Source organism: Sphaeramia orbicularis, chromosome 20 (assembly GCF_902148855.1).
Source record: "Sphaeramia orbicularis chromosome 20, fSphaOr1.1, whole genome shotgun sequence".
NCBI lineage: Eukaryota > Metazoa > Chordata > Actinopteri > Kurtiformes > Apogonidae > Sphaeramia > Sphaeramia orbicularis.
Genome location: NC_043976.1, coordinates 43647085 through 43719173, shown reverse-complemented (window position 1 = coordinate 43719173; position 72089 = coordinate 43647085). Strand labels below are relative to the sequence as shown.

General features: G+C 39.2%; 2 protein-coding genes across 5 annotated transcripts in view; one reads left to right on the top strand and one right to left on the bottom strand.

The window, feature by feature from the left end:
- Nucleotides 1-18909: 18909 nt before the first annotated feature.
- Nucleotides 18910-45873, bottom strand: LOC115411098 (band 4.1-like protein 3). The gene is given in 25 exon segments (XM_030123038.1): nt 18910-18954; nt 20256-20335; nt 20338-20353; nt 21207-21251; nt 22922-23479; nt 24778-24873; nt 25575-25886; nt 25996-26022; nt 26201-26380; nt 27194-27223; nt 28193-28240; nt 28322-28470; nt 29131-29235; nt 29755-29838; nt 29924-30099; nt 31193-31290; nt 31456-31608; nt 38057-38144; nt 38235-38331; nt 40810-40931; nt 41980-42055; nt 43058-43100; nt 43751-43855; nt 44598-44868; nt 45828-45873. Coding segments are annotated over 24 exon segments (2973 nt in total). The 5' UTR covers nt 44859-44868; nt 45828-45873; the 3' UTR covers nt 18910-18930.
- A 10071-nt stretch (nt 45874-55944) lies between these two features.
- LOC115411376 (tubulin beta-5 chain) overlaps nt 55945-72089 on the top strand; it is a 287981-nt gene continuing 271836 nt past the window's right edge. The window contains exons 1-6 of one of the 4 annotated variants that reach the window (XM_030123484.1): nt 55945-56059; nt 57876-57984; nt 59787-59897; nt 61588-61703; nt 62736-62864; nt 64165-64979. In XM_030123484.1, the coding sequence (XP_029979344.1) occupies nt 56003-56059; nt 57876-57984; nt 59787-59897; nt 61588-61703; nt 62736-62864; nt 64165-64979 (1337 nt within the window). In that variant the 5' untranslated portion in view covers nt 55945-56002. Of the gene's footprint in view, nt 56060-57875; nt 57985-59786; nt 59898-61587; nt 61704-62735; nt 62865-64164; nt 65002-72089 lie in introns of all 4 variants that reach the window. The other 3 variants (XM_030123486.1, XM_030123485.1, XM_030123487.1) reach the window with 3 other exon arrangements.

Genomic DNA, 72089 nt, shown 5'->3' with positions numbered 1-72089 from the left:
GGTTTTTCAAGGCTTTCGTGCCATTATTCAAACATTCATTAGCGCCCCCTGGTGTTCAAATGGTATGTGCTCCAACAAGGGTCATTTTTTGACCATCTTAAAATCTAAATAATAACTACTCTAGAGCATTGTACATGCCCACCTGAGGTTTCTGGAGGAATTTCAAGATGTTTCAGGCCTTTATTCAAACTTTCATCTGCCCCCTGGTGTTCAAATGGTAAGGCTATAGTATGTGCTCCAAAAAGGGTCATTTTTGACCATCTTCGAATCTTGTTAACAACTGCTCTAGACCAATTTACATTACCATTTAAGTGTTCTGGGGTATTTCAAGAAGTTTCAAGCCTCTTCTAAAACATTCATCAGCGCCCCCTGGTGTTCAAATGGTAAGTATGTGCTCCAAAAGGGTCCTTTTTTGACCATCTTCGAATCTTGTTAAAAACTGCTCTAGACCATTATGCATTCCCATCTACATGTTTCCAGAAGTATTTCAAGATGTTTCAAGCCTCTATTCAAACATTCATCAGAGACCCCTGGTGTTCAGATGGTACGGGTATAGTATGTGCTCCAAAAAGGGTCATTTTTCACTATCTTCAAATATAATTAAAAACTGCTCTAGATCATTTACAATCCACCTGAGTATTTCTGGAGGAATTTCAAGATGTTTCAAACCTTTATTGAAACATTCATTGGCGCCCCCTAGTGTTCAACTGGTAAGGCTATAGTAAGTGCTCCAAAAAGGGTCATTTTGGACCATGTTCAAATCATGTTAGAAAGCTCTCTAGATCATTATACATACCATTATACATTTTTCCAGAAGTATTTCAAGATGTTTCAAACTTTTATTCAAACATTCATCGGCGCCCCTGGTGTTCAAATGGTAAGGCTATAGTATGTTCTCCAAAGAGGGTCATTTTTGACCATCTTCGAATATTGTTAAAAACTGCTCGAGACCATTTTACATTACCATTTAAGTGTTTCTGGAGGTATTTCAAGATGTTTCAAGCCTTTTTTCAAACATTCATTGCGCCCCTGGTTTTCAAATGGTAAGGCTATAGTATGTGCTCCAAAAAGGGTAATTTTGTGACCATCTTCAAATCTAAATAAAAACTGCTCTAGATAATTTTACATGTCCACCTGAGTGTTTCTGGAGGTATTTCAAGGCTTTTCGTGCCTTTATTCAAACATTTCTCAGCGCCCCCTGGTGTTCAATGGATGTGCTCCATAAAGGGTCATTTTTTGACCGTCTTAAAATCTAAATAAAAACTGCTCTAGATCATTGTACATGCCCAACTGAGTGTTTCTGGAGGAATTTCAAGATGTTTCGGGCCTTTATTCAAATTTCATCTGCGCCCCTGGTGTTCAAATGGTAACGCTATAGTATGTGCTCCAAAAAGGGTCATTTTTGACCATCTTCGAATCTTGTTAAAAACTGCTCTAGACCATTTTACATTACCATTTAAGTGTTTCGGTGGTATTTCAAGATGTTTCAAGCCTCTTCTCAAACATTCATCAGCACCCCCTGGTGTTCAAATGTCAAGTATGTGCTCCAAAAAGGGTCATTTTTTGACCATCTTCGAATCTTGTTAAAAACTGCTCTAGACCATTATGCATGCCCATCTACATGTTTCCAGAAGGATTTTAAGATGTTTCAAGCCTCTATTCAAACATTCATCAGAGACCCCTGGATTTCAAATGGTACGGCTATAGTATGTGTCCAAAAAGGGTCATTTTTTCACTATCTTCAAATAATTAAAAACTGCTCTAGATCGTTTTACATGCCTGCCTGAGTATTCTGGAGGAATTTCAAGATGTTTCAAACCTTTATTGAAACATTCATTGGCGCCCCTGGTGTTCAAATGATAAGGCTATAGTAAGTGCTCCAAAAAGGGTCATTTTGGACCATGTTCAAATCATGTTAGAAAGTGCTCTAGATCATTATACATAACATTCTACATTTTTCCAGAAGTATTTCAAGATGTTTCAAGCTTTTATTCAAACATTCATCGGCGCCCCCTGGTGTTCAAATGGTAAGGCTATAGTATGCTCCAAAAAGGGTCATTTTTTGACCATCTTAACATCTAAATAAAAACTGCTCTAGATCATTGTACATGCCCCCTGAGTGTTTCGAGGAATTTCACGATGTTTTAGGCCTTTCTTCAAACTTTCATCTGCGCCCCCTGGTATTCAAATGGTAAGGCTATAGTATGTGCTCCAAAAAGGGTAATTTGTGACCATCTTCAAATCTAAATAAAAACTGCTCTAGATAATTTTACATGTCCACCTGAGTGTTTCTGGAGGTATTTCAAGGGTTTCGTGCCTTTATTCAAACATTTCTCAGCGCCCCCTTGTGTTCAAATGGTATGTGCTCCAAAAAGGGTCATTTTTTGACCATCTTAAAATCTAAATAAAAACTGCTCTAGATCATTGTACATGCCCACGTTAGTGTTTCTGGAGGTATTTAAAGGCTTTTCGTGCCTTTATTCAAACATTCATCAGTGCCCCTGGTGTTCAAATGGTAAGGCTATAGTATGTGCTCCCAATAGGGTCATTTTTGACCATCTTCGAATCTTGTTAAAAACTGCTCTAGATCATTTTACATTACCATTTAAGTGTTTCTGGTGGTATTTCAAGATGTTTCAAGCCTCTTCTCAAACATCATCTGTTCCCCTGGTGTTCAAATGGTACGGCTATAGTATGTGCTCCAAAAAGGGTCATTTTTCACTATCTTCAAATATAATTAAAAACTGCTCTAGATCATTTTACAATCCCACCTGAGTATTTCTGGAGGAATTTCAAGATGTTTCAAACCGTTGTTGAAACATTCATTGGCGCCCCCTAGTGTTCAACTGGTAAGGCTATAGGAAGTGCTCAAAAAAGGGTCTTTTGGACCATGTTCAAATCATGTTAGAAAGCTCTCTAGATCATTATACATACCATTATACATTTTTCCAGAAGTATTTCAAGATGTTCAAGCTTTATTCAAACATTCATCGGCGCCCCCTGGTGTTCAAATGGTAAGGCTATAGTATATGCTCCAAAAGGGTCATTTTTTGACCATCTTAAAATCTAAATAAAAACTACTCTAGATCATTGTACATGCCCACCTGAGTGTTTCTGGAGGAATTTCAAGAGGTTTCAGGCCTTTCTTCAAACTTTCATCTGCGCCCCTTGTGTTCAAATGGTAAGGCTATAGTATGTGCTCCAAAAAGGGTCATTTTTTGACCGTCTTCGAATCTGTTAAAAACTGCTCTAGACCATTTTACATTACCATTTAAGTGTTTCTGGAGGTATTTCAAGATGTTTCAAGCCTTTTTTTCAAACATTCATCAGCGCCACCTGGTTTTCAAATGGTAAGGCTATAGTATGTGCTCCAAAAAGGGTATTTTTGTGACCATCTTCAAATCTAAAAAAAAACTGCTCTAGATAATTTTACATGCCCACCTGAGTGTTTCATGAGGTTTCAAGGCTTTTCGTGCCATTATTCAAACATTCATTAGCGCCCCCTGGTGTTCAAATGGTATGTGCTCCAACAAGGGTCATTTTTTGACCATCTTAAAATCTAAATAATAACTACTCTAGAGCATTGTACATGCCACCTGAGTGTTTCTGGAGGTATTTCAAGATGTTTCAAGCCTTTTTTCAAACATTCATTTGCGCCCCCTGGTTTTCAAATGGTAAGGCTATAGTATGTGCTCCAAAAAGGGTAATTTTGTGACCATCTTCAAATCTAAATAAAAACTGCTCTAGATAATTTTACATGTCCACCTGAGTGTTTCTGGAGGTATTTCAAGGCTTTTCGTGCCTTTATTCAAACATTCATTAGCGCCCCCTGGTGTTCAAATGGTATGTGCTCCATAAAGGGTCATTTTTTGACCGTCTTAAAATCTAAAAAAACTGCTCTAGATCATTGTATATGCCCAACTGAGTGTTTCTGGAGGAATTTCAAGATGTTTCGGGCCTTTATTCAAACTTTCATCTGCGCCCCTGGTGTTCAAATGGTAACGCTATAGTATGTGCTCCAAAAAGGGTCATTTTTTGACCATCTTCGAATCTTGTTAAAAACTGCTCTAGACCATTTTACATTACATTTAAGTGTTTCTGGTGGTATTTCAAGATGTTTCAAGCCTCTTCTCAAACATTCATCAGCACCCCCTGGTGTTCAAATGTCAAGTATGTGCTCCAAAAAGGGTCATTTTTGACCATCTTCGAATCTTGTTAAAAACTGCTCTAGACCATTATATATGCCCATCTACATGTTTCCAGAAGTATTTCAAGATGTTTCAAGCCTCTATTCAAACATTCATCAGAGACCCCTGGTGTTCAAATGGTACGGGTATAGTATGTGCTCCAAAAGGGTCATTTTTCACTATCTTCAAATATAATTAAAAACTGCTCTACATCATTTTACATGCCTGCCTGAGTATTTCTGGAGGAATTTCAAGATGTTTCAAACCTTTATTGAAACATTCATTGGCACCCCTGGTGTTCAAATGATAAGGCTATAGTAAGTGCTCCAAAAAGGGTCATTTTGGACCATGTTCAAATCATGTTAGAAAGTGCTCTAGATCATTATACATAACATTCTACATTTTTCCAGAAGTATTTCAAGATGTTTCAAGCTTTTATTCAAACATTAATCGGCGCCCCCTGGTGTTCAAATGGTAAGGCTATAGTATGTGCTCCAAAAAGGGTCATTTTTGACCATCTTAACATCTAAAAAAAACTGCTCTAGATCATTGTACATGCCCTGAGTGTTTCTGGAGGAATTTCACGATGTTTCAGGCCTTTCTTCAAACTTTCATCTGCGCCCCTTGTGTTCAAATGGTAAGGCTATGTATGTGCTCCAAAAAGGGTCATTTTTTCACCATCTTCAAATCTTTTGAAAAACTGCTCTAGACCATTTTACATTACCATTTAAGTGTTTCTGGAGGTATTTCAAGATGTTTCAAGCCTTTTTTCAAACATTCATCAGCATCCCCTGGTTTTCAAATGCTAAGGCTATAGTATGTGCTCCAAAAAGGGTCATTTTTTGACCATCTTCAAATCTAAATAAAAACTGCTCTAGATCATTTTACATGCCCACCTGAGTGTTTCTGGAGGTATTTCAAGGCTTTTCGTGCCTTTATTCAAACATTCATCAGCGCCCCCTGGTGTTCAAAAGGTATGTGCTCCAAAAAGGGTCATTTTTTGACCATCTTAAAATTTAAATAAAAACTACTCTAGATCATTGTACATGCCCACTGAGTGTTTCTGGAAGAATTTCAAGATGTTTCAGGCCTTTATTCAAACTTTCATCTGCGCCCCTGGTGTTCAAATGGTAAGGCTCTAGTATGTGCTCCAAAGAGGGTCATTTTCTGACCATCTTTGAATATCGTTAAAAACTGCTCTAGACCATTTTACATTACCATTTAAGTGTTTTGGAGGTATTTCAAGATGTTTCAAGCCTCATCTCAAACATTCATCTGCGCCCCCTGGTGTTCAAATGGTAAGGCTATAGTATGTTCTCCAAAACGGGTCATTTTTGACCATCATCGAATTGTTAAAAACTGCTCTAGACCATTTTACATGCCCATCTACATGTTTCCAGAAGTATTCAAGATGTTTCAAGCCTTTATTCAAACATTAATCGGCGCCCCCTGGTGTTCAAATGGTAAGGCTTTAGTATGTGCTCCAAAAAGGGTCATTTTTGACCATCTTAAAATTTAAATAAAAACTACTCTAGATCATTGTACATGCCCACCTGGGTGTTTCTGAGGAATTTCATTGCTTTCCGTGCCTATTTTCAAACATTCATCAGCGCCCCTGGTGTTCAAAAGGAATGTGCTCCAAAGAGGGTCATTTTTTGACCACCTTAACATCTAAATAAAAACTACTGTAGATCATTGTACATGCCCACCTGAGTGTTTCTGGAGGAATTTCAAGATTTTTCAGGCGTTTATTCAAACTTTCATCCGTGCCCCCTGGTGTTCAAATTGTAAGGCTATAGTATGTGCTCCAAAAAGGGTCATTTTTTCACTATCTTCAAATCTAATTAAAAACTGCTCTAGATCAATTTACATGCCCACCTGAGTATTTCTGGAGGAATTTCAAGATGTTTCAAACCTTTATTGAAACATTCATTGGCGCCCCCTGGTGTTCAAATGGTAAGGCTATAGTAGTTCTCCAAAAAGGGTCATTTTTGACCATCTTCGAATCTTGTTAAAAACTGCTCTAGACCATTATACATGCCCATCTACATGTTTCCAGAAGTATTTCAAGATGTTTCAAGCCTTTATTCAAACATTCATCGGTGCCCCCTTGTGTTCAAATGGTAAGGCTCTAGTATGTGCTCCAAAAAGGGTCATTTTGTGACCATCTTAAAATCTAAATAAAAACTGCTCTAGATCATTTTACGTTCCCACCTTAGAATTTCTTGAGGTATTTCAAGGCTTTTCGTACCTTTATTCAAACATTCATCAGCGCCCCCTTGTGTTCAAATGGCATGTGCTTCAAAAAGGGTCATTTTTTGACCATCTTAAAATCTAAATAAAAACTGCTCTAGATCATTGTACATGTCCACCTGAGTGTTTTTGGAGGAATTTCAAGATGTTTCAGGCCTTTATTCAACCTTTCATCTCCGCCCCCTGATGTTCAAATGGTAAGGCTATAGTATGTGCTCCCAATAGGGTCATTTTTTGACCATCTTCGAACCTCCTTAATAAGTACTCTAGACCATTTTACATTACCATTTAAGTGTTTCTGGAAGAATTTCAAGATTTTTCAGGCGTTTAATCAAACTTTCATCTGCGCCCCCTGGTGTTCAAATGGTAAGGCTATAGTATGTGCTCCAAAAAGGGTTATTTTTTGACCATCTTAAAATTTAAATAAAAACTACTCTACATCATTGTACATGCCCACCTGGGTGTTTCTGGAGGAATTTCAAGATTTTCAGGCGTTTATTCAAACTTTCATCTGCGCCTCTGGTGTTCAAATGGTAAGGCTATAGTATGTGCTCCAAAAAGGGTCATTTTTTGACCACCTTAAAATCTAAATAAAAACTACTGTAGATCATTGTCCATGCCCACCTGAGTTTTTCTGGAGGGATTTCAAGATTTTTCAGGAGTTTATTCAAACTATCATCTGCGCCCCTGGTGTTCAAATCCTAAGGCTATAGTATGTGCTCCAAAGAGGGTCATTTTTTCACTATCTTCAAATCTAAATAAAAACTGCTCTAGATCATTTTACATGCCCACCTGAGTACTTCTGGAGGAATTTCAAGATGTTTCAAACCTTTATTTAAACATTCATTGGCGCCCCCTGGTGTTCAAATGGTAAGGCTATAGTATGTGCTCCAAAAAGGGTCATTTTCTGACCATCTTTGAATCTTGTTAAAAACTGCTCTAGACCATTATACATTCCCATCTACATGTTTCCAGAAGTATTTCAAGATGTTTCAAGACTTTATTCAAACATTCATCGGCGCCCCTGGTGTTCAAATGGTAGGGCTATAGTATGTGCTCCAAAAAGGGTCTTTTGTGACCATCTTCAAATCTAAATAAAAAACTGCTCTAGATCATTTTACGTGCCCACCTTAGTGTTTCTGGAGGTATTTCAAGGCTTTTCGTACCTTTATTCAAACATTCATCAGTGCCCCCTGGTGTTCAAATGGTACGTGCTTCAAAAAGGGTCATTTTTTGACCATCTTAAAATCTAAATAAGAACTGCTCCAGATCATTGTACATGCACACCATAGTGTTTTTGGAGGAATTTCAAGATGTTTCAGGCCTTTATTCAAACTTTCATCTGCGCCCCCTGGTGTTCAAATGGTAAGGCTATAGAATGTGCTCCAAAAGGGTCATTTTTTGACCATCTTCGAACCTCCTTAAAAACTACTCTAGACCTTTTACATTTCCATTTAAGTGTTTCTGGAGGTATTTCAAGATGTTTCAAGCCTTTTTTCAAACATTCATCTGCACCCCTGGTGTTCAAATGGTAGGGCTATAGTATGTGCCAAAAGGGGTAATTTTGTGACCATCTTCAAATCTAAATAAAAACTGCTCTAGATAATTTTACATGTCCACCTGAGTGTTTCTGGAGGTATTTCAAGGCTTTTCGTGCCTTTATTCAAACATTTCTCAGCACCCCCTGGTGTTCAAATGGTAGGGCTATAGTATGTGCTCCAAAAAGGGTAATTTTGTGACCATCTTAAAATCTAATAAAAACTACTCTAGATCATTGTACTACCCACCTGAGTGTTTCTGGAGGAATTTCAAGATTTTTCAGGCGTTTATTCAAACTTTCATTTGCGCCCCCTGGTGTTCAAATCCTAAGGCTATAGTATGTGCTCCAAAAAGGGTCATTTTTTGACCATGTTCAAATCATGTTAGAAAGCTCTCTAGATCATTATACATACCATTATACATTTTTCCAGAAGTATTTTAAGATGTTTCCAGCTTTTATTCAAACATTCATCGGCCCCCTGGTGTTCAAATGGTAAGGCTATAGTATGTGCTCCAGGAAGGGTAATTTTTTGACCATCTTAAAATCTAAATAAAAAAACTACTCTAGATCATTGTACATGCCCACCATAGTGTTTCTGGAGGAATTTCAAGATGTTTCAGGCCTGTATTCAAATCATCTGCGCCCCTTGTTTTCAAATGGTAAGGCTATAGTTTGTGCTCCAAAAAGGGTATTTTGTGACCATCTTCAAATCTAAAAAAAAAACTGCTCTAGATAATTTTACATGCCCACCTGAGTGTTTCATGAGGTATTTCAAGGCTTTTTGTGCCATTATTCAAACATTCATTAGCGCCCCCTGGTGTTCAAATGGTGTGCTCCAACAAGGGTCATTTTTTGACCATCTTAAAATCTAAATAATAACTACTCTAGAGCATTGTACATGCCCACCTGAGTGTTTCTGGAGGAATTTCAAGATGTTTCAGGCCTTTATTCAAACTTTCATCTGCGCCCCTGGTGTTCAAATGGTAAGGCTATAGTATGTGCTCCAAAAAGGGTCATTTTGTGACCATCTTCAAATCTAAATAAAAACTGCTCTAGATCATTTACGTGCCCACCTTAGAATTTCTGGAGGTATTTCAAGGCTTTTCGTACCTTTATTTTAACATTCATCAGCGCCCCTGTTGTTCAAATGGTATATGCTTCAAAAAGGGTCATTTTTTGACCATCTTAAAATCTAAATAAGAACTGCTCTTGATCATTGTACATGTCCACTCAGTGTTTTTGGAGGAATTTCAAGATGTTTCAGACTTTTATTCAAACTTTCATCTGCGCCCCTGGTGTTCAAATGGTAAGGCTATAGTATGTTCTCCAAAAAGGGTCATTTTATGACCATCTTTAAATCTAAATAAAAACTGCTCTAGATCATATTACATGCCCACCTTAGTGTTTCTGGAGGTATTTCAAGGCTTTCCGTGCCTTTATTCAAACATTCATCAGCGCCCCCTGGTGTTCAAAAGGTATGTGCTCCAAAGGGGTCATTTTTTGACCACCTTAAAATCTAAAAAAAACTACTGTAGATCATTGTACATGCCCACCTGAGTGTTTCTGGAGGAATTTCAAGATTTTTCAGGCGTTTATTCAAACTTTCATCTGCGCCCCCTGGTGTTCAAATGGTAAGGCTATAGTATGTGCTCCAAAAAGGGTCATTTTTTCACTATCTTCAAATCTAATTAAAAACTGCTCTAGATCATTTTACATGCCCACCTGAGAATTTCTGGAGGAATTTCAAGATGTTTCAAACCTTTATTGAAACATTCCTTGGCGCCCCCTGGTGTTCAAATGGTAAGGCTATAGTATGTGCTCCAAAAAGGGTCATTTTTGACCATCTTAAAATCTAAATAAAAACTACTGTAGATCATTGTACATACCCACCTGAGTGTTTCTGGAGGAATTTCAAGATGTTTCAGGCCTTTATTCAAACTTTCATCTGCGCCCCCTGGTGTTCAAATGGTACAGCTATAGTATGTGTTCCAAAAAGGGTCATTTTTTGACCATCTTCGAATCTTGTTAAAAACTTCTCTAGACCATTTTACATTACCATTTAAGTGTTTCTGGAGGTATTTCAAGATGTTTCAAGCCTTTTTTCAAACCTTCATCTGCACCCCCTGGTTTTCAAATTGTACGGCTATAGTATGTGCTCCAAAGAGGGTCATTTTTTGACCATCTTCAAATCTAATTAAAAAGTGCTCTAGATCATTTTACATTCCCATTTAAGTGTTTCTGGAGGTATTTCAAGATGTTTCAAGCCTGTATTGAAAAATTCATCTTTTCCCCTGGTGTTCAAATGGTACGGCTATAGTATGTGCTCCAAAGAGGGTCATTTTTTGACCATCTTCGAATCTTGTTAAAAACTGCTCTAGACCATTATACATGCCCATCTACATTTTTCCAGAAGTATTTCAAAATGTTTCAAGCCTCTATTCAAACATTCAGTGGCGCCCCCTGGTGTTCAAATCCTAAGGCTATAGTAAGTGCCCCAAAAAGGGTCATTTTCTGACCATCTTCGAATCTTATTAAAAACTGTTCTAGATCATTATACATGTCCACCAAAGTGTTTCTGGAGGTATTTCAAGGCTTTTCATGCCTTTATTCAAACATTCATCGGCGCCCCTGGTGTTCAACTGGTAAGGCTATAGTATGTGCTCCAAAAAGGGTCATTTTTGACCATCTTCGAATTTTGTTAAAAACTGCTCTAGATCATTATACATTTCCACTTACGTGTTTCTAGAGGTATTTAAAGGATTTTCGTACCTTTATTTTAACCGTCGTCAGCGCCCCCTGGTGTTCAAATGGTAGGGCTATAGATGGGGGTTTCATCACACCTGACAGACCAGTTTGGTAAAAATAATCAGTTTGATTGTAAACCCTTCACAGATCTAAAACCCTCAACTGTCCTTGTTTTGCATTATTATTATTTTTAATCAAAGGAAACTATTTGACAGCTGTGGATTTACTATAGGACATGTTTCTGTCGACAGGATTAACTTGATTTGATGATACATTGTCCTGGATTTAAGGTCATATACTCTGGCCCAGAAAATACAACACAAACAAACACAGAGTGACAGGTTTGGGAATTATTTTATTTGCATTTATTGAGTAAAGACATTCAGCGTGAAACAAAGAAAAAGGCAAAAGGGAGGAGTGGTCATTAATTAATACGACACTGGGGGGGGGGGGGGGGTCGTTTTGTAATACGACACTGGGGGGGAGTGGTCATTCTGTAATACAACACTGGGGGGAGTGGTCATTCTGTAATACAACACTGCGACACTGGGGGGCAGTGGTCGTTGTGTAATGGAACATGGGGGGAGGGGGGTATCGCTCTGTAATACGACACTGAGGGGGAGTGGTCTTCTGTAATATGATACCGGGGGAGTGGTCGTTCTGTAATACGACACTGGGGGGAGTGGTCGTTCTGTAATATGATATTGGGGGAGTGGTTGTTCTGTAATACGACACTGGGGGGAGTGGTCTTTCTGTAATACGACACTGAGGGGGAGTGGTCGTTCTGTAATACGACACTGAGGGGGAGTGGTCGTTCTGTAATACGACACTGGGGGGGGGGTGGTCGTTCTGTAATATGATATCGGGGGAGTGGCCGTTCTGTAATACGACACTGAGGGGGAGTGGTCTTTCTGTAATACGACACTGGGGAACAGGGTCTTATAAATGTACGAATAAAAAATAATTAAATAGACATATAATTAAATGCATGAAGTGATGAGAAAAGCGTGACTGGGTTTCCATGGTGACATGAAAGAATGGCACATTACTATTGCATCATGGGTAAATACAAAGCTGTAGTTGCTACACAGTGATGCATTAAAGTTATAGCAAACATGCTGTTTACATCTGAAACAGGAAGCAGTTTGTGTCGGACTGTGTTTGTACCTGATCCAAACCAGGAACATGTGGTGAAAATACTACGTCCTGTCACTGGGAGTCGTTTAATAACATCAGTGCATATGAAGTAGGAGAATGTGGTCCTAATTCTGTTTTATTCCATCAGCTGCAGACGAAACTGCAGAACTGTTTGGACTGAAAGCTGTCGTCAGCGGAGGAGATTCATCCTTTTGTCTAGTCTTTGTCTGTGCTCTTTGTAACTGTTTAACAACATCTAACAGTGAAAACCAGTTCGACATGTTTCTACGGAGCAGCGACACTTCAGCCATGTTGGACTGAAAACTGATGTCAAAAACACGACTTTCACCTCTTCAGTTCAATCATCTACAGCAAGGCAGCGCCAAACTGAAGTTAGCTTTTTTCAAAACCGCTCGGTCTGGGACTGTGTGTAGTTTACAATAATTATACTGGTTTATTTCATATTCAAATTAAGACATGATTGAAAAGAATGTTAGTTAGTGAGGTAACAGCAGCTAATATTAGCTAACAGAGCTGCAACCGATTAATCGACTCAAAGTGATCCAAAAAAAAATCATTCAACCACAATTCAATCAAAGCTTTGTTTCCTTCATTTCTCTGCTGTTAAACATTGGTTCCACTGTTGTGTTTCACACGGACGCTTATCGTGACGTACAAAGCTTCAATTCACGGAAACTGCAATAGAATATTTCCCTTCATTCAATTCGAGTCGATTAATCAAATCGTGAATTTTTGCGTTTGCTTCAAGCACCTAATCGCTTAATCGGTTGCAGCTCTATTAGCTAAAAAGCCAAATTTAACAGGAATGTTAATGTTATGCTGCGTTCCAGGCCGTTTTTTGAGCCCGTAAGTCACGACTTCAAACCACGACTCAAGACTTTGTAGTGTTCCAGGCAAGTCACACCAAACTGCGTGAGCGCAAGGAATCATGGGAGTTAGATGTAAACAAACCAACATGGAGGACCGTACGTTATGTTCATTTACAATCATTTCTGTCGCCAAAGGTGTTTGTTCTTTGCTTATTTGAGGGAAACAGAGGAGGAAAAACAGCGCATAAGGCAAGAGAAGCTGTTCTACCTTTGATGTTATTTGTTTATTTCGATTCGTATTCGGTATTAATTTATTCTTGGAATTTATTCTTAATTTATTATTGGATTGAAAACTAGCTAACACTAGAGCAGCTGCTGATTATGCAGAACATTTGCAGATAAATAATATCAGATCAATACCTTGTTTTAATAAACAATCTGCATAAACACCACATCCATGGGGGGGCGCCATTGCTACGTGACGTTAGAACTCGGAACTGGGAGAACATGAATCTAGGACGAGTTCACGGGTGGAGGTCACAGGTTTGACTGACATTCCAGTGCATTTTCACCAGTAGAAGGATGGAAAAACAGGAGTTACAGCACAGGTGTCAAACATGCGGCCCTGGTCCAATCCGGCCCGCTGGATGAATTTGTGAAAAATTGCAAAAATTACACTGAAGATATTAACAATCAATGGTGTCAAAATCATTTTAATTCAGGTTCCACATACAGACACATACAGTCCAATTAGATTTCAAGTTGGTCAGAATCAGTAAAATATTATCATAATAACCTATAAATAAGGACAACCCCACATTTTCTTTGTTTTTTGGTGTAAAAAAAGTAAAATTCCATGAAAATGTTTACATTACCAAACTGTACGTTGACAAAAAATGTGAATAACCTGAATAAATATGAACAAACGGAAATGTCTTGAGAAAAGTAAATGCAGTTTTACCAATATTCTGCCTGTTACTAAATGTTTTGTGTGATTGTAACGCACATGTAAATGATAAACTGAGGTTAAAATTGCACTTGTTTTTCTTAAGACAATTCAAGTTGTTCATGTTATTCAGATTTTCAAGGGAACTTTTTAGATGTAAATCTGATCATGATAGAATTTTACTTTATTCACTGTTATTATTTTACTGGTCCGGCCCGCTGGAGATCCAATTGGGCTGAATGTGGAACTGAACTAACATGAGTTTGACAGCCGTGAGTTACGGGTTGCCTGGAACGCAGCGTTAGTACCAATAAACAAGCAACAAACCACTGTCAAACAAAGAGTTAAGACACTGAGATTAGAGGAAAAACACTGAGATGATTTTTGAGATGCACTTTTAAAATGAAAGAAAAGTAACTGTTAGAAAAGAATGAAATGAAATGACAGGTTTCCCACCTCATCAGTATCGGAGCTTTAGTGACAGCAGCTGATCAACGAGCAGGTTAACAGTAATCTTATATTTCACTAGTAATCATGTATTAGACACTTTACTAAAAATACAGTCAAACCTCTGTTTCACAGGTGTCAAACATGTGTCCCGGTGGCCAAATCCGGCCCGCCAAAGGGTCCAGTCCGGTCCGTAGGATGACTTTGTGAAATGCAAAAAATTACACTGAAGAAATTCTCAATCAATGGTGTCAAAACCATTTTAATTCAGGTTCCACACACAGACCATTTAAATCTCAATCGGGTCAGACCAGTAAAATATTATAATAACCTACAAATAATGACGACCGCAGATTTGATCTTTGATTTAGTGTAAAAAAGTAAAATTACATGAAAATGTTTATATTAATAAAAAATGTGAATAACCTGAACAAATATGAACAACTTGAAATGTCTTAAAAGAAGTAAATGCAATTTTACCCATATTCTGCCTGTTACTAAATGTTTTATGTATTTGTAATTATAATGAAAGTTGTAATACACATGTGTAAATGACAAATGATAAATAAAATTGCCCTTGTTTTTCCTAAGATATTTCAAGTTGTTAATGTTTTTCAGATTTTTAAGGAAACATTGTGAATTTAAACATTATCCTAATGTAATTTTACTTTTTTCTCTGTTATTATTTTACTGCTCTGGCCCTATGGAGATCATATTGGGGTGAATGTGGAACTGAACTAAAATGAGTTGGACACCCCTGTTCTATTTTGTCTGTTAAAACCAAAAATAATTTTAAATTAAGTTAAATCTAAGCACATTTTATTCAGAAACACTGGTGACAGGAAGTAGTATTTTGACACGTGTACAACAGATGGGATTTCAGGTAGCGTCAGGTACGGATCAGGATTCTGGTCCAGATTTAAGACACAGGTGTGTTCAATCATCTGTTCGCTGAGCAGGTAAGAGCTGAACTAACCCTCTGTCAGGTCTGTCAGAACGTACAGTCTGCTCACTGGAGGTTTTTCTAAAGCTGTGTCACCCCTCACACACCTGGGGTAGACGCTCGGATACCTACAGCCAATCAGAAGTCTGCTTTACCTGCAGGCATGTCAGGTGGTGAGAGGGCGGAGCTTATTCAGGAAGAAATGACATCGTATCCAGTTGAGGTGTTGATGCGTCATGAGTTTTGTCTTCAGGTGTGTGGCTGGTTTTGCTGGTCAGGTTTCCATGGAAACACGGTGATGGGTTCAGAGCGATGTCACCTGTGCACAGGTAGGTTATAAGTGTACATGCATGTGCGATTGTGCGTCCACTAAGAGTCACTTCATGTTGTCTTAGTCATTAAGACTGCAACTCCAGAATGCAGCAGGGCATCCCGATTCAGTCCTAAGAAACACAAAGAAGAAATCAGTCGGGATTAGAAGAAAAGACGCAAAGGTCGTGTCAAACCAAGTGTACTTTATTTTCCCATTGGAAAACCATAAGGGGAAAAATCATCATTTTCTTTTTGTTTCTCATGAGAACTCAAGGAAATATTCAGAAAATGAGAATTTAAATGATGTGTATGGAGGTAAATCTGTCTCATCAGATGCTGAATTATAAAAGCCACTGAATTTCTAATTGTTTTGCACTGAAATTTAGTATCTGAATTTTTTTTTTGCACTAAAATTAAGTATCAGAATTTTTTTTGCACTGAAATTTAGTATCTGAATTGTTCTTTCTGCACTGAAATTAAGTATCAGAATTTTTTTTTTTTGCACTGAAATTAAGTATCTGAATTTTTTGTCTCTCAATTTGACTGTGTTCATAAATTTAGAATAAAAAAAAAAATTCAGATACAAAACATTCAGATGCAAAAAATTCAAAAGCAAAAAATTCAGATGCAAAAAAATCAGATGCAAAAAATTCAGGGTGCAAAACTTCAGATCACACATCCACCCTGACCGTCTTCCTGCATCGGCGTCACATGACCAACCTAACAACTTGATTGACTGGCTATCGGTTCGACTTGAGATAGAATCAATTGCTTATCCTTGGTGTCCCAGATGTGTGATCGGAATTTTTTTGTGTCTGATTTTTTGTATCTGAATTTTTTTTATTCTAAATTTAGGAACATAGTTAAATTGAGAGACAAAAAATTCAGATACTTAATTTCAGTGCAAAAAAAAAAAAGAAAAAATCAGATACTTAATTTCAGTGCAAAAAAATTCAGTGGCTTTTATAATTCAAAATCTGATGAGACAGATTACTTCCATAGATGTGTAGACACATGATTTAATGTTTACAGCTTGTCTGAAATCAGTTTTTGTCAGATAAGATACAAAGGTAATCCTTATTCGGACAGACCCACTGTCTGATCCATCAAACAACAGAGGACATGAGGATTTTCCTCAGATTTGGTTTTAAAACTAGAAAATCAAACAATGAACAGCGCAGAGTCTTGTCCACACTAATATGAATATATCTTTACCAAATTCCACCTCTGAAACCTTTGTTCCAAACAGACACAGGAACAGCTACTGCTCAGCTGGTGGGTGTGATGACTCCCCTTCCCAAACTGCACTTTTCCATGTGGACTCTTAAATCTGATTTAATAAATATCATATTCATCTACATTCAATCAATGTAAAAAACATTAGTGTGAAGAAGAGGCCCAGACATGGAGGGAAGGGTTAAAACAGTCAGATTCATGCAGGGGGCGCTGTTAGCCATGACAGCTGCATGCTCATGCTGTGTTAGCTTGTTAGCATAGCGTTAGCAGGTCCATGTCTGACTGTCTCCAGTGAAGACCAACTCTGGCTCCAGATTCACTTTGTTCTTCAACAGAGGTCAGAGGTCAGGTTAGCACGCTAACACTGGTGAGACCCGGACAATGACTGGTGGTAAACATGCTTCAACATGGCTGCCTTAGGTTCGTCTGCTTTAATCAAAGGCAGTCGGACTCAACAGTGATTCCTATAGTCACTCCAGTCTCTGCTTTAATTAGAGATGGTCCTTACACCAAAGATGCAGTGGTCTGTCGAAAAAATAATTAACTCTGTGGACATGACCATTTGACATTAGAATCAGTCTCTGTTTCAGTATGTTCACAGACTGGGGTCATTTTTCACAGGTTCTAGTATCTGTCTGTTTCCACAATCATTTCAATAATTTCTAAGTCATTAAGAAGTACACTATATACCAAAAAGTAATGGGACACCTCTGATCTGTTCACTTCCATGTCCATAATCACTTTCACCTAGAGCAGGGGTGGCCAAACCCTGGTCCTGGAGGGCCTCAATCCTGCATGTTTTAGATGTATCCTTCTTCCAACACACCTGACAGTCGTTATTCTTCTGCGAGCTTGATGATAGACTTATCATTTGAATCAGGTGTGGTGGAAGAGGGAAACATCTAAAATATGCAGGATTCAGGCTCTCCAGGACCAGGGTTGGCCACCCCCATTTATATATATATATATATATATATATATATATAATATATATATATAATATATATATTTATATATATATATACACACACACTAGCGAGAATAGCTCTGAACGTGTCACCATCAGCTGGCGCCATCTTGATGATCACTTAGTTTGCTCTTTCTCAGTCTGTTTACTCTGTGTAGGTTTTAAGAACATGGCCAAAGTACAAACAGCCATTTTAATCAGTGTATTAAAGTGTTTTTCATAGTTTCATACGTGTTTGTTGAGGCATTTCAGGTTGTTTATAAGGATTTTTCATATTGTTGAATATTAGTCCCTTCATGTCAATTCTAGTTTCTGTTTCTGAAGGGTCTTAAATATTGCAGAGGCTTTAGCAGTGGTTGTCGTGGTGTTTTGGGTGGTTTGAGATGTTTTTTCAATGGTCACTGACCTCCTCTATACAGTGGGGACTGTGCCAACTGCACATTTTGGACCAATCTCTTGTTTCTTAAGTGTTATTCATGATGAATAAGGCATTGATTTATGATCCCTGTGTTTAGGTGACATTTTATCCGGTTAGGATGTTCGTCACAATTATTCATACAAACTTGTAAATGTCATGAATATTGCCATGCACTGGTGAACATCAGCCAATTAGCATCACCCTAAGGCGCCACCTGTTTACCTGTGATGACACTAATCAGTCACATGATCAGGAGACACTTCAGTTTCCTTATGGACGACAACTCGCGCACAGACAGTTCAGGATGCTGCCGACGCGCCTCACTGAGCGCCGCCGCCAACGCCTTCAAGAGATGAGAAGATCAGGTCCTGGTCTGTACCGGTCTGTACTGGACTGTAGTCTATATACCAGTCTGCACTAGTCTGTGGTCTGTACCTGTTTCGTGGTCTGTCGTGGTGTGTACCTGATTGTGATCTGTACTGGTCTGGTCTGTACCTGGTCTGTGGTCTGTACCTGGTCATGGTCTCTAGTGCTCTGTACTGGTCTGTGGTCTGTACCTGGTCTGTGGATTGTACTGATCAATGGTCTGTACTGGTCTGTAGTGATCTGTACCTGGTCTGGTCTGTACTGGTCTGTACCTGGTTTTGGTCTGTAGTGGTCTGTACTGGTAGTGGTCTATGCTCGTCTGTAACCTGGTCGTGGTCTGTACTGGTTTAAGTGGTCTGTACTGGTCTGTACCTGGTTTTGGTCTGTAGTGGTCTGTACCTGGTCGTGGTCTATGCTCGTCTGTACCTGGTCGTGGTCTGTACTGGTTTAAGTGGTCTGTACTGGTCTGTACCGGGTCGTGGTCTATGCTGGTCTGTAACCTGGTCGATGGTCTGTACTGTTTAAGTGGTCTGTACTGTCTGTACCTGGTCGTGGTCTATCTCCGTGTCTCCAGAGATCACAATCCTCTTCTCGATCCTGGTCTCAGAGATCCCCTCCTTTAACCGTCTGAAAACACACATTCAGTGAAGTCACACAGCAGAATCTACGGACATGTTTTCTGTTTCCTCTGATTTACTTCAATGTCATCGTCAGGTTTTTTTTCTCCATTTCTGTCTATACCTGTATCGTTTCATTTGTTTTCATGAAATATGTTCACATTCATGAAACCAGCACAGAAAAACTACATGAAGGCAGAACATGGAGGTTATTGTAAACTATTCTAAACTGAATTTACGGAACATGAAATATACTGTTTATGATATAAAGGATAGAAAAGTCCAAAGGCTGTGGCAGAAGACTTGGCTTCATGTCCCATCCTCATTTTCAGTTTGACCTTTTACATTTCCAGAGTACATAGCTTTCACTAAAAACATACATGACATTTCCTGATCGGTCAGGTCAGATCTCTGAATACATCTTTACTGAGACGTAAACCCTCGTTTTCAATAATAAAGTTTGCTGCCCCCTGGTGGACACAGATATTCAGTTTGGGTTTGTGCATTTTAGCTGTTCAGAGCTACTGTAGGTTTTTGGTTTTTTTTTTTAATTTTTATTTATTTATTTTAGAATGTATTTTTTTATTTTTTTTATTTATTTTTATTTATTTGTTTGTTTGGTTTGTTTTTTTTGTCTTTTTTTGCTACTGTAGTTGCTATACTGCTAGAGAAGTCTTGTCAGTTTGGTTACAGTTAAAGACCAGTTACCTGTTTTTGGCTCCACAACACATCTGTCTGTAAGTATTGTTATATTTTAAGATGTTAAAACACTGTACTTAGTCAGTTTAGACTCCTTGTGTTGCTTAATACTTTTATTTTTGTGCATTAACAGAAGACACTAATAGCGTTAGCATACATATGGGATTTTCCATGTATTTTAGCATCATGCTAATCGCTATCATTAACTGCCATTTTTTTTGTATTTTGGAACTGTAGCTCACTATAAGTGAATGTGTGTATGAATTACATATACAAAGCACTGATAGATTGTGTTTTAATGTTCTACACATGTTTTTTTGCTCATAAAAATTCAAATACATGATCGTAACATACATTTGTTTTTGTATGTACAGTTTGACCGTCATCAAGTAAATATCCAAAACAGCAAGAAGCTTCCCGGGTGTTTTTCTTTGAAGAACTGTTAGTTATCTGTACAGCTAGTTCACAAACACTAGTGAAGACAGAATAAAAGTTACTGCATTTGAGTGCTGATGCGTAGAACATTAGAACATATGTTTACATGTGCTTCATGTTCATGATTCAGTTGTAATCTAGAGTTTAGCCATATGTTGCTAACGGTTACTGGCTGACCTTGGTGATGTGTGTGGTGGTGGTGGTGTTGGAGGTCTCTGCAGTAAAGGTCTGGGAGCTCAGCAGCAGCCCTGAAGGGCATCAGGATCCACCCGGCTCTGAACACATCACATCACTAATATGTTGAACATGTTCAAGCATCAGGATCAGCATCTAAACCCCTACTCAAAGAGGACTAGCGTAACCTGTGGACCTCCAGGGAGATGAGACAGTCCTTTTTTAATCACTGACATTATTCTGATGTCAAAGCTCATCACCAAAATGTTTACACTTACAGACTGGCTTTTCACAAAAAATATGAACAACCTGAAATGTCTTAAGAGAAGTATGTAGTATTTTAACAGTATCTGCCTCTTACTAAATGTTTTGTGTATTTGTAGATCCACTGTGATCTGTAAGTTGTGATGCACATGTATAAATGATAAACTAAGGTGTAATATTGTTAAAATTACACTTATTTTTCTAAGAATTTTCAGGTTGTTCGTATTTGTTCATGTTATGTTCAAGTACGATTTGTAGATGTTAACATTTTCATTATGTGATTTTACTTTTTTCACTCAAAAACAGAGAAAACTTTGGAGTTGATATTATTTCTAAGTTTCTTATCCTGTTATTTATATTATTTTACTGGTCCGGCCCACTTTATTTCATATTAGGCTGAATGTGGACTGAACTAACATGACTTTGACAACCCTGGTCTATCAGCTTTCAGCTCGGATCGTACAAATAAACATCAGGCTTCAACTGGAATGACAGACCTTCCAGTTCAAATGGCATGGGATTTTTCATGGTTACTTTTATGTTCATCTCCAGTTATCACATGGATTAATTGATCTATTAATTCAGGCATTAATTACATTGACTTTGAAGTTCAGTTCAACACTTTTTAAGTTTCTATAAATTATTTTCAATAGAAACACAATAGAAAAACAGTAAAATGACTGAACTCACCCCTGGAGCTTCATATGTCAGAGTCTTCCTCATCACTGGAACCTCCTGATGGAGACACACAAACCTTTTATTCATATCACTAATATCATTTTAACACTTAGTTTACTTGGTTTGAACTACAGCTGCAAATTTTATCATAGGCTTTTTGCCGCTATTTAATCGCAAAGGTTCTGGTGTGTTTGGGAAACAGGAAAAATTAAAATAAACAATTGCTCAATTTTTTTTGACACTAGTACAAATTTGAGTTGAAAAATTACAGTAATCTGTGAATTTTGGACTCAAACCACAACCAAGTCCACAATTACTGCAATATGACTTGAATTATGCAGCTTTCACTTTCAAAGTTACACTGAAGTCATTTCACCAGCAGATGGAGACAACACACTGATATTGACCCTTTGCACATATGTCACACTCTGTTCGCGCTGCGAACGACCACCATAACGGACAGCGGAAGTGCTGGACTGCACACTGGACGGCAAACCGGCTAATATCGAATTTGATCTGAACATTCTCGTTTTTGTTCGATTTTAACCCTGCTTTACATGTCCAGTGATCACACACAACAGTTCCATCCATGGTTTCAGCTGGTTCCAGACAGAGTCTGGATCTGATGGACCTGATATTACAGATAGAACAGGCTCTGTTTGTGTCCAGAGCACATTAGCTCCACCAAATGCTAGCTAGGTGGTAGACCGGGTTAACTACTATGAGCCACTCTGTTCCAGTGGCTGTCATCAGTACCTTCAGTATTAGCTCTGTTGTTGTAGTGTCTGCCTTTGGACCAGCTCCACTGTGTTCTATGTCTTACTGTTATTGTCCTGATGCTGTTCCATATGTTCTAGTGGTGGAACTGTACATACTACTGTGTGTAGATAGTAGAAAGGCAGACACTTCAACAACAGAGCTAATACTGTAGGATACTGATGACACACACTAACATTATTACACAATGTTAGTTCATTAGAGCTGCTTTTGGTTCCAGTCTATTTGAGTTTGGATGGCATGATGGAGGAAACATGTTAAAAACATACATAGCTAGCTAGCTAACGTTAGCTGTATCTGTCCTTTACCATTATGAGATCCATTCCTCTGCCGTGAGCGCAGTACAGCGACTGGGTAATCTAACCTGAGACTAAAAACTGGGATCATCTAGACTTTAGTCTGCTTTTAGATCTGCACCTGTGTATGGGGACACTGCATTTAGAACAGAATGGGACAGATCGTGTGCTTTAAACTCCGGTAGACTGGAGGATTTTGATAGATCTGTAAACACATCAGGAAGGAGAAGGTATGGGTCGGCAGCTAGCCCTGCTATCACTAGCTTCTCCAAATAGCGTTCTTTGTGCCATCCAGTAAGGTGAGTCACTTCACAGGACAATTCCAAAACTTTATTTTCAGTGCTGTAGACAGAATCTGTCAGTCATTTGTTTGTTTGTTGTGTTGCTTTTGCCGTCCAACATGGCGCTGAACCCCTAGTCACATGATAACTGTGACGTCGGTGCAAAGGGTCAATATGAGGAACGGACGGACAGGTTACGGGTCAGTACTCACTGGACAAGGTGGACTGGGACAGGGTTTAACTGGGACAGGGTTTATCTGGGACAGGTTTTAACTGGGACAGGGTTTCACTGGGAGAGGTCCTCACTGGTTCTACTGGGCCAAGTTTTTGCTGGGAGAGGATGTAACTGGTTCTTACTGGATCAGGTTTTTACCTCATCCATATTTTCGGATTCACTGTCGTCGTCACTGTGGTCGGCTGGTTTGTTCTGACTGGCTGAGCAGTTTAGCGCGTCTTCATCTCCATCTTCATCGTCATCTTGGTAATACTTTGGGTTTTTAGCTGTCATGTTAGTTACCTCTGTGTCACTGACAGAGCAGTTAGTATTCATGCTAGCCCTGTTAGCGTTGTTAGCTTGTCTGACTGCAGCATCCACAGCCTCCTCCACTGCTACCTGAGCCAACACGCTGATAGCATCTTCACTAGTTTGACTGTCATCATCATCATCATCATCTTCCTCCTCCTCCTCCTCTTCCCCCTCCTCCTCATCATCCACCTCATTACCCATATTAGCATCATTAGCTCTGATATTGGCCCATTCTTCTGTGATGTCATCAGCATGTGTCATGCAGACCCCTGGAGGGGGGGGTGGGGGGCTGCTGGGGGGCAGCCCAAATACACTTCCTGTAGCTACCTGAGGCTGATGCTCCATTGGCTGGTCCTGGTCATGTGACTCTGTCATCAGGAACACCTTCTCCACCTTCTCTGATGTCTGAAACAGGAAGTGAAGAAAAACAAAAAATAAATAAGATATAAACAATAAAGAAAAACAAAAAAACAAAAATTAACCTCCGCCATATCTGCATTTGAATAAATACCTAAAATATTGACACACTACTGTTCAATATCGATACAGTATTGTGAAATGAAATATCGCGATATAGTGCAGAAATGATATTTTCGAACACCCCTACCCCTGACCCCTGAACATAAAGCCCTGCTGAACAGGAAGAAGAGGGCTTTCATTTCAGGGACAGAGAGGAGCAGAAGAGGGTTCAACACGAATTTAGATATAAGATCAGGAAGAACAAGGACAGATACAGGAGGAAGATGGAGGAGCAGCTGGTGCAGAACAACATCAGGGACATGTGGAGAGGGTTATGGTTAAGGTTAGGGTTAACCCTGAAGAACCTCTGCAGACATCTGCAGCGCAGCAGCCACTACCACCATCCCCCAACCATTGTCACCTTCACCCCCCCCCCCCCTTCCCCATTCTTCACACCACCGACCCTCATCTCCAGCCCCCCACAGCTGAACGTCTGGTATGGACAGACAACTAGCTGCATGGACCCCAGACTACCTGACCAACAGGCCACAGTAAGAGTCGCTGTGTAACTGTGTGTCTGAGGTCGTGGTCTGCAGGAGTCCCTCAGGGAACGATGCTCTCTCCATTCCTTTTCACTCTCTACACTTCACACACAACACCAACAGCTGTCATCTCCAGAAGTTCTCAGACAACTCAGCCGTTGTTGGCTGTGCGTCTGAGGGGAACAAGCTGGAGTACAAGTGGGTTTTTCAGGGACTTTATGGACTGGTGTGAGCACAACCACTTGTGATTAAACACCAGCAAAGCGAAGGAAATGGTGATCGACTCCTGGAGGGACCACTACCCCCCCACACCAGTGAACATCCAGGGCTGGGACATTGAGCTGGTGGACAGTTGTGCATAAGGTAAAGGTAGGGTAGGAGATGTTTTCCTGGAGCATTTTTTACTATATTGCTTAAAATCCCCTTCATACCCGGATTACAACCAATTAATTAAATGCGTTTCATGGGGATGCAGATATTTCCTGAAACAACTCAGTGTTACAGAGTACTTTTTTTTTGAAAGCGACAAAGTAAGAGATCAGATCCTAATCTAATCTAATCTAATCTAATCTAATTATACATAGATTAATTTGTCCCAACAGGGTTTTGTAATGAGCTCAGAAGTGAGAGAAGAAGTTCTTCAGATCTATTTTCTAAAACATCATCACAGATGTGGACAGACTGACAGATGGACAGACAGACCTTCAGAAGGTTGTGTTCTCTGAAGGTTTTTTGTTCTCTGGCCGACTTCAGCAGAGCTGTCAGCTCAGGAGACATTTCCTCTAAAGTGGGTTTAGGCTAAACACAAAAACAGACAGACAGAGGTAGGTTACAATTCAACAGGGAGCATTAGGTCAGATTAATAAACTGACAGCCAGGCTGCAGCCATGCAGGGGTGTGGCCAGAGTGGGTGGGCGTGTCATTAGTGTGCTATAGGTCATATAAGAACGGTAGTAAAAGCCAACATTAATCCAAAACCAATGGACTGGTCCCATTGGTTTGATGCAGAGGGGACGGAGGTGATGCAAACATCAGGGTTAAACCATGAAAACATCACATCACTGATTAAAATCAACCAAAATAAAATGTGTCTACTGACAGGAAGTGAACACAAAGAAGTTCGCCCCCCAACCCCCCCCAGAAAATCAAACTGATGAGATAAATCAAACAGAACACATTGGCTCTCACTGTTTACATCCCAGGGGGGAAGCTGGCATCTTAGAGGAGGTGAGGAAGAAGCTGAGGGGGTTCAAACTGAACACTGAAGCTCCACACTGCCTCCTGCTGGACACCTGTACTCACTGCACCCACTCAGGTGTACATTCCCTGAGTTCAGCTAACTGAACTACAGCCCTGTGGTTGCTAGGTAACAGCTCAGTGTTCAGTTTTAAAGGTCCAACTGAAATAGTGCTGCAGGGTAATGTTTCTGTTGTCATGGAGATCCTCATGCTGTTCCCATGCTGACCACAAACCAGCTGAAGGTCTGATGGTCATCGTACCACTCGGCCTGTGGAGGGAGACGTCCACCCAGTTAGGTAACCCTGCGGGGGGGCAGGGCTCAAAGTTGTGGCTCCGCCTCCTAGTAGTGGAGACAGTGGTGTCTTCAGCTCTTGAACGGTGGCCAATGGTCCACCTGTGATGACATCATCAGCAGTGGACAAGGGGATGATTTTGACCGCTGACATCCCCTTCTGAATGTGTGTCGTCGTCATGACAACATCTGAGCTGTCGTCCTTCGCTGTCACCGTGATGACCCTGCCAGAGGCAGTGTCGTAACTTTGCCCCAGGGTGTAGCTCTTCTCTCTGATTGGCTGAGAGGGAGCACCGTTTGTCATAACCCCACGCAACTGGAGTGCATGAGTCATATCAACCACACACTCACTGATTTTAAGTAGTCACATGACCACTCAGCTGACCTACCGTGGGTGAACCGCTGTCTGGGAGGTCCTGAGAGACAGTAAGACAGACGGATAGACAGACAGAAATACTTTAATTTATGGAACACTTCTCTAAACCCGTATGACCAAAAAAAAAAGAAAACCTAACACCAGGAAAATATCAATTCACACACAAGAGCAGAAACACACAAACTGTACAGCAGGTTGACCAGCAGAGGGGGACTCACCTCGTCCAGCTCCAGCGGTTCAATCATCGGGGAGTCATCGAGGCGTCGTAACGGGGACGAGGCGAGACGTTTGTCCCACTCTGTCAGCCCTCCAGGTACGTCTCCACCCTCTAAGAAGGACCGTCTGAGAGCACTGATGGTGCTCTGAGGTTTGTCCTCCTCAGGACTCCCCAATGTCTCCTGAAGAGGACAGACAGGTTAATGGACAGACAGGTGAGTGGACAGATAGGTGAGTAAACAGACGGGTGAGTGGACAGATAGGTGAGTAAACAGACGGGTGAGTGGATAAGCAGGTGAGTGGACAGATGGTGAGTGGACATATAGGTGAGTGGACAGACGGGTGAGTGGACAGATGGGTGAGTGGACATATAGGTGAGTGGACAGACGGGTGAGTGGACAGATGGGTGAGCGGACAGGCAGGTGAGTGGACAGATGGGTGACTGGACAGAGGGGTGAGTGGACAGGGGGGTAAGGGGATAGACAGGTGAGTGGACAGATGGGTGACTGGACAGAGAGGTGAGTGGACAGGGGGGTAAGTGGATAGACAGGTGAGTGGACAGACAGGTGAGTGGACAGTTTGTGCTGAATATTTAGGTTAAACTGAATATTTGAAGGAGTCTTCAGCTTCATGACAGACCAATGTTTGTATATTTATGCTGATATTTAAAAGAAGACAAATATAAAGGAATAATAACAGAATAATATATGGATTTGTATTGAAATGTGAATACTAATTTACTGTTACTGTCCATGTGAATAGGCCAGTGAACCCACTTATGAACCAGTTTTCAGTGGAACCCATTTGATGTAATTGGTTTTGTTTGTCCATAAACTTTGGAGACAGATGGGTTCAGTTCTGTCTGTGCTGTATTCTGTACTTTAGACTGAGGACAAACATTGGGATTAATATCATCAGAACTGTGACCAAAAACACAGATTCTCATCCAGACGTAACAACAAGAAAATACACAGGATTAAGAAGAACAGATTTACCTGAGTTTTTAAATCTTCATCCTGATCAGACTGAAACACACACATGAAGACATGAAAATTAATTTTATATATATGTGTGTGTGTGTGTGTGTGTGTGTGTGTGTATAATTAAACTGTAAGAGTAAGAAACTGATTGAAAACAAAAATTACACTGAAATAGTCTGTTCATCAGTTGATTCAAAGTTTTAAGACCACAGCCTTTAAAAGTGCCGTACATAATTGTGGATTCAGTGTCATTTAGTTTCAGGTATTCCCACTGTCATGACCTCCTGATGGAAAAGGATCAAAAACTTTCTCTCTTTGAACGTGGTCGGATCGTGGAGCTGTAGAAACAAGGCCTCTGGGAACGCACCATCACTGCACTGTGCTGTACGGGATTTATATGAATACGACGGCGAAGATAAAAGATATGAAAACACTAAAACTAATACTAAAACTAAGCATTTAGAAAAAAAAAAAGAAAACTAATAAAAACTCGCAAACCTGCTCTAAAAACGAATTAAAGCTCACTGAATTAGAGAAAAAAAACAGTCAAAACTAAATAAAACTAAACTATAACGAAAATCCAAAACTATTAGAACCTTGTTGCGTAGATAAACTCCAGAGGAGAATCACTGAGGCTCTGGAGAATGTTCCACACCACCTCCTGCAGCGAGTGTGGCAGGAACTCCACTACCGACTGGATGTGTGCCACATCACAAGCAGCGCACACATTGAAAATTTGTAATAACTTTGGAACATTATAAAAGTACCATTCCTCAGAATTTTTCGTTTGAAATTTGTAGAATAAAACATTTTATACCCAAATCAATCCTATTAAGTATCACTTCTCCTGACCATGTTGTCACTCCGATATGGACATCTCAAATGATGTCAGTTTAGACGAGGCCTGGGAGAATGAGGATTCTGTGTCATTAACTCCTTTATGTGTTATAATATACTCTATGACTTAGAATGGAGTGTTTGTATTCTAATGTACCGTGTATGTATCATTCGTACCTCGGTGGCCGTCAGCTCTCCGTCCACCGCTGTATCTGTGATCTCCGTCTGGATACACAACACAAACAACACACCAGAGTCACACCTGAACTCCGCCCTATCAGGTGATCATGTGATCTGCTGTCTCACCTTGGTGTCCTGTCTCGGAGGAGTCGAAGGGCTCTGCTGAGAAACCTCCATCACTCTGGTCTCCTCCTCCTCCTCCGCCTCCTGCAGAAAATCCTCCTTGTGTTCATCAGGCTTTTCCTGGACCTCCTCCACCAGCAGCACCTCCTCCACTGAGACAAGAGGGTGGATGTTTTCAGCATCACATGTACACACACAGTTTAGTTTTATTTTGTTTTGACTTTTTTTCTCTAGTTCGGTTAGTTTTAATTCATTTTTAGAGCAGGTTTGCTAGTTTTTATTAGTTTTCATTTTTTTCTAAATGCTTAGTTTGTTTAGTTTTAGTATTAATTTTAGTTTTGTCGCATCTTTACTCTTCTTCTCCATCGTGTTCAAATAAATCCCAGACAGGACTCTGCTGCTTTCTCCCAACTTTAGCCTCCATGTTTCCAGGTAGAGTGGGGACCAGAAGACGACTGGAAACCACAAGTGAACACAAGTGACGGACCGTCAAAATTAAATTGCTAGAGTGAAATAAATCGCTTTCGTATCGATCCGACATTGACAACGAGGAAAATGAAGGGAATTTTATCCATAATTTTTATACAACTTAGTTAGTTTTGTAAGAACACAATACAGTTTCAATTAGTTATCGTTTTTTTCTTGTAATTATAGTTTTTATTTATTTCAGTTAACGAAAATGTTTTTTCAATTCTAGTTTTCGTCATTTCGTTAGTTTTTGTTAACGATAATAACCTTGGACGTCACAACTAGCTGTCGCTAAATCAGATCATATATGGATTGTACAAGTGTCTGCACTTTGGTTCGTTTACCTTCCAAAGGCCTCCTCTCCTCCCCCATCTTCTCAGGTGTTACTGAGGAGATCAGGTCGCTGACTGCAATACCTTTGGACGCTCCGTACAGACCCGTGCCCATATCTACATGCAAAAACACCAGCTGTCAGGTAACTATGGCAACCAGTGGTGTGTCACATGATCATCAGCAGCAACAGCACACTCAGCTGGCAGCTCAGCAGCCATGCACTGCAGGCTGGTCAAGTATGTTTATGCAGCAGCCAATCAGCAGTCAGTGCACTGCTAACCGTTAGCATCAAGCTAACAGGTAAGAAAAGTAAAGGAGTAAATGAAGCTAAAAGAGCTGACAAAGAACTGTAAAAGCTAATATATCTGAAAGAGTTAAGACTGAAAAAGTAATAAAACAAAAAGAGATAATAAAACTGAAAGAACTAAAAACAGACTTAAGGCTAAAATGATGCTGAAATGAAGGTTAAATAGCTCATAAAGTAAAAGAGCTACAATCTGACAGCTGATTGGCCATAAACAAAACACATGTTCTGGGGTATTTAAAGAAAATCAGCCCCTCAGAGCGTCAGCATTCCCTGTAAGCTAAATGGGGTGAAGCATTGAGAGCGGTGGCCAATCACAGAGCAGGACTACCTGAATGTGTGACCCCGTTGGCTCTGAGTGACACTGTATTGGCTGGAGAGCCAATCAGAGAGGAGCTTGGCATGGACCTCGAAGCTGAGGACCAATCAGAACTCTGATCACCAACAACTTCCACAAACAACTGTCCGACACAGAGTTGCTATGGTTACCGGACCAGTACCTCCATCCAGGCTGCGGCTCAGAATGTTCCTCTTGCTGACGCATCGTGGGAAATGTGGTGCAGGTCTAGAGATCTGAGCGCTGGCTCTGCGGGTCTGGATCTGGGTCCGCCCACTGTACCGGAACTTGGAGCCCAGAGAAAGGAACCGTTTTGGGGGTTCCTCCGGTGACACCAACCTGAAAGCAGACCAGGAGAGGGATGTGGAACACACCAAGGTTATTATCATTAATGAAAACTAACGAAATGACGAAAACTAGAATTGAAAAAACATTTTCATTAACTGAAATAAATAAAAAAAACTATAATTACAGGAAAAAAACGATAACTAACTGAAACTGTATTGTGTGCGTACAAAACTAACTAAAATGTATAAAAATTATGGATAAAATTCCCTTCGTTTTTGTCATTGTCAATGTCGGATCGATACGAAAGCGATTATTAGGTTATGTCACTCTAGCAGTTTTAGCTAGCTGCACCATACGGTCTGTCACTTCTTGTCACTTATCGTTTCCAGTCGTCTTCTGGTCCCCACTCTACCTGGAAACATGGAGACTAAAATTGGGAGAGAGCAGCAGAGTCCTGTCTGGGATTTATTTGAATATGACGACAGAGAAGAAGAGAAAAGAGACGACTGAACTAAAATTAATACTAACTAAACTAAAACTAAGCATTTAGAAAAAAATGAAAACTAATAAAAACTAGCAAACCCGCTCTAAAAACAAAAAAAGTCAAAACTAAATAAACTAAACTACAATGAAAACCCAAAACTATTAGAACCTTGGAACACACAAAGATCAGAGACACCCAGACCTAAAAGAACTGAAAAGGTCCAATGAAAAGAGCTTTGTTTCCTTTATTGACATGTCTAGGCTGAAGCTGGGGTTCAAATCATATTTTATTTATGTAGCACCAAATCATAAATGTTTTCTCATGACACTTGACATTTAGAGCTGGTCTAAACCAGACTCTTAATAAGGGACTGGGACTTCATCTGTTTATCAGACAGAGGTCGACTGTAACCCATGTCTGCACCTCCATGTTTGACCACAGCATGGATTTGTATCGCACTTTATGAAATGAATCTAACAGTTCCATAGAATACAGGCTGCAGTGACAACAGCAGGATTCCCTTTTTATTAAACCATCCACTTGTTTGGTGGTTTAGGGTTAATCCTGCCTTGAACTGTTTTGGTGAAAAAGGTGGATTTACACCATTCCAGCTGAGTGTAGTGCCCCCTGCTGGACACACACACACACACTAACACTGACCTGAAGAAGGAGTGATGCTCCACACACACCTTCCATAACCTCTTGGCCGCTCTGTGGTTCAGCAGCTTAAAACCAATGGTAGACTCGAACTGGTCAAACTGCAGACAGACAGACAGACAGACAGGCAGGCAGACACAGACAGACAAACAGACAGACACACAGACAGAGAGAGAGAGATCAGTCACCTGCGTAGCCACATCTTTTACTTCTTCTGTGGTTAAGGTCAGGGTCAGGGTTAGGGTTAGGGTTAGATGCACTCTCACCTCTCCAGGTCGTATCTTGATGTAGAAGTTGTTTCTTTTATATGAAATCTTGAGGATCTTGGGCCATGAGAATCGGTTGATCCTCAGTCTGTCTCTGTAGACCAGCAGACCACTGTTGCACACACCCAACATGATGGCCACGCCCTCTGAGTCCTAAAAACACACATCAGCTCTACATTAACAGCGCTTCATTCTGGACTTCAGTAGTTTTCACGTATCTGAACTTAATCTTTCTGACAACTTTTTGTACTCCTTAGATTTTCAAATCAGGATCATCTGAATGTATTTGAGGCTAATTATATATATTTTTCCAATTTGCATCATTGTGTTTCTTCACAACATCAAAACTGATTCCAGATGACATGGGACTAAGGGTCAAAAAGTTGTGCAGTCCATCATTATGTGGGACCCTGAGTCCGTCTAGGGGTCAGGGTTAGGGTCAGGGTAACGTAAACATCAATGGGGTGGTCAGTGTTCGACATCTCTACTGCATAGACTCTACATACAAGTCATGCCACACAACATAACTCAATATACTCAACATAACAGCTTCTGCAATCCTGGGATTTTAGCAAGAAGCAGTATCACATGGCCCCAGATCATGGGAAGTCTGTAAGCATGTATGTGACCTACACTGTAAAAAAAAATATAACCCATAAAAAAATGGTATTATTCCGACAGCAGGGGTGCCAAAAAATACTGTAAAATAACGGAAAATAACCATCTCATAAAAATACGGTAATTCTCCATAATTTAAATACAGTTTTTGCCCTAACTTTACATGAGATTTTGCATATTTTTTTGACTTTTTAATGTTTAATAAAGAATATTTACATGTATTAAAACAATCAAATTACTTATATATATACATATAATTTTCAATGAGACTCTGTTGTACAATCCACGGATAAAAACTGTATTTGGACAGTTCATCAGTGCTTATACATGTTATACATTCACAAAAATACATTTATTCAACATTTTTGTTGTGAAACCTCCAGTAATTACACAAGATATTTGTCAATTAACAAACAAGTCTTGTTAAACTTACAGAACAAATATTTCTTTAACGGTTAATTGTCAGTAATTTTATTTCGTTTAATTAATTAATTTATTTATTTTTTACAGTATAAAACTTATAATTAACAGTTTAATCTCATAAATAGAAAAATAAATATTTGTGAAATTATAATACATTTGCAAATGTATTTTAACTGTACTTTTCTGTGAAAAAGAAAAAAATGTCTTTTAAAAAATGGAAATTTTTTGGTTATTCACATTTACAATTGTTTCGTGTTATTTTTCATTTGACATGTAAAATAACAGTCTACTTTTGTCATTTCATTGATATTTTCCTATATCTTACAAATACAGGAAAAATCTGTAAAATAAATAGTGAAAATTCTGTTAAATTACAGATTTTTTTTACAGTGTATCTGAATAGGTTCCTTTCCTAGGAACAAAATACTTTTAATATGAAGTAACTATTAAAGTAATTGGATAGATTGCACTGACATGGACTGCATTTCCCTCTAACTCTCAGAGTGTGAAGCTCACTTTCTGTTATCAACGGGATAATGTTTCATCCTGTTGCGTTCATGTTAGATAAACACAGTGAATCTGACAAACTATCATCACTGTTGCCAAACGGATCAGCTTCACACCCGGAGACTGACGGCAACAAAATACACACCGTGTCCATATGGACCAGCACTTAACAGGAGGAAACATAACAACTAATCAGTAATCAATGACTGATTCAATGAACTAACTGACACAACACTGAGGATACTGTCTTACCTCAGACTGAGCTGAAGACAAGCAATCAAAGCGGCTTCCTACCATCTACTCCAAACAGACACACAGGTGAGCAGACAGACAGACAGACAGGTGGACACAGAGACAGGTAAACAGACAAAACAAAAAGATAAACAGAAGAGCAGCTGGTCTACATGTCACAGGCAGCAGAGCTAACAGAGCCATCAGCTGATCATCCACCATATTGGACAGGGCAAAGCATCCGGTGGACACACAGAAGGAGAACCAGGGGCTGGAGGTTCTGGAGGACAAACATTCTCCATGGAATCCAAAGAGGCACGTTTACAGACAAAACCAAGGCAAAGATGCAGGAAGAATAGAAGAATACCAACAAAAATAAGTTATTTTTGTTGATTTTTGTGTTTATTAAATAACACAAAAATTATATATATATATTTTAAAAAAAACTCATAAAAACTAAAAATAGAACCAAGGCTCCTTTAGTCCAATGGCATATTTAAAGACATTAATTGACATTTGTTTGACCTTTCAAGGTCAGTCAAGGTCAAAGGTCATGGCACAAAAATGAAAGCCTAAATGTGACTTCCTATCAAGGTTCTAATAGTTTTGGATTTTTCATTACAGTTTAGTTTTATTTAGTTTTGACTTTTTTTTCTATAATTCAGTTTGTTTTAAAGCAGGTTTGCTAGTTTTTATTAGTTTTCATTATTTTCTAAATGCTTAGTTTAAGTTTAGTTTAGTTTTTTTTTTTTTTTTTTTTTATTTCTCTTCTCTTCTTCTCCATCGTATTCAAATAAATCCCAGACAGGACTCTGCTGCTTTCCCCCAACTTAAGTCTCCATGTTTCCAGGTAGAGTGGGGACCAGAAGACAACTGGAAACCACAAGTGAACACAAGTGACGGACCGTCAAGTGTCGTATGGTGACAGCAGAGAAAATTCCTTGAGGGAAATAAATTGATTTCATATCAATCCGACACTGACAAAGACAAAAACTAAGGGAATTTTATCCATAATTTTTATACGTTTTAGTTAGTTTTATAAGCACACAATACAGCTTCAGTTAGTTATCATTTTTTTCTTTTAATTATAGTTTTTATTTATTTCACTTAACAAAAATGCTTTTTCAATTCTAGTTTTCGTCATTTTGTTAGTTTTCGTTAACGATAATAACCTTGCTTCCTATCTATTGCCAATAGCAATTATATCAATATCTACAACTGTTTTGAAGTTATAGCACTTTGAAATGTGTCCCATTATAAAAAATGGGGATTTTTAAAATTTCAAAAATTCATAAAAATTCAAAAAACAATATTTCTTAACTGTTTGAACAAACTTGGTAGACTCTTCCCCAAGGAACCTCTACTATGAATTTCAATTGACTCTGGCTGACGGTTTTGAAGAAGAAGTTTGTAGAAGGGCAGTCAAGGTCAAAGGTCATGGCACCAAATCAAAGCCCATATCTGACATCTTATCTATTGCCAATAGTGAGTAAATTAATATCTTCAACTGTTAGAGCACTTTCAAATGTGTCCCATTATAAACCAATGGGGATTTTTAAAATTTCAAAAACGTATAAAAAATTTTTAAAAAAATCGATATTTCTCAATTCTTTGAACAAACAAGTCATTCTGACTAACAGTTTTGGAGAAGAAGATTCTTGAAAAATAGTTTACGGATGATGGACGACAGCTGATAGCAATAGTCCATCGGACCTGTCCTAAAAATTAAAAGTCATAACCAATGGAAACAGAGTAAATGGAGGTTTTCATGATGAAAAACAGCCCCGTTCACTTCTGTGTGTTTACAGGACACTCCCATAGTGTTGACATAGAATACAGCAGCTGAGTTGGCCTCCATACGTATTTATGTCTGTGTTCACCTTTTAACTGCACACTAATGCTACTGCAAATCATTCTTCATCCTCAAACCCATCCTTGCCCTCAGATAAACTGGATCTGTATTCCATTCCACTATGAACTGGGCATGTACACATACATCCAGTTGAACACTGGTGTCCATGGCCTCGTTGACACTGCTTTGTCTCTAAATGAGATGAGACTCACCAGTGGCACGTGTCTGTGTCTGAGTCACAGTCGAAACTGTCAAGCAGGTAACATCTAAAAAACTATACCTTGTCTGAACAAAAGAGAAAAAAAAAGTATAATTACTGAGCCTCTTTACATGATCATAAAAATCAGACGACTGGCAGTAATCAGATAATAGGAATAATCAGATCTGATGCATTCACATGGACTTAAGAAATGCCATAATGGAAGACCCTGGTTTAGACGCTCCAGTCTATTATTGGATTTCTTTCGGTATATGTATGTACATAGTCAAGGTCAAGGTCAAGTTTATCTACAGAGCACATTTAAAGCTGCATATGACTTTCGTCACGAATTTTTCATCAAATCTGTCAAACCTCAGTCATATCCTCAGTATCATGAATTCATAAGTCTTTCCGTGATTACTCACCTGAATCTCTTCCCTCACGGTGAACAATTTCGTAGTGTACTCCACCATTAACAGTCCATTTGTTTACAAACAGAGTCAGTCGGGCATTTTTGGAAATTTGTCGAGATGTGCATTGTGAGAAGTGGAGCTCCACACAACTGCAGTAGGAAGAGACAATGAAGCCGTTTCCGTGTTTGTTACCACTGCGAACATAATGTTGTGTGGAGCTCCGCTTCCCACAATGCACATCATGACAAATTTCCAAAAATGCCTGAGTGACCTACCAGCTCTGTTTGTAAACAAATGGACTGTTAATGGTGGAGTACACTACGAAATTGTTCACCATGAAGGAAGAGATTCAGGTGTGTAATCACAGAGAGACTTACAGATTCATGATACTTTGGCTATGACTCAGAATTTACAGATTTGATGAAAAAGTTGTGATAAAAGTCATATGCAGCTTTAAAACAATGCAAAGTGCCCAAAGTGCTGAGCAAAGTTATAGATTTAAAAAAATACAACATATGCTAAAACTAGTAAGACTAAGAATAAATATAAGATATACTAAACTTCATCAAAACAGACACAGAATAATAGGATAAATAGGATCTAAAACACAACCAGAAGATAAAACAAATAAAAGTTACACAGTTGTCTTAAAGCCAGTGTAAATAGGTGCATCTTAAGAACAGATTTAAAGTGTTTAATGGACTGTGAACATGTGCTTTACTGGGTCAGAATGCTGCAGAACCTAGGACCTGAACAGAAACAGATCTGTCCCCTTTAGTCTTCAGAAGAGTTTAAGGTCAAATCTAAAACTAGGTGCTTTGATCCAGTGTTAATTTTGTTGAGGAATCTTTTTCGTCATAGTCTTCATCATCCACATATTATGCATATCATATTATATATGATGAAAACTAAAGGATAACTGAATAAAAAGTAATTCATAAGAGCAAAAAGACTGACTAAATGTAGTGACACTTTGGTCAAAGAATAAAAACTAAACGAATAGGTTGGCCAGAGACGAGATCCAGTCAGAAGAAAGAGGGAGAGGGAGGAATTGAGACGACATCCACTCAACAGGCAGAAGAGGCGGGACAACTAAAGAACAGGAGCCAAACCATTGGCTGCCAAACCATTCAGACACTGAAAAACATACAATCAAATCTTAAACTGGATCCTATCAGTGACAGGAAGCCAGTACGGGGCTGATGTGCTCCAGTTTCTGGTTCCAGACAGAAGCTGCATTTTGGACCGTCTGCAGTCGGTGGTTGGAGGACTGGTCCATCCCATAATACAATGAATTACAATAGTCATTCATGTTTAACTATGTGACTTCGGTTTTCTACGATTTTAATAGCTTTTCCACATGTTCAAATGTAACAGAACTAAATAAATCAGATTAACTTGTATACAGTAGGGTTGGGAATCTTAGTTGTCAGGCCAACATGATGCTCATCTCAATACAGCATCTCTGATCCGATATGTTAAAGATACACGATACTCATCCAAAGGGCTGGATTGGACCCTTTGGTGGGTTGGATTTGGCCCCAGGGCCTCATATTTGACACCTGTGGTTTACATGATCCCTTGAATAATCTGATAACTCCAGAAATCCCATGACGATGGGAGTATGAGTGTGGATGTAAAGGGGCTCACTGACAGACTGGACGTTCACAGCCTGTTTCTACAGCCACGTTTTCAGAGGTTTGATTGATCTGTGATCAGTGTGATCAGTTCTCTGAGCCCAAATAAAACACACATTGTGGAAAAATCATTAGGCTCGCTTTGCAAACAGAGGGCATGGCTATGGTTATTGATCGGATTATTGATCAGAAAAGCAGCAACACAAAAATACATGTTGTTTTAAAAATCACTTATTGCTGTCTTAGCTTGGACGTAGATCTTATATCACTTAATCTGAACATGCGTGACCTCAAAACTTAATGGAAGAATTTGTCTTTGCAAAAATAGTATCAGTTTTAGTCAGTTTCTGAGGTGTTCTGTATTTTCTCAACACACACTGTCCAGAAACTCCATGACCAGCATGAGCTGGAGTTAATGTTGAAACGTGGATCTATTCATGTCAAACACACTATAAAGTCAAATTCACTGTTTGTGATTCCCAGATCAGATGGTCACTGTCAGCCTCATTTTCTACTGTACCTGATATCACAAACCCACATACATATATTTATCATCATCAATCTTACAAACCATCAGAGGTTACATCTTTTTAATCTAGGACTAAAAAAAATCTAGGTTTAAGCCTCAAGTGAAATACAAATAAGAGAAACAACTTCCTGTGATGATGAAGCTCTATAATACTGATAATAATCATCATCATCATCACACTGATTGTGTTACCTTCGCATGGTGCAGGTCGACTCCATACATCGACAGTTTCTTGACATTTTCAAGGAAATGCATTTCAGCCTCAACAGGCGTCATTCCTCTGAAAAACAAAAATGACCAGACACAATTCAGATGTAGTTTGAGACCATTTTATAAGTGTTATCTCAAATTTGTTATAAAATGTCCAAACCTGTGACTTTTATGAAGCTCCATGATCTTCTCCTCCATTTCTTTAGTTTGATTTGGAGCAAAACACAGTTCACTGATGTAATCTGAACCACACTCATCTGTAAAGAAAACAGTGAATGAACATCCATTAAAAACAAAACCAACAGGAAGGAATCCAGTTCACTTCCCTTTGTCCACTAGGGGGCGTCTTAGAACTGACTGATCCACTAGACCACATGTGTCAAATATACGGCCTGTGGGCCAAAACCAGTCCACCAAAGGGTCCAATCTGGCCCCTAGGATAAATTTGTGAAATGCAAAAATTGCACTGAAGATATTAGTCATTTTAGTTCAGGTTCCACATTCAGCCCAGTTCAATCTCCTGTGGGTCAGACCAGTACAATACTATCATAATAACCTATAAATAATGACATCTCCAAATTTTTCTCTTTGTTGTAGTGTTTAAAAAAAAAATAACATCACATGAAAATGGTTACACTTACAAACTATCATTTCACCAAAAAAATGGGAAAACCTGAAAAAATGTGAACAACCTGTAATTTCTTAAGGAAAATTAATTGTAATTTTACTCATATTCTGCCTGTTATTAAATGTTTTGTGTATTTATACATCCACTGTGATCTGTCAGTTGTAATTACCCCTCCCAACTACAATTTTTTTATGATTTTTTTCCCCATTTACTTATAATAGGAAAAATTTTACATGTCTACTCTGTAGCAGCAAATTCACATTAGCAAAATAATTATGAGGATTAGCTTGACTGAAACCTAACAATAAACGTTAGCTTAGCTCGCTAGCATAAATGTCAAATTAATAAACTAGTGAGAGACACAAAATATTCAGTCACATCTCTACATTTAACACAAACGTACCTTGTGCCTCTTCAGAAGGCCAGCTAATACAAAACAATGAATTGACTCTGTGTCGAACTTTCTTTGACGTTTTTTAACTGTTTTTTTTTTTCTCCGTCTGTTAGGATAGGAAGTTACTCTTCAAAATAAAAGTCCGCTACGTCTAAACCGGAAGTTACCCATTACGTAGCCAAAATAAAAACAATACGCCAAGACATAATGACAGAAGTGAATTTAGCAGTTATACTTAGGGTTATTTACACATTATTTGTATATTACTGTTATTATTTGACTGTTCCGGCCCACTTCACATCATGTTGAATGTGGCCCCTGAACTAAAATGAGTTTGACACCCCCGCACGAGATCTATGACATGAACTGAAGTATGATGTTCATGAATGTTTGGATGGGTTTTATTTCCTCATTCATGTTTTTTCTTTTCTTACGTCTCATCTGTAATGTTTTTATGTATATGTGTGTATATATGTGTTTATGGATCAGAGCCGATTTCTCACAGACTGCAAGGGAAGCCCGGCTTCCCTTAAAATTAAATGGTCAGATCTGTTCGGTTGTGTTTACGTTTCATTGACTCCAAATGTGTTGGAACACGTTCATCTCACAGATGAGTTCGTTCAGAATCAGCTTTACCACAAATCATCAGACTGGATGTTGTTCACTTCTCCTCCATCTCTGCTCAGTGCATTTGTCCGTAGACGCTCAGCGTCCATGCACGTCAATGGGACTGAGTGGAACTGGTTTTTTCATTGACTCTAAACTGGACACTAATTGGATAAATGACACCATGTTGTCCCGCCCCCGGACGCTCGGCATCTCTGGGGGTGAATGGAGCTGTGGGCGGAGCTCTGCCGGGTTGGACGCTGAGCTTCCACGTGCTGATTGGAGGATCAGTCCAAAGGCTGAAACCCATTTGATTGACAGCTGTTTTCAGATCTGCGCCTTCACTGACACAGTTCAGTTTAATACCGTCACACATTCTGCTGGGAAATCGAGAGAGAAACCACTACCAAATTACTCGTTCATTTCTTGCAGTGTAAATAAAACACACTCATTGTACTTCCTTGTTTCAATTTAACATAATTTTAACGTTTTCTTGTTTCAGTTCCATAATTTAATCATTTCTTGTTCAAGTTTAATATCATTTTGTAGATAGTTAAATCAGTCATACTGTTGGCTAGGTCGGAGTGAACTAGCTATCAAGTCCCTGGAAAACACGCCTACTTGGTACGATAAGGTCACTGACCATTTTCTTAAAAAGGAACGGAGGGACGAATTTATGTTTAAATAACTTGCCAATTTTTTTTATGTAAGCCGACAATGAGCTTCCCCTGTCTGAAAGACGAGCGGCCGCCACTGGTATGTATGTACATATATATGTACATATTGTTGGTTTAGACAAAGGGGTGAGAGCTAATAAGTTATGCTTCTTCTCACTCCTTTTTGAATATGACTTTTTTTCTTTTTCTTTTTGCATGTATCATTATTTTATGCTTCCTTGAATTTTCATTTCTATATTATATTGTGCAAAGAAGCCAGTTGTAGGAATCAGGAAGCTTGTATCATTTCCATATTTGAAATAAATCAATAAAAAAAAAATTAATAAAAAAATAAAAAATAAATGTTTTTTGTTTTCTGGTCTGTCTTATTATCTCAATAGATAAAATAAAAAATAAAATTCTGTTGAACTCTACAGTAGATTTCAGTTACCAGGGTCATAGTCTCCGAGCTCCGATTGGACGGTGTAAGAGCCGAGAACAGTGTGAGTGGCAAAGGAACATGGGAGTCGACCAGAAATGATGTCCTGTCTGAGCTGAAGACACAGGAGATACCTGAGAGACAGACGGGAACGTTAAACCTCCAGGAGTCTGTGGATGGAAAAGGAAAGTACAAGAAGAATCTAAAAGACAGACGTCCTGTGGGTTTAGGACGGTTTGGACGGAAAAAACATCCAACTATGGGCCAGATCCAACCAAAGTGAACATCAGTGTCGAAAATTAAAGTTTCACCTACCATCTATCAAATAGGCTCATTTTTTATCTTAAGAGCTCTATTTTATGGAACTGTTTACAACATTTCAGTATCGGTTGTAGAAAAAAAGATATAACTGATTATGTAAAGTCATACTTCTGACATATATGTAAATACACTATTAACTTTAATAATATTTGTTCAGACTCATATGTCAATGCACTATTAACTGTAAAAATAATATTTGTTCAGACTCATACATGTAAATGAACTATTAACTTTAATAATATTTGTTCTTGTATCAGTGATATTTTCAGTCTGTGAATCTCTTGAACTAATTCTTCAACAGAACATGAATATTCTAAGGTTCTGTCCAATCCAATTATTAGTCCAATATTCTCTAATATTATCTGTATATATCACTTCAGTTGTAATATGTCTGTTCAATAAAAGTTTATGATCATATTAGTAGTGTTTTAGTTCCAGTCACTCTGTTATTTTGATACTGAACAAAGGTCCAAGCATTTCATTTCAACATTTTGATCCAATATTGATCCCAGTTGTAGTTTAACATCAGAGCTAAAGCCTTACGTTTCATTCAGGATCCATTTATGATGAGAACAGCATGTTTTAGACATTTGAGTAAAGTGAATAAAATGATGTTCGTAGTATTTTTGTCCCAAAATGTTATTTCTGTCAGTTGTACCATGTGTCATGTGACAGTTCTTCCTCAGACCTATTCATACATGTATTAAACATGCAGATCAGTTATTGAGTTTAAACACAGAGACTACTGAACAGGACGTGTTCCTGTGTCACTGCTGGATCTGGATCTGGCCCCTACAGAGAAGATGAAGACCCACAGGAGGTCAGTCCAACAGCCAGGTGTGGACAGGTGAGGGGACGTACCGCGTGATGTCCTCCGAGAGCTGGGCGGGGTCAGGAGGATAGAACTTCACATTAAAGGAAAAGTTCCAGGGAACACCTTCAAGACAGAGCACAGGGATTAAGGTGGAACTAAAAACCTGAAACTAAGACTGAAGCAAAGACTAAAACTAAGACTAGGGATGTAACGATATGAAAATTTCATATCACGGTTATTGTGACCAAAATGATCACAGTTATGATTATTATCGCGATATTATTGAAATTGTGCTCAAAATGTTCAAAAAGTACTGATACACACACTGAAATATTTTAAGCAAGTTGTATTAAAAAAAAAAAAGAACAAATAAAATAATCGGCACAATGTCCCTTCTGTTGCAGAAACATTCAAATATTAACCCTTAGTGGTCTGAGCCTATTTTGTCTGTTTTTCAGTCCTTTTGATTTTGCCTTTATATACTATATAAACAAATGTTTACTATACCCATGTTTGGATCTGTTTTTTCAGCACAACTTCATCTGTATCATCTGTCTATTATTTTTTCACTTTAACCGACTTTGTCAACATAAAAGGACAAAAAAAAACAAAAAAAAGTATATAATATCCGATTTGAAAAATGTATATACTTTATTGCATAAATAACACACAGATGCTTAATGAACCTTTTCAAAGACTTTAAAAGTGAATATTGGTTCCAAATATTAGGTATAGAAAATCAAAACTGTAATAAATTAAAACTATACTCAAATAGTTGACATAAAAGTAGATCTTTACATAGGCGTTTTTTCCCCTAAAAGTGCAGTAATCAAACACAGTTATCATGATAATTAGAATTTAAACGGTAATACTAACCGTCTGCAATTTTACTGTGGTTTATCGTTATACCAGTAATAGTTACATCCCTAACTAAGACGTAAAATCCCTGAACCAGAATTTCACACACCCCTGGGATTTCTTCGTGTCGAGGCCTGAAATGAAACATAAACTGAAAAAATTTAACTAAGTACGATTAAACAGAATCACAAACTGAATTAAATAAATACAAAAAAAGGCTTTAGTGCAAACAGGTGGGAAGTGATAAGCCCCGCCCCCTTCACTGACCTCTGACCTGCTTCTTCATCTCCTTCGCCGGATCCAACCAGTTCTAGAAGGAAAAGGTCAAAGGTCACACCAAGGTTATAACAGTTCTGGATTTTTCATTCTAGTTTAGTTTTATTTAGTTTGGACTTTTTTTTCTCTAATTCAGTTTGTTTTAATTAGTTTTTAGAGCAGGTTTGATAGTTTTTATTAGTTTTTGTTATTTTCTAAATGCTTAGTTTTAGTTTAGTTTTAGTATTAATTTTAGTTTTGTCGTCTCTTTTCTCTTCTTCTCTGTCGTCGTATTCAAATCAATCCCAGACAGGACTCTGCTGCTTTAGTCTCCATGTTTCCAGGTAGAGTGGGGACCAGAAGACGACTGGAAACCACAAGTGAACACAAGTGACGGAGCAAAAAGTGTCGTATGGTGACAGCACAGAAAACTGAGAGAGGGAAATAAATCGCTTTCATATCAATCCGACGTTGACAAAGACAAAAACGAAGGGAATTTTATCCATAATTTTTATGTTTTAGTTAGTTTTGTAAACACACAATACAGTTTCAGTTAGTTATCGTTTTTTCTTTTAATTCTAGTTTTTATTTATTTCAGTTAACGAAAATGTTTTTACAATTCTAGTTTTCGTCATTTTGTTAGTTTTCATTAACGATAATAACTTTGACCCAGATGCCGAAAGGAAAATGGATGAACAGCAGTACCTTGTTGTTGTCTGCGTCTCTGAAGTTCAAAGCGAAGTAATCTCGCTCCAGCAGGTTGATGTGTTCGCAGACCTTCTCAAAAAGCAGCACACCACGAGAACGTTTCTGCACAAACACAAAACAACCACCTTTTACAAAACGAAACCTAGTGCATCTGCAGACCCATGAAGACCACCAGACTGTGTCTGAAGGGAACCAGACCCATGAAGACCACCAGACTGTGTCTGAAGGGAACCAGACCCTGAAGACCACCAGACTGTGTCTGAAGGGAACCAGACCCTGAAGACCACCAGACTGTGTCTGAAGGTCTCACCTCCCCCTGTGTCTCCTCCACCTGACTCCCATCACCCGTCTCTCCTCCACCCCTCTCACCTCTCCATGTCACCCATCACTTGTGTCTCCTCCACCTGTCTCACCTCCCCCTGTGTCTCCTCCCCCTGACACCCGCTACCTGTCCCACCTCCACCCAACTCACCTCCAACCATCTCACCTCCACCCATCTCCGCTCCACCTGTCTCACCTCCACCCATCTAACCTCCACCCATCTCTCCTCCACCCGTCTCTCTTCCTCCTGTCTCACCTCCACTCGTCTCTCCTCCACCTGACTCTCCTCCACCCATCTCACCTCCACCTGACTCCCATCACCCATCTCTCCTCCACCTGTCTCTCCTCCACCCGTCTCACCTCCATCTGTCTCTCCTCCACCTGACTCCCATCACCCATCTCTCCTCCACCTGTCTCTCCTCCACCCGTCTCACCTCCATCTGTCTCTCCTCCACCTGACTCCCATCACCCATCTCTCCTCCACCCGTCTCTCTTCCACCTGTCTCTCCTCCACCTGTCTCACCTCCATAGTGCAGCTGAACACCGTGCCGTCCAGCAGCTCCACCTTGCACTGCATGGTCCTGAAGTTCAGTGGGTTCCTGGCTGGAGATCGGGCGATCCGACTGCTCGACGACAGGTGACTGGCTGAGTCTTCGCCCAGTGAGCTTTGAGGATGGCTCTGGGATGGCCCACCCTGTTTGGGTGTGGAGTGGGCGGCGGCTTCGGGGAAAGACTCCGCCTCTCTGGGCCGGGCCTCCTGCGGCTCACCTGGCTCTGTCGTCATGGTGATTCACCTAAGGGACAGTGAATGTGACAGTTACCATGGAGACGGTCCATATGGGACAGGCAGAGGTGGAAGACGAGGTCCAGCAGGTGTGACATCAACTTATAACAAAAACTACAGTAACATAAAAGTGTTCAAGTCCTTATCTGAGTGATACATATTTAATTGACTGTATTATGTATGTCCAGTAAAATGAGTCTGACTGTCACATCAGACTCCTGAGCGATGGATGATCCTGATTTTATCTCATCAAGTCGAAAAAGAGAAATGTGACATTTAAGGACAAAATCTAATAATCTGACAATATCTGTTTCATTCTTAGAAATTCATCAGTTACCAACAAAAATATTTAAGTCCCATGATCACGTCCTCTTTAGTTTGTTGCTGTTAGTTTATTTTAAGTTTTGTAGATTTTGTTAAATTTTGTGAATTTAATTGTGTATTTTGCGAAGTTTTCATCACTTTGTTGTATTTTTTAATCATTTTTGTTCATTTTGTTGCCTGTTAACTTCTATTCATTAACACATGACATTTTTTCCAACCTTTAAAATTAGTTATAAATGAGTCTGTCTTCTGCGACCATAGGAGACAGATGTTTTGGGGTTTTTTTGGTCGATCACTTATCGATCTGGGATAATTCTAGAAGTTGATCACTGAGTCCGATGCAGACCACGTGTCCTTCCACCGCATTCACCTGACGTTACATCTGATTCAACTGACGTTTCAAAAGGAGACAAACCGAGCGCGTGTCCGTGTGCGCGCGTGCCCGTGCGTGTTGTCGGTGTGTGCTCTCGTGCTGCAGGAAACACCCCGCTGCTGTCCTCGCGCTGCAGAGACGCAGAGTATGACCCGCTCGTGCCGGTGTTTCCTTCAGCCAATCCCGGCCCTACTTCTCTGGGATTATCGACACTAAACCGATCACCTGGATCTCTCTATGATCGACTCATCTTTAAATCAAAGCATCTTTACCTGTCCTCGTGCAGGACGGTCGCCTCTTCCTCCCGGTATGCTTTTTCTCTGTGACGTCACACCGCCGGTGCAGCCCTGTGATGTCATGACGCACGCTGCGGCGGTGCGCAGACATTATGCCATAATAAAGAAGTGTATAAAACTGAACAAACGACGTAAATATGCGGAGAATATGACGAAAACATGATGAAAACATAGAATAAAACCGAGCGCATGTGGATTTTATCGTCCCTGAAATATTGGTTAGATTTTTACTCAGTCTGGTTTTTTATTGTGGATTATTTTTCCTCAATGTTTTTCCTACTTTTATTCAATTTGATCATTTCTATTCTCTTTTATTCTCAGTTTTGACACTTATTTTGTTGCTGCAGGTTTAAATAATTTGTGCATTTAAAAGGATGAATAAACCCAGTATAATAACAAAAATATAGAACATCATCTGAATAAGTGAATATCTAGTTATAATATAGAAGAATGCATCAAATAAGATATTGTGTGTTGCCTATAGATAGATAGATAGATAGATAGATAGATAGATAGATAGATAGATAGATAGATAGATAGATAGATAGATAGAGTGTCTTAAAAAAGCAAAGAAAGCTGAATTAATTTTTTCGTTTTTTATAAAGACAGTGGGCGTTTATAAGTTCTACTTCTTCCCACTCCTTTTCGAGTGCTGAAAAATGTCGTTTGACCTTGTATGTTTCTGTGTTATCTGATGATTCTGTGTGCTCCAAAGAAAACTAAACTAAATTCCTTTATCTATTCATAAATGAATCGTTCTATAGAAACCTTCCTGCCTTTAAAGAGGCATGATACTGAATAAAACTGTTTGGGGATGATATTTACATATTATTATATATTATTTTACAGAATAAATAATGAATGCAGTCGTTAGCGTGTTACAGCAAAACCTATAGATCTTATTTTTGGCATATAAACATGAAATGAATAAATATTTGTGTGTGTTTTACTCACCATCATCATCATTGCAGACAGGAAGTCATTGATCCAGACAGCAGAAGAAGAAAACACAGTGTGAGCTGTTATTTATAATCCATTTGATACTAACAGGCATTACGATAAACTATAAATGACTGTCTTCATTGATGACAGGTAAACATTTTTTGTAATTTTGGAAATTAATGAAGATCTATTAAATTAAAGCAACAGCTGTGATTATCTGAGCATTTTCATCACTTTTTCTATCAACAGGACAATGGATGGAAATGATGAAAAAAAAAGTAGTGGAGCTCCTGTTGGTTTTAGGGTTTTCCAATGAATCTGGTTTGTCAGGATCAAACCTGCTGCAGGGTCACAATCACCTAAACGGAGAGAATTTAATTGGAAAAATCTAATTTGTTATTTTATCACACCTAAAATTAAAAGTAAACAAATAAACACACAATAGCTGAGTTGGAGATTGTGTAATCACATGGATTCAGATCACACACACACATGTTTTGGAAATGCTCAAATAGAGGGAATGCATATACGTCACTTCCCCCCAGGCCACGCCCCTCTCAGTCAGACTGAGTGTCTTAAACCAACCTGTTCAACATGACGGAGTATAGCAGTAAACACAGCCAGAGAAAAGGGGAAATGTCAAATCTGAAATTAAATGAAGGACAGTTGGACTGGACATGGATCTGTACAAGCTACCAAAGAACAAGTGGTCCATGAACACTGACATGTGGACACACATGGAGGATCCAGACCTGATCCAGGGGGGAGGGGATCAGCGCTATTTGGACCTGAAACTAATATACATGGTTTCATCAGGACTGACAACCAGGGTCCAAAACTAGGGCCCAGAACCAGCTGATCCAAAGGGTCCAAAACTAGGGCCCAGAACCAGCTGATCCAAAGGGTCCAGAACTAGGGCCCAGAACCAGCTGATCCAAAGGGTCCAGAACTAGGGCCCAGAACCAGCTGATCCAAAGGGTCCAAAACTAGGGCCCAGAACCAGCTGATCCAAAGGTCATTTCCAGTAGACCGTGGACTGACCCCAGTGAATCTATGCATGATCTACTGGGACTGAGCAGATTTACTGAGTCTAGCTCAGATCCAGTCCTTTATCCAACACAGATACTACTGCTGTGGACCAGCAGGGCACCACTGGATTCTGGGAAATTATCAGATTTAGACCACCTGGTTTAAATTAACACATTATTCTGATAATATTATGGATTTATTGTCAGAATATGACGACTTTAATCTCATAAACGAATGACATTTTTGTTAAATTATGAGGGTTTTTTTTACAACTACGACTTTATTCTTATGAACTTACTGGTTTTATATCGATATTTTATGACTTTATACTCGTAGTGACAAGCATTTTTCTTTCCTTCTGTGGTCCTAATACTCCGTCGTAGCTTTTTTCTCCAGTTCCCTGTATTTGTAAAACAAGTTTAGCCTCAGTTTCAGTTAGTTTACTAATCATGTAGGAGCACAAGGTTCACAATCACAAAATGAAGACAAAAACCAGGAAAGATCTGATCATGAAACCAAGAGCTGCACTAAGAAGGAACGTTAGCCAAAACAACAGGTCATTTCAGGTCTGATTGGACCCAAAAAAACAGCATAAATGAATGTTAGCTGACACCAAACAGGACCCACAGATCTAGGTTTGGTTTCCTGGATTTGTGGATCCATCTCCTTCTCTTTTCTTTGTCTTTCGGTGTCTGTAAACGATAGCTCCCACTGCTTTGAGAACCTGAAAATACAATCAATCTCACAACAGCTCTGCCCCATTTCTTATTAAATATTGTTCTAAAGTTTAGACAGGATTGAAGCCAACGCTGTCACTCAGTGGGTGGATCCGCGGTGACTTCCACCAGCGGTGACATCACGTGCATACCCTCTATAAACAATGGGTTTCAATCACAGATGATATACTTGTCATGGAACATCTTACATACAAACCGAAGTTAAAGGAAAATGTCTTTATGAAAAACTGGGGAAAATGGCTGACATTCAGAGATAAATGTATCTATGAAGGGACCTTAAATATTCTGACACTAACACAGGCTGTTCTTTTCATCTGTTTGTTTTTCTGTTCTTTAGCTCTTTTCCTGTTCCTCAACCTGAGCAGATTCTATTGTAATGTTAAAGATTCAGACATAAAAATTGTTAAAAAAAAAAAAAAAAAAAAAAAAAAAACTGATGCAGGGAATGGATTTTGGAATATCCTGAGTCCTGTTTTTTTTTTAAATTTTTTTAGTCCAAGGCCCAAGTCCATGAAAAAACGAGCATTTCTGATAATGTGCTGGATCAGTGTAGAGAATATTTACTCTTAAAAATGAACATCAGTCAATGAAAACAGAACAGTAATAATGAAAAGAGTGTTTCCAGTTCGATGAGGGTTGAAACGCCACAAATAAAGTGTTTTGTTCTGATCTGTAGTGAATCCAGTCTGATATTAAATCAGTGTTTTTTCAGCCTTGGGGTCGGGACCCCGTGTGGGGTCGCCTGATATTCAAATGGGGTTGCCTGAAATTTCTAGTAATTGATAAAAATAAAAATAAAAATAAAAACTTACTAATAAAAAATATATGGTGAGTTGAGAGAGACAATCACAATCCATAAAAGACATGACAAACTGTGAAGCTGAAACTGAAGCACTGTGGTTCTGTTTATCTGTCAAATGTTCATTGTGGTATTCTCTGTGTTCCTTATTTATTTATTTATTTGTTTGTTTGTTTGTTATTATTATTAGTAGTAATAGTTGCTGTTATTATTATTATTAGTAGTAGTAGTAATAGTAGTATTACTATTATTATTATTATTATTATTATTAATTATTATTATTATTATTATTATTATTATTATTATTATTATTATTATTATTATTATTAGTGGTAGTAGTAGTAGTAGTTATTATTATTATTATTAGTAGTAGTAGTAGTAGTAGTAGTAGTAGTTATTATTAGTAGTAGTAGTAGTATTAATATTATTGTTGTTGTTGTCAGTTATTTTTTTATGGTGCAACAGGGTGGGAATCTTCATGGGTTTGGGTATAAAAAACAAAAAACAATGACTGTATTATGCTTTTCTGAATGACTTGATATGTAATAAAAACACTTTGAACAAATGTTCATTGTGGTCAGTTTCAGATGCTGCAGCTCTTTTATAATTCATAGTTTCAGTTCTTGTTTGTTCAGTATTAATTGTCCTCCTTGTAAATCACAGCTGGACTGACTGTACATATCCTGACCAAGGAAAATCACATTCTCCCTTTGTGCAGTAATCTACACCTGGATTTACTGCTTCCGTCCATAATAATATACATTATATAGACTAAATGTCCTCTAACATTCACGTTTATTTGCAACATAGTATAGCAAACTATTACAGGATCAAAAACAAATTAATTTTAGCCAAAAAATGAGTCTGTTTTGAATGTGTGGGGTCGCCAGAAATCTGTGATGTTAAAATGGGGTCAGGAGACAAAAAGGTTGGAACCAGTGAATGAAATGATCCTCGGTCCATTAATGACTGAAATATTCTCAGCTGAACAGGTTTAAAGCAACAGAAAGGACAATGACGACGATGAAGAACAGCTGGACGACATGTTTGTCACCATCAGACTGAAAACCCCCTTTAGACCTTGAACTGAAACACTGACCTGAGGCTCACCTGTGCAGGTGTTCACACTGCCAAGGATGAAGGAGGAAGATGAGGATGAGGAGGGTGATGAAGCTGAAAGGAAGAGGATGGTGTTTTTCTACGATCTCTCTCTCTCTGTTTCTCTGTCGTCCAAACTGTCACACACTCGGATTATTGGTTTTTACACATCAGGCCCCACCCCCCCACAGATTAAACCCCCCAGCCGTCAGTCAGAGGTCGGCGGGCGGGGCTTCCAGCTGTTTACTGGGTCATGGTGTGTTCAGGGACTCCCTCTGGAGGATTGTGGGATTTGTAGTGTTTAGTGGTGAGCCTGGTGGGTCGTCATGGTGACCTCCAGGTGTCCAATCACAGACGAGATGTTTTTTTTGTTTTTTTTTTTACATTCACACATCATGGAAATTGATTTTAAAAAACAGACACATTTGGAAGAACCTGATGTAAAAGTGGAAAATGGAGGAAAATGGTGCAAAACTTTGCTCAGTGTCGGTGCTTTTTAAAATTTTAATTCATTCATTGCATTTTTGGATCAACTCATTCTAGAACTCTGACTTTATTTCTGTTGGTCTCTTATTGTTTGTAACCAGGTTTTGTATTTTATTTATTTATACAGTGACTGAAAGTTGCTGGTTTGTTGTGTCTTTAGCATTAGGGTCAATGGAAGAGATCTGAATCTCAACAAGGATTTCACCTGGTTAAATGGAGGATGTGTATTTTCTCAATTATTTTCTTCATTTATGTTAATTTTGTTGACTATTTTCTTCATTTTTATTAATTTTGGGCATTATTTTCTTCATTCTGTTCTGTCTGTTGATTGTTTTCTTCATTATTGTTTATTTTGATGACTATTTCATTCATGGACTCAGAGCAGGAGTACAGTTTACACTTGTACTTGGGTCATTCCATCCCAAATCAACCAGATTTCAGAAAGTGCCCCACATGACCCCCTCAGAAAATTCTGAAAAAATTCACACTTGTTCACCTACCAGATAAATGAACACATCCAAAATTTTAATGTCATATTTGTAATAGTTTAGGAGATACAGCCCTTTGAAAATTGATGGGGTTTTTTTTGTTTTTTTTTAATTTTGCAAATTTGCTTTTCGGCCAACTTTATCTCTTTAGCTATATCTCCATAGGTATTCAAGCCACACTGCTGAAACTGACTGTCTGGGCTGAAATCCCCCTGAAAAGACCATATTTTGCATCCAAATAATTGTAGGTGCCTTCATGTTTGGTCCATGAGGCCTTGAAATCAGGTGAAAAGGCTCATTCTTCCAAATGTCCTCTCTCTTCAGGCTTACACTGACAGAATGGATGAATGTAGAGACCAAATTATTTTTGCATGGATTCTTATGGTCCAGATGCAACAATATACTGCAAAAAGACTACATTTACATGAAAATTGTTGCTGTGAGGCAATGAATAAAATGGGTCGATTTCAATTTTTCACAGAAATACTCGTTATTTGTGCACCCAAATGAAAATGTGGCCAGTTAATGAACATTTTGAAATTTTTACCATGTCTTCATATATGTTTCAAGATGTTGTGCACAAAATTTTAGCTTTGGGATAGAACTGGTTCTATTTTTAATTTTTTTTTTTTTTTTACTGCATGACTATATTTTCTTCAAATTGTACCCAAACGTAGGTGTAAATGGCATTTTTAACAGTAGAATGGCATTGATTATTGCACAAGTTATGATAATACTGCAGATATTTGAACTAGGCTGTGGAACTGCATGATGGTTCAGATAGAAGAATTATAGATTTCCCAGAACTGGCTCAGGTTGATGCCTGTAGTAGAGACTTCTCGGAAATTGGATGGAGCTGGTCAGTTGACCCAGTTTCCCCAGGGTCAATGACTTAAATGGAGCTCAGATTTCCCAGAATCACCAATTTTCAGAAAGCCTGTTTGTCTTGATAATGTCTTTCTGTGACATTCATCCTTTCAGATCAATCCAACAACACATTTTTCCTCCATGATGAATAAGTTTGTTCAGGATTATGAATAGAATTCCCAAAATTAGGCTGGCCAGCATCATAACAATTCTGTAGGCCCTTTTCCACCGCAGGAACTTTTGCAGGAAATTTGAGCATTACCCTGGACTTTCAAAAACCCCAGTACGTTTGCACTGACAATTACCCGGGTAAATGACTTTCCCCCGGCCCCGAATTTACCCCGAAGAAGTTCCTGGTAGGGAGGTAGTACTTTCCAGATTACCAGGAACTCTTAGGGGCGGGGCTGTGTGCTGCAGAACACTGAGTGGTGGACCACACTGGCAGAGTTTCCACATTCCGTTCACCTGCGCAATTGAATTCATCCCACTATAATGCATGTTCTGTGTCCGTCCCACACCTACGTGTCCCTGTGCACAATGGCACCACGGGTACAATGCCAGTGTTGCACCACAGGAGGGCGTTTTAGCCTCACAGGTACAACGCCGCTAGTTAATTTAATTTCCACAAGCTTTGTATTTTCATAATTCGGAAAATGGACTGAAAGAGAAGCTATGACAAGTGGACGGATGACGAGGTCCAGGCTCTTTTGAGCGTTTTTGCCCACGAGGAAATTCAGATGGACTTTGAATCACTGACATGAAACGAGCGAGGTTCAATTAAAAACAGTTTGAGCCAAATACATGTAAGGCGCATGGCTAAAGAAATACGAGAAAAGCTGAAGAACTGCACGTGAACTGTACTGCAGTCTCTGTTACTGCTCCTCATACATCATCAGCCTGATCTGAATAAATTACCCTGAACTTTGGGTGCCATGGAAACGCAATTACCAGGAATTCTTTGACCCCAAATAAGTTCCTGGTAATAAAATTCCATCCATCCATCCATCCATCCATCCATCCATCCATCCATCCATCATCTTCCGCTTCTTCCAGGACCAGGTCGCGGGGGTAACAGTCTAAGCAGGGATGCCCAGACTTCCCTCTCCCCAGACTCCTCCTCCAGCTCTTCCGGGGTGACCCCGAGGCGTTCCCAGGCCAGCCCAGAGACATAGTCTCTCCAACGTGTCCTGGGTCTTCCCCGAGGTCTCCTCCTGGTGGGACATGCCCGGAACACCTCCCCAGGGAGGCGTCCAGGAGGATCCGAAACAGATGTCTGATCCACCTCAGCTGGCCCCTCTGGATGTGGAGGAGCAGCGGCTCTACTCCGAGCTCCTCCCCCTATCCCTAAGGGTGTGCCCAGCCACCCTGCGGAGGAAACTCATTTTGACCGCTTGTATCCGGAATCTTGTCCTAATAAAATTCCTGGGCTTTTGGTTTTTGTCATGATCATGTTGATGTGTGACATTTACAGTGAATCTGGCGGAGCAGACGTCTGTGTGTAAGAGAGAGCGAGAGAGTGAGAGGACTGGATGAGTGCAGCTCATGTTTATGATGTGGTTCTTTGTAGTAACACAGTTAAAACTGTGGCTTCAGCCTCTGACTGGTCGGCCACCCCTGGTCTACATGATCACATGATTTTTATGGCTGTTCTTTTGTTGTTGGACAGACCTCCAGCAGGGGGCGCCACTGTGTCACAAACAGACACAAACTCAAAGTAAAAAAAAGAAAAAGAAAAATCACACTTTAATTCACTGTCGAGTTCAATGTCAGGTTTGTTCTCCAATAAAAAAAAACATTTCTGTAAAATGTTTGATGTTGAAACCAGTGTTTAGTGTTGAATTCATTCATTCATTCGTTTACTCATTATTTAAGTTAAATCTAATTCATTTACGGTTTGAATCCATTTAAGTCCCTCAGTTCATTACTTTTATTTTATTTTTTTTATTTTTTTCCACAGTCTACATCGTTCTGCATCTGGTATTAAATATTTAATTTTCTCCTGTTGATTATTTTCTTATGTCGCTGATCTGAGTTTAGTTTTTACTTTTCTTTTTGTCAGTGTCATCTTTTAAGTCACTTCTTAAAATGCATTTTTATAGACTTGCCTTCATGTGATATTGTCTCTTTTTAACGTTTTTAACATTTTTAATTTTGAATATTTAATTTTACCCTGTTTTGGTTATTCATTTATATTGGCAAACATGATGATGTTTTATTCTACTCCTTCATGTTCATTTGACAGCATCATGTTCTGTTATTTCTGCCCTCTCCACTACCATACATTCACAGTTAGTCCTGTTTTCATGTTTGCTGTACTCATCTCTTTTATTGTGTTGTTTGCTATGTTTTTATTCTGCTGTTATGCACTTTTGCTTTGTCTGTCAAAGCACTTTTTAAGCTCAGTTTTTAAAGGTGCAATATAAATAAAGTTATTATTATTATTATTATTATTATTATTTGTTTTTAGTTTCATATCCATCTATTTTTTTTATTATTTATTTATTAATCATTTATTCATAAGTGATTGTTCCCGTAATTAAATAATTATGAAATTTATAAAAGACATGATCATAATGAACATAAATAAATAAATGTGTGTGTGTGTGTGTATATATATATATATATATATATATATATATATATATATATATATATATATATATATAACTTTTAATAAAGATGTATGCAGGATCTATCCCATGTACTTCAAAAGTCCCTCAATTATATATTGACCCAAAGAATCATCATGTAACTGAATTAAAAATCTAAAATTCAATAAAAAGACAGCACAGTTTTTAAAAGGGGGTGTACTTATTCCAATTTAAAGAATTTTTTACACTTTTTTTTTTTTTTTAGTTTATCAGGAATATAGAATTTAAATAATTTATGGACACATGTAAATTGTAAAATTAACTTTGTTTTTCTCTTTATGAATTTGAAAATTTCCTTCTGAAATAAAACATGGATTCTAAATGTTTTTATTTTTGTTTTATTTTAGAATCCTTGTGGTCAAAATCTATATAAATATATAAATCATCCCAGTACCTTTAATTCAAATGTGCAATAACTTGTTGATACCTCTCAGTACACTTATTATTATTACTCTTTTTATAATACTCTATTTTACAAATGTGTATTTGTGCTTGTATGTGCAATTACTGTTTTTTTATATGTTTGAGCTGTGTTTATGTTTTGTATCTGTCTTTTTTTGTCATATCTTTACCTTTTTCTAACTCTTTTTCTGACTCAGGGAAATGCAAAAGAATTCTGATGTACCTGTACTGTTATGGATCTGTGCGAATGGCAAATAAAGTCTATTCTATCCTATTCTATTCTATTCTATTCTATTCTATTCTAATGTTCTTATCTGTCATTTCAAGGGTCGTAGTTAAATTAATTAAGTTAAACAGAGAATGAAAGCAATCATAGAATAAATGATTAAATGATTCTGATTATTGATTATAAACTGTTTTTTCAACCTCTGAACTTTAGAACAGTTTATATTTGTTATTATACACATTATTATCAGTTTTTATTCATTCTGTGGCTCGGCCTCTGTGGGCGTGGCTTCGTTGACGCACACGCACGGGGCGGAGCCCAGTGGAGGGCGCGCCCCCGCGGAGCAGCTGACACGCGGATAAAGTAAACTCCGCGGATCCGGATCAGATCAGACCGGGGACACCGAGACCGGAACGGACCGAAGACATGAGGGAGATAGTCCACATCCAGGCGGGACAGTGCGGGAACCAGATCGGAACCAAGGTAGGACAAGAACCGGGTTTAGACCCAGACCTGATGGACTGACCCGGGTTTAGACCCAGACCTGATGGACTGACCCGGGTTTAGACCCAGACCTGATGGACTGAGTTTAAATGGTTCAGTGAGAAAAACTAAAACATAAAAGAAAGAAAATCAAGTTTATGAAGGCTTGAGTCCAGATCCAGGTTCAGATCCAGATCTACGTTCAGGTCCAGGTTCAGATACAGGTCCAGGTTTAGATCCAGGTCTATGTCCAGATCTAGATCTAGGTTCAGATCCAGGTTCAGGTTAAGGTCCACGTCCAGATCGATCATCAAACGCTGAGTGTTGCCAAATATATAATAGTTTTATTATAATATAACATCTAATAGTAGTATAATAATATAATATAATATAATATAATATAATATAATATATTTAAAAGTTGTATAATATTATAATATCTAATAATGGAATAATAATATAATAGTATGATAATAATATAAGATAGAAGTATATATATATATATATATATATATATATATATATGTATCAGATGTAGTGTCCCTGGGTTGGACCTCCAGCCTCAGTTTGAACCTGGTCTCCGTCTCCTGGTGAATCATCACAGTGGTGAGAACTGAACTGTGGACCCACATGAGGAATGTGACACTTCCTGAACCCCCTTTACCCGAACCTGGACCTGAAACCACATCTGAGGAACAAGGTGTCCTGATCCGGACGCCAACGTAGAAACAGCTGATTAATGAAAGCGTCATGTAGGAAAATATCTGCAGAAGACCTGAAAGAACATGACCACAGGTTTGGACTTCTGCTAAAGTCATGTTGTGAAACATAGTGTGAAGAAACCCAACTAAATCCACATATGAACACCAGCAGGAAAAACTGACCCTGAAAGTGAAAAGCACTGATTTTTACACTGGTTATAATTGAAGACAAAGGAAAATTTCATATCACAGTTATTGTGACCAAAATTATCACAGTTATCATTATTATCACAATATTGTTGAAATTGTGCTCAAAATGTTCAAGAAGTACTAATGCACCCACCGAAATAATTTAACCAAGTTGTATTTAATAAATAAATAAATAAATAAAATGTAATAATAGGCACAATGCACTTTCTGTTGCAGAAACATTCAAATATTAGCATGTAAACAATTAAATATACAAATGTGCAGCAAAGATGGAACCAGACGGACAATGTTTGACCATTTTCCATCAAGTTTGAGTTGTTTTAGTTTCTTTTTCAGAGATAGAACGAACGATAGAACGAACGATAGAACGAACGATAGAACGAACGATAGAACGAACGATAGATAGAACGATAGATAGAACGATAGATAGAACGATAGAACGATAGAACGATAGATAGAACGATAGAACGATAGATAGATAGATAGATAGATAGATAGATAGATAGATAGATAGATAGATAGATAGATAGATAGATCCTGCAGTGCTGCTGCTTCTCCAGTACCATTAGTTTTCAAAGTGCAGTAATCAAACACAGTTTTCATGATAATTTGAATTTCAACGGTAATACTAACTGTCGGGAATTTTACCGCGGTTTATCGTTATACTGTAATCGTTACATCCCTATATGTAGGTCTGCTTTTTGTCCCATGATGTTACCGTGGAAACAGATTCACGTTGCTATAATGTGACTCTGAGATGTTTTGTTCTTACGCAGCTTGTGAAATGTTGGGACAGTAAATGGGATGTGTTTGGGTTCACTGTAGAGACAGAATGACTCAGCGCTGTGTCATGAACTCTGCTCTATTTTCTTCTTCTTCTCTTTTCTGATGCTGTGACTCGTCAGTTCTGGGAAGTGATCAGTGACGAACACGGCATTGACCCGACGGGAAACTATGTGGGTGACTCGCTTCTTCAGCTGGACAGAGTCAACGTCTACTACAATGAGGCTTCCTGTGAGTCTGGATTCATTCATGTAGATCAGACAGGTGTCAAACTCATGTTAGTTCAGGGGTCGCATTCACCCCAAGATGATCTCAAGTGGGCCAGACCTGTAAATGACAACAGTGAAAAAGTTAAATTAAATTATGATAATGTTTACAGCAGTGGCGGCTGCTCGTCTTTCAGACAGGGGAAGCTCAGTGTCGGCTTACATCAAAAAAATTGTCAAGTTATTTAAACATAAATTCGTCCCTCCGTTCCTTTTTCAGAAAATGCTCAGGGACCTTATCGTACGAGTAGGCGTGTTTTCCAGGGACTGGACCAGTGTCCTCTGAATGTCCAGCAGAGCTGGTCTGCTTAGACGGCCTTGGCCCAGTGTGTAGTAGGCGTAGGACTGGAGCCTTTGAAACTAGAGAAGCTCCTTTTACTCCTGCACATGGAGCTGACACTGTTGACACTAGTGACAACAGGCAATGATATTAAACTCAAACAAGAAATGATTAAATTATGGAACTGAAACAAGAAAACGTTGAAATTATGTTAAATTGAAACAAGGAAGTACAATGAGTGTGTTTTATTTACAGTGCAAGAAATGAACGAGTAATTTGGCAGTGGTTTCTCTGATTTCCCAGCAGAATGTGTGACGGTATTAAACTGAACTGTGTCAGTGAAGGAGCAGATCTGAAAACAGCTGTCAATCAAACGGGATTCAGCCTTTCAACTGATCCTCCAATCAGCACGTGGAATCCCGGTGTCCAGCCCGGCTGAGCTCCGCCCACAGCTCCATTCACCCCCAGAGACACTGAGCGTCCGGGGGCGGGACAACATGGTGTCATTTATCCAATTAGCGTCCAGTTTAGAGTCAATGAAAAAACCAGTTCCACTCAGTCCCATTGAAGTGCATGGACGCTGAGCGTCTACGGACAAATGCACTGAGCAGAGATGGAGGAGAAAACACAGACATGGGAATGGAGGAGAAGTGAACAACATCCAGTCCACTGATCTGGGATCAAACTGATTCTGAACCAACTGGTCTGAGAGATGAACGTGTTTGAACACATTTGGAGTCAATGAAATGAAAACAACTGAACAGATTTGATCATTTAATTGGAGTCATTTTAGGGGAAGCTGAGCTTCCACTGCAGTCTGAGAGAAAACACCTCTGGTTTACATCTACAAAGTTTCCTAGAAAATCTGAATAATGGAAATAATTTGAAATGTCTTAAGAAAAAAAGGTGCAATTTAAAAGATACTCTGCCTCAGTTTATCATTTACACGTGTACATTAGAACTTACAGGTCAAAAGTGTCACATCCGTCTTATCCGTGATTGGTTTACAAGGCGCCTGTTAGTCCCGCCTTCATATTTGGATTCAAACCCTGCGATTCCAGATGGATTTCTCATTGGGAAAGATGGTTGGATGGACAGGCTATGAATTCTGTGGGAGGAGTTCGCTCTAATAGAACGTCTGGATACGACAAAAACAGCTGAAATAGTCTGTTCTGGTGCCAGTGTGGTGGACTTCAGGGTTTGGGTCCAAGAGGCTCTTCTGTTCATCTGGACCTGATACGTGGATCCAAAGAATCTGGTTCATCTGCATCAAACCTCATGCACGGGCTGGGGTTTGAAAGTGTTTTTGAGCAATGAACCATTTTTCTTCAGTTTTAATGTTGTACAATGGTCTGAATGCATCCAAAATGAGTGCTGGGATGTTGGAGGTAAAGGGTTTGTTGTATTTCAACACTTGAACTGATCTGTGGAGCAGGTCCATGCCTCCAGGACAGACCATCTGATTTCTTCTTCCTGTGTTTGTGCAGCTCATAAATACGTCCCCCGGGCAGTTCTGGTTGATCTGGAACCAGGAACCATGGACAGTGTTCGATCGGGAGCCTTTGGACAACTCTTCAGACCAGACAACTTCATCTTTGGTACGTTGTATTTGTGGTTGTTGCAAAAAACTCAAAAACTCTCAACTCTAAAGCCTCAGTTTTTGATGCTGGAGAATCCTGTCTGTTTGCATCACAGCATCGTTATAATGGTTTCACATCCAGTGTGGGAGGAACACCTTACAAAAGTAATCCATTACAGTAACAGACTACTTTTTCTGTAACGCAGTAGTGTAAGGCATTACTCATCAATTTTCAGTAATATTTTACTCTGTACATGTTCAGTAGCGCTGGGTTACAACACACCTTTTGTCCATAATTTAATTGTTCAAATAACAAGCGGTTCCAGGCACAACAAGCCCCGCCCCTCGCACGTATTGTAGCTTATTTTGGCATCGATCCAGCTGATGTCATCATGTCTATGCAAGTACTGATGTCAGCATATCAATTACCTCTATATATGTGCCAAGTTTGAAGTAAATTGAAACAAAACTGATGTTTTTATAGAGGTTTGAAAATTTTCCCATTATAAGTAAATGGGGGGAAAAAAAGATTTTAAAAATTCCTAAAAAATTGAAACTTTGACCTACTTTTCCCAAAATGTAATCACATCTATTCTGCATCACTGGCAATCTATAAACCAAATTTGGTGTGAATTCAACAAACAGTTTTGCTACTACAAACATTTGAATTATCGTCCATTATAAGTAAATAGGAAAAAAAAGATTAAAGATTCCTAAAAAATGTAAACTTTGACCTTCTTTTCCCAAAATGTAATGAGATCTCTTTTGGATCACTGGCAATCTATAAACCCAATTTGGTGTGAATGCAAACAATAATTTTGCTGCTACAGCGTTAACAATCAAACAAACAGACAAACTGAATCAAAACCAAAACCCCTTGCCCCCCCTTTTGGGGGCGGGGTAAGAATAAATAAATAAAAAAAACAGTAAGGATGTGAGACCTTAAGGAATCAAAAATGTGTCTGTTTCCTGTTGTTGTTCAGCCAATGGGTGAAGACGGCAGAGGACAGTCCATTGTCCACATGGACGTATGCTCATTACTAACCCTAACCCTGCTTCACAGAAGCTAGTTAGCATTAGCATGACCCCTGTGATCAGCAATGACAAGGTAAGCTAATGTTTCTAGGACTAGTTAGAATTCTTTATCAACTGTGGATTTATCTACCAGCGTCCTTGGCTCCGCCCCCTGTTTGAACATGTAAAATGTTGGAAAAAATGCAAGCGCTCCTGCTGGGATTCAAACATCATCGACCGTAGTGTTACTTACTGAGCTATCCGTCCACATGGACTTCAGGACGCAAATTAATACGTCCCAAGTAGGGGTGAGTATTGGCAAGAATCTAGCGATACGACACAAATCACAATACTAGGATCACGATGAAGGTGAGGATGAAAACATCAAGTTGACCAAATGTCTGCCTCTTCTTAAATGAAAAGATAACGTTATTAAGAAGACATAAACACAGATCAGAGTGAACCCTGGGGGTCAAAGGTGCAGATTTCAGGCGTTGCAGGTTCGAGTCTGAACAGAGAAGAAGAAGCGGAAATGTTTCAGGAAACGCAGCGTTTGTTTTAAAGAACGTCTGAGCAGGAGGCTTTAAATAACCACCCCCCCACCCCCAACCCCAAGGATGAGAAGTGGGTCACCAGCTGAACATTCCCACCTGCTGCAGCGATCACTTTACTCACAGCTGATTGGTCGTCCACAGGTCAAACAGGTGCCGGCAACAACTGGGCCAAAGGTCACTACACGGAGGGGGCGGAGCTTGTGGATTCGGTCCTGGACGTGGTGAGGAAGGAGTGTGAGCACTGCGACTGCCTCCAGGTGAACGCAAACACAAGCCCCTCCCACGACGACAAGGGGGAGGAGCCTCTGAACATGGTTTTCTATTGAGTTTCATTAAACATTATCGTCTTAATGTGGATTATTGGAGACGTTTTGGACAATTTTAACGTTTAAACAGAGAAATTACATTAACAACATTCATTTAAACTGTTTCAATCAAGGTTCTAATAGTTTGGGATTTTTCATTATAGTTTAGTTTTATTTAGTTTTGACTTTTTTTTCACTAATTCAGTTAGTTTTGATTAGTTTTTAGAGCAGGTTTGCTAGTTTTTATTAGTTTTCGTTTTTTTCGAAATGCTTAGTTTTAGTTTAGCTTTAGTTTTTTCGTATCTTTTATCTTCCTCGCTGTCATATTCCCATAAATCTTGTAGAGGACTCTGCTGCTTTCTCCCAACTTTAGTCTCCATGTTTCCAGGTAGAGTGGGGACCAGAAGACGACTGGAAACCACAAGTGACGAACAGTGAAGTGTCATATGGTGCCGCTAGCTAAAATTGCTTGAGTGAAATAAATCAATTTCATATCAGTCCAGTGGACGTCAGAAATACAATAATCAAAAAACCCTGGTTTGGATGTTTCAGTCCAATATCGGATTTTTTTTTGGTGTACAAATGTACGTAGTGACGGTACAATCAAACTTCCTCGTATTGTTTCCACTCAGGTTTGACTACAGTACTTATGATTTTTTTTTTTTTTACACCTGCAGATGTAAAAGAACTAAATACATCAGATGAACCTGGATACATGCATGAAGACATGGGAGTGTTGGGTGTATTAATCTGATTTCTCATAATCCCATTACTGATGTTCTCTGATAAAACAGATCAGATTAGATGTTAACACCGTGTCACGTCCTGTCAGTGATCTGGTCCTGGTCCTGGTCCTGGTCCTGGTCCTAGTTCTGGAACTGGTCCGTGGGCTGGTCCACAGAGCCACCTACTGCTCTGAATGTAAAGGTCAACTTTCCTTTTACTGTCCAATAAACCACTTCCTGTCCTCCATCGACCCCCCAGGGCTTCCAGCTGACTCACTCTCTGGGGGGGGGCACTGGCTCAGGAATGGGGACCCTCCTCATCAGCAAGATCCGGGAGGAGTACCCCGACCGGATCATGAACACCTTCAGCGTCATGCCCTCGCCTAAGGTACTGATGTCAGCTGACCGTCACTGAAACTAACTTAACATCTACTGGTCGACGTCTAATAACAACAGTAGTTTATTAAAAGTGAAACTGGTCTGTGAGTAGGGATGGGAATCGAGAAGAATTTAATGATTCTGATTCCATTATCGATTTTGCTTATTGATGAGATTCCTTATCGATTCTCATTGGGTGAGGGAATAAAAGAGTACAAGCAGATGTGTTTGCATTAACTGTCTTTTATATTTCCATCTGCACAGAAAATAGAACATATACAGTATGAACAAATAATAACAGATGAGGCTGGGCCCGGTTCGGGGTGGGGGGTGGGGGGCGTACAGTGAAAGTCAAACTCCAGACTCTTTACTAATTCCTCTGTTGCTGCATTTCCACTATGTGGAACTGGTTCAACTCAGCTCGTCTCCCGTTGTTGTGCTCCTCATTTCCTTTCCCCTACCTTCAGAAACTTGTATTTGAGGGGGAACGACGTTTGTTGCCCGCACCAGAACCAGAACTGGGCCCAGAAGACGGCCTGGTGTTCACTCTGCTGCTAGATTCACAAGCACCTCTAAGTAGCGAATCAAATGAATCACATGTGGACAAATGTTTGAGCAGATTGAAGGGATTCCACCTTTAGAAGAAATGGAAGCTTTGACAGAGTTCAACTGGACCTGGTGTGGTCTGTTTAGACCTGGTGTGGTCTGTTTAGACCTGGTGTGGTCTGTTTAGACCTGGTGTGGTCTGTTTGGACCTGGTGTGGTCTGTTTAGACCTGGTGTGGTCTGTTTGGACCTGGTGTGGTCTGTTTGGACCTGGTGTGGTCTGTTTGGACCTGGTGTGGTCTGTTTAGACCTGGTGTGGTCTGTTTAGACCTGGTGTGGTCTGTTTAGACCTGGTGTGGTCTGTATGGACCTGGTGTGGTCTGTTTAGACCTGGTGTGGTCTGTTTAGACCTGGTGTGGTCTGTTTAGACCTGGTGTGGTCTGTTTAGATTGTTTCTGCCTCAACGCCACGTTCTGACCAAAACAATGCAGTGTACGTGTGACGTTGTCAGGCATCCGCAACGAAGGTGGAATCGATAAGCAGAATCGTTAAGCAGGCACGCAAACGATTCAAAGGAATCAAGCTACTGGGATCCGGTTCTCAAAAAGAACCAGTTCTCGATTCCCATCCCTATCTGTGAGTAAAAAAAACGCAGTGAAATTTATAAAAGCAGTGAAATTTTACCAAGTTTAAGTCACTAATAAAATACATTTGAAGTCCAAACGCTGTTTTTCCCATCATGCCTCACTGTGTCTTTCTGAGCAGGTTTCGGACACCGTGGTGGAGCCGTACAACGCCACCCTGTCCGTCCACCAGCTCGTGGAAAACACCGACGAGACGTACTGCATCGACAACGAGGCCCTTTACGACATCTGCTTCCGCACGCTGAAGCTGACCACGCCCACCTACGGCGACCTCAACCACCTGGTGTCAGCCACCATGAGCGGCGTCACCACTTCGCTCCGTTTCCCGGGGCAGCTCAACGCCGACCTCCGTAAACTGGCCGTCAACATGGTGCCCTTCCCCCGCCTCCACTTCTTCATGCCGGGATTCGCTCCGTTAACGGCCAGGGGAAGTCAGCAGTACCGAGCGCTCACCGTCCCCGAGCTCACCCAGCAGATGTTCGACGCCAGGAACATGATGGCGGCCTGCGACCCTCGCCATGGACGCTACCTGACGGTGGCCACTGTGTTCCGCGGACCCATGTCCATGAAGGAGGTGGACGAGCAGATGCTGAACGTCCAGAACAAGAACAGCAGCTACTTCGTGGAGTGGATCCCCAACAACGTGAAGGTGGCGGTCTGCGACATCGCTCCCCGCGGGCTCAAGATGGCCGCCACCTTCATCGGAAACAGCACCGCCATCCAGGAGCTGTTCAAGCGCATCTCGGAGCAGTTCTCGGCCATGTTCCGCAGAAAGGCCTTCCTGCACTGGTTCACGGGCGAAGGAATGGACGAGATGGAGTTCACGGAGGCGGAGAGCAACATGAACGACCTGGTGTCGGAGTACCAGCAGTACCAGGACGCCACCGCCAACGACGGAGATGACAACTTTGAGGACGAGGACGATGAGATCAACGAGTAAGGAGTTCGGACGCGACTGGTAAAGCTCCGACCAACGGTTTTGCCATTGCCTTAGAGGGCGGTAAAACGTTAACGCAGTGAAAATGTTTATTTCAGTCAATGTCGCGAATTATTGGAAGTTTAAAAGATGATGTTTGGTTTTGGAAAGTTGAGGAAAGTTGAAGGTTATGGTCAGAAAATGACAGAGTACAATGTTTCTCACATAAAAACATTCCACACTGTGATAAATAAAAGTCAATTTTACTGAAATACGCACCAGTTAAACCAGGGCTGTCAAACGCACGTTAGTTCAGTTCCACATTCAGCCTAATCTGATCTAAAGTAAAATAATATGAAAAATAGGATAAGAACTTTTGAGTGAAAAAAGTAAAATTCTGTAATGAAAATGTTTACATCTATGATTTATACTCAATCATAACATGAACAAATATGAACAACCTGAAAATTCTTAAGAAAAATAAGTGCAGTGTTAACAATATTATGCCTTAGTTTATCATTTATACATGTGACTCACAACTTACAGATCACAGTGGATCTACAAATACACAAAACATTAAATAACAGGCAGAATAATAATACAATTCTACATACTTCTCTTAAGAGATTTCACGTTATTGACGTAAAAGGCTAGTCTGTAAATATTCTGATGTAATTTTCCTTTTTTTTTTTTTTTTTACACTAAAACAAAGAAAACAATTACAGTTTTCATTATTTATACGTTATTATGACAGTATTTTACAGGTCTGATCCACATTAGATTGAATTGATCTAAAATGATTCTAACATCCTTGATTGTTCATATCTTCAGTGTAATTGTTGCATTTTACAAATTCATCCCAGGGGCCAGATTGAACCCTTTGGCGGACCAGATTTGGCCCCCGGGACACATGTTTGACACCTGTGAGTTAAACCGAATAAAACAACAAAACACTGAAACTACTGATTCATGTTTTTAGCTGAGAATGTTGAAAAATCACAATAAAATCTAAAATTAGCTCATCCAGATCTACAGGAAAACATTACAATCAATTTAAAAAGTGTCAAAATATCAAAAATCAAGTGACACTGGTTTATTTCATCAGCTAAACTCCAAAAATATCCCATAAACATAAACATTCAACTATTAAAATCATCAAATTGTCACGTTTGAAAACCTGAAACCATGTTGTAATGTTTTAAGGCTTTGCTTCTAAGATCTGAATAGTTTCAGGTTAATTTTGTGTTTATCAACTCGTCAGTTCATCCACTAAACTGATGTGTGATAAAACGACACTGGGGTTCAGAAGCATTTAGATCACTAGCCATTTAACCAGAATATGAAGCACTGACGTTAAAGATCTAATTATTAAACCTGTAGATGCATTGTTCCTTTACCTGCTCTTAACTAGGGATGTGTATCAGCAAGAATCTGGCGATACGATACAAATCACAATACTAGGATCACGATACGATATATCACGATACTGTTCAAAAGGCAATTTTTTTATTGGTTTTGGGTTTTTTTAAGATTATTTCCTGGAAGAATTGAATTACACCAGAAATCTGCACAAAAACTAAACACATTTTTATTTGATCACAACAGGATCTAATGTTATGTCACAAAATGTTCCTGTGTTCAAACTGAAATTCTGTTTTACAGACATTCCAGTTTCAGATCCTGTTCAAATGTTCATATTCTATTAGTTCAGAACTAACATCAGAACAGGATTTGAGTTCAATCCCAACAAAGGAACTACCATGTGCCTCTCAGACAGGAGAAAGTGTGTTTAGGGTGCTTCAAATAACCATTATTTAATAAAACAGTGTGAAATTATATTAAATAAGATAAAAACAATAAAGAAAACCAAAAAACAAAAATGAACCTCCGCCATATCTGCATTTGAATAAATAAATAAAAATTTCGACACAGTACTTTTTAATATCAATACAGTATCGTGAAATGAAATATCGCAATATATTGCAGAACCGATATTTTCTAACAGCCCTACACTTAACCAAATATGAACCTTAAAAATAACGTCTATTTGTCATTAAAGTGTAAGAATCTGAGATAAAGAAGTAAATAAATAAACTTAACGAGTGAAGATGCCAGTGACGTCACAAAGGTCAAAGGTGAAGCCGTCGTCTCCAAACCCGTTGAATATCTGACATCTGTGTACTGTGTGTGTGTGTGTGTGTGTGTGTGTTGTTTCTGATTTTTGTATGTGCGGCTAAAATTAAAGCATTTGACGCCTTCAAGTGTTTGACGTCTGTTATGTCCATGTTTCCTGTTTCGTCTGACATCGTGAGCAAAAACGCTAACGTCGCATTGCGTCGACGAATTTGATTATTAAGACACGGAGTTCAAATCTGGATGAATATCAGACCGTGATTCAGTGTGAAACAACACGATACACGCTAACATTAGCATTCAGCTGGTTCCTAGCTAATATTACTGCACGCTAAATGAGAAAACAGGACAACACTTGGTCAGATTAGTCCGATATTTCGGAATTTACTTCTACCTTTGCCACTGAATCACAATGGTCCTATTAGCTAAAAAGTGGTTGAATGCTAACAAATGCTATAATATCAAATGTGCAGATATCCCTCCAGATTTTTAGTGTCTAGTGAAATTACAGATTTGTCAGTTTTTTATGTTTGTATGATTTAATAAAAGTATTTGAGCCGAGCATGATGAGTAAAGTCTACGGTTTACTTTAACTTTAGCCATGTTAACGGGGTTAGCATGCTAATGCTTAGCACACTAGTATTTAGCTACAAAACAATGTGAAAATGAAGCAAACAAATAAAAAATATAGTATTATTATTAGATAGATAGATAGATAGATAGATAGATAGATAGATAGATAGATAGATAGATAGATAGATAGATAGATAGATAGATAGATAGATAGATAGATAGATAGATAGATAGTTTGGTTACCAGATAGTATGGTTGTCCATATAATATATAAAATACTTCTTCAAACACTACAAATACTTTGTCAAACACTATAAATACTTCGTCAAACGCTACAAGTACTTCATCAAACACTACAAATACTTCTTCAAACACGACAAATACTTCGTCAAACCCCACAAATACTTCGTCAAACACTACGAATACTTCATCAAACACTACAAATACTTCTTCAAACACTATAAATACTTCGTCAAACGCTACAAGTACTTCATCAAACACTACAAATACTGCATCAAACACTACAAATACTTTGTCAAACACTACAAATACTGCATCAAACACTACAAACACTTTGTCAAACACTACAAATACTTCATCAAACACTACAAATACTTCATCAAACACTACAAATACTTCTTCAAACACGACAAATACTTCGTCAAACCCCACAAATACTTCGTCAAACACTACAAATACTTCTTCAAACACTATGAATACTTCTTCAAACACGACAAATACTTCTTCAAACACGACAAATACTTTGTCAAACCCCACAAATACTTCGTCAAACACTACGAATACTTCATCAAACACTACAAATACTTCTTCAAACACTATAAATACTTCGTCAAACGCTACAAGTACTTCATTGAACACGACAAATACTGCATCAAACACTACAAACACTTTGTCAAACACTACAAATACTTCATCAGATATTTCATCAATAAAAATCTCAGATGTAAATCATCTTTTCTTCATGTCAGAACATCTTAAAAGCCTCTTTTTTCTGTTTTTAACCTCTAATGTGACACTCAGCCCATATTTTCATATTGTGATGCCTTTTCCTGATATTTGGTGACATATTCGTCCGTTTCTCTCCGTAACTCGGCCTCCTCTGGCTGATATCCATGCAGCGCCGCACACATGTTTTCTATTGACGCTGAATTCTGTACGTTCTGCTGTTTCTCTGACTATTTATGGTTTAATGGCCGATGTGTTGCGTGGTCAAACCCTGTCGTGGCTCTGGAATTCCTCTGCCTATTTAAGGCCTGACGCTACATATTTTATGGCCTGCTTTGTTTCTTTGCAGGGACAGAAGAGAGAGAACAGCACATTTATCTAGAAAACAAGTGGTGGAAGAAATATTCAGATCATTTACTTGAGTAAAAAGTACAAACGCTGCAGAAACAGACGGGGTAGAAAGCAGCCCAGTCTGCTTAAATACAGCTAAGCTGTGTTTCATGAAGCAAAACCTTCTGCCGGCGGCTGAACTCCGTCTGCGTGGACGGATTCTTAACACTGGGATAAAAGTCTCCACACTGAAAGGCTGTAATTGGCCTTAAAACTGGAAACAAGCAACAAAAGCCAGAAAACCAGGACCCGGTCTGGTTCCTCTGCTGGGACTTGATCCACAGCGGGATTTTAGATCCTGCTCATTAAATCCAGATCAATACGAGATAGATAGATAGATAGATAGATAGATAGATAGATAGATAGATAGATAGATAGATAGATAGATAGATAGATAGATAGATAGATAGATAGATAGATAGATAGATAGATAGATAGATAGTTTGGTTACGACAGCAGTCCAAAAAACACACTGACCCAACTCCACATACAACCAACAATGGAAGGAAGAAGTGATGAAAACAGAATAGAAGATATAAAAATATATAATATGTACAATAAAAGTAATGTAAAATAATACAATAAAACAAAACACCCCTGGTCTGGGGGTTTAATCCTGATCTAGGGATTCTGGTCCTTGTCCTGGTCTGAGGGTCTAGTCCTGGTCCCTTCCTGGTCCTGGGGGTTTTATCCTGATCTAGGGGTTCTGGTCCTGGTCCTGGTCTGAGGGTCTGGTCCTGGTCTAAAGGTCTGGTCTTGGTCTGGGGGTTTAATCCTGATCTAGGGGGTCTGGTCCTGGTCTAAAGGTCTGGTCTTGGGGTTTACTCCTGATCTAGGGGGTCTGGTCCTTTCCTGGTCCTGGTCTAAAGGTCTGGTCTTGGTCTGGGGGTTTAATCCTGATCTAGGGGTCTAGTCCTGGTCTTTTCCTGGTCCTGGGGGTTTAATCCTGATCTAGGGGTTCTGGTCCTGGTCTGAGGGTCTGGTCCTGATCTAAAGGTCTGGTCTTGGTCTGGGGGTTTAATCCTGATCTAGGGGTTCTGGTCCTGGTCCTGATCTAAAGGTCTGGTCTTGGTCTGGGGGTTAAATCCTGATCTAGGGGTCTGGTCCCGGTCCTTTCCTGGACTGGGGGGGCCTCTAGCTGTGAAGCCCGGCGGTCGTCATGGTGACAGGCCCTGGCCCTGGCGTGCTGCGTGGAGCGCCTGGTTAATCCTTCGCAGCCTCAGCAGTTGTGTTTGTGTGATGGATTATGGGTAAAAGTGTGGTGGATTATGGGTAAAAGGCCAGTGCTGGGCTCATGTCTGTGGACAGAGCTGAGCTGGTGCTTCTATTCAACAGCAGGTCTTTGTCTGAGCGGGTTTTAGCCGAGTCCAGCAGAAACAGGACCGGGTCATGACGTGGTTTGGTCCGGTCTGGAACGGCTGAAGGTTCAGGTTCAGGAACATGAACAAAATATCAATAATCAATAATCAATACAGGATTCAGTTCAGTCTAATATGGAGTTTTATAGATCTGAAGTGAATTATCCACTAGTTTTATTTTACAACATCCAGACCAAAGTTATGATCGTTAACGAAAACGAAGGAAATGACCAAAACTAGAACTGAAAAAATATTTTCTGGTCCTGGTCTAAAGGTCTGGTCCTCGTCTTGGGGTTTAATCCTGATCAAGGGGGTCTGGTCCCGGTCCTGGTCCGGGGGTCTGGTCCTGGTCTAAAGGTCTGGTCCTGGGGTCTAGTCCTGGTCCTGATCTAAAGGTCTGGTCCTGGTCTGGGGGTCTGGTCCTGGTCCTGGTCTGGGGGTCTAGTCCTGGTCTAAATGTCTGGTCCTGGGGTCTAGTCTAAAGGTCTGGCCCTGGTCTCGGGGTCTAGTCCTGGCGCTGGTCTAAAGGTCTGAACCTGGTCTTGGGGTTTAATTCTGATCAAGGGGGTCTGGTCCTGGTCTAAAGGTCTGGTCCTGGGGTCTAGTCTTGGTCCTGATGTAGGGGTCTGGTCCTGGTCCTGGTCTGTAGTTTTATTTTATAACATCCGGACCAAGGTTATTATCGTTAATGAAAACTAATGAAATGATGAAAACTAGAATTGTGAAAACATTTTCGTTAACTGAAATAAATAAAAACTATAATTAAAAGAGAAAAAAAAGATAATTAACTGAAACTGTATTGTGTATTTACAAAACTAACTAAAATGGATAAAAACTATGGATAAAATTCCCTTTGTTTTCGTCTTTATCAATGTCAGATTGATACAAAATCGATTTCTTTGTCTCTCTCAGTTTTCTGTGCTGTCTCCATACGACACTTTTTGCTCCGTCACTTGTGTTCACTTGTGGTTTCCAGTCGTCTTCTGGTCCCCACTCTACCTGGAAACATGGAGACTAAAGCAGCAGAGTCCTGTCTGGGATTGATTTGAATACAACCACAGAGAAGAAGAGAAAAGAGACGACTGAACTACAACTAAACTACAACTAAGCATTTAGAAAATAACAAAAACTAATAAAAACTATCAAACCTGTTCTAAAAACAAACTAAAACGAACTGAATTAGAGAAAAAAAGTCCAAACTAAATAAAACTAAACTAGAATGAAAAATCCAAAACTATTAGAGCCTTGGTCCGGACTGATTTAAACGGATGAAATAATAAAACGCAGAAAAGACGACACATGAGACAAACATCAGACAACAACAACGCAACACGGAAACCATGGAAACGACAGATTAAAAGATGCAGCAAAACCGACTTAAAAGAAAAAAACTGAACAAATATCACACGTGATCAACACAATGAAACGGAAATGACGGAACAAGATGAAAAACAATACAAAAAAAAAAAACCTATACAAGACGAAAACTACGCAACAAGTTTAAAAAGATACAAAAAGATGAAAAAAAAGACAAGAAAAACACTGTTCAATAAGAGAATAAAGATGAAAACAAAAGACAGAAGATGCAACAAGATGGAAAAGACACAAAAATATGAGACAAAAATGACATAAAAGACTAAAAACAAACAAAACTAAACCATTCAAATGTAATGATGTAATAAAACTGAAACTAAAATGTAACTAAAACAG